Source organism: Aegilops tauschii, chromosome 6 (assembly GCF_002575655.3).
Source record: "Aegilops tauschii subsp. strangulata cultivar AL8/78 chromosome 6, Aet v6.0, whole genome shotgun sequence".
In the NCBI taxonomy this organism is placed as follows: Eukaryota; Viridiplantae; Streptophyta; class Magnoliopsida; order Poales; family Poaceae; genus Aegilops; species Aegilops tauschii.
The window spans coordinates 286,532,976-286,605,064 of NC_053040.3; the positions used below are offsets into that span (position 1 = coordinate 286,532,976).

A 72,089-nucleotide genomic window follows, 5' to 3' on the forward strand; every position below is an offset into this window, starting at 1 on the left:
CTTCACCTCCGGACCATTCCGGAACCTCTCGTGACGTCCGGGATCTCATCCGGGACTCCGAACAACTTTCGGGTTTCCGTATACATATATCTCTACAACCCTAGCGTCACCGAACCTTAAGTGTGTAGACCCTACGGGTTCGGGAGACATGCAGACATGACCGAGACGCCTCTCCGGTCAATAACCAACAGCGGGATCTGGATACCCATGTTGGCTCCCACATGTTCCACGATGATCTCATCGGATGAACCACGGTGTCGAGGATTCAATCAATCCCGTATACAATTCCCTTTGTCAATCGGTATGTTACTTGCCCGAGATTCGATCGTTGGTATCCCAATACCTTGTTCAATCTCGTTACCGGCAAGTCTCTTTACTCGTACCGCAATGCATGATCCCATGACTAACACCTGAGTCACATTGAGCTCATTATGATGATGCATTACCGAGTGGGCCCAAAGATACCTCTCCGTCACACGGAGTGACAAATCCCAGTCTCGATCCGTGCCAACCCAACAGACACTTTCGGAGATACCTGTAGTGCACCTTTATAGTCACCTAGTTACGTTGTGACGTTTGGCACACCCAAAGCACTCCTACGGTATCCGGGAGTTGCACGATCTCATGGTCTAAGGAAAAGATACTTGACATTGGAAAAGCTCTAGCAAACGAAACTACACGATCTTTTATGCTATGCTTAGGATTGGGTCTTGTCCATCACATCATTCTCCTAATGATGTGATCCCGTTATCAATGACATCCAATGTCCATAGTCAGGAAACCATGACTATCTGTTGATCAACGAGCTAGTCAACTAGAGGCTTACTAGGGACATGTTGTGGTCTATGTATTCACACATGTATTACGATTTCCGGACAATACAATTATAGCATGAACAATAGACAATTATCATGAACAAAGAAATATAATAATAACCATTTATTATTGCCTCTAGGGCATATTTCCAACACAGTGACCATACGATGTCCATCCAACGGCCGTAGTGCTTCTTCAACCTCTGGTCTTCCTGCTCCAGCCACCCAAACCAGGCTGGTTGTGCCTCGTGCTCCTGCCTCCCATTTTTGGCTGCGATGCGAAGGAGGCCTCACCGCCCCTACTACTCCCACTGCTGGCCAGGCCATCCCTCTACTCACCCACAGCCCCTGTTATTCTGCGGCGACGGCAGCCTCACACCGCAGCGAACCAGTGAACCCTCATACTCCTCTACGCGTGGGCATCCACTGCCGCGTCTTCCCCGACTCCGCGTCGTCCCCTTCCTAGGCCTCGCCGTCGTCCACCGCCCCGGTGCTCTCGGCACGGCATGGTCAATGTGGTCAAGGAACGAATTCCATCGGAATAGTACTGTACGTGGAGAGGCTGACAGCTGGGTCCACGGCAGCTGCAAGGAAGTGCCTCCTTATTACGCGGAAAATAATTATTCCTCCACCTGACAGCAGGGACCCACCAGACGGGCCACCGTATTTGGCGAAAAAAATGTTCCCCCTGACTACTGGGACCCACCGGAAGGGCCACCGTATTTCGCAAAAAAAAGTTCCCCCCGCTGTCAGCTCGGACCCACCGGAAGTGCCTCCTTATTATGCACAAAAAAATGAATACCCCCCTGCTAGTTGGGACCCACCTTGGTGGGTGGCTGACTTGTGGGCCAACTAAGTTGACGGGGACGGAGTGCTTTGTCAACTTAGTCAATATGAACGATTCTAGCTCCAGTGACCGTACGATGTCCATCCAATGGCCGTAGTGCTTCTTCAACCTCTGGTCTTCTTGCTCCAGCCGCCCAAAGCAGCGCCGGTCATGTCGCATGCTCCTGCCTCCCGTGGCCGGCTGTGCTGCCGCAGAGGCCTCACCGCTCCCTACTATTCCCACCACTGGCCAGGCCCTGCGGAACGGCAGCCTCACACCGCAGCCGAACCAGTGAACCCTTGTACACTGGTTCCACTGCCGCGTCTTCCCCGGCTCCGCGTCCTGCCCTTACTAGGCCTCGCCATCGTCAACCGCCCTGGTGCTCTCGGCGCGGCATGGTCAACGAGGTCAAGGAACAACTTCCATCGGAAGAGTACTGTACGTGGAGAGGCTGACAGCTGGGTCCACGGCCGCAGCAAGGAAGTGCCTCCTTATTACGCGCAAAATAATTATTCCTCCACCTGACAGCGGGGACCCACCGGACGGGCCACCGTATTTCATGAAAAAAATGTTTCCCCCTGACTGCTGGGACCCACCAGCTACATCTTCGCACGCAAGGAAGTGCGTCTAGGCAAAAAAAACCATTCGCCCCCCTGACTGCTCGGACCCACCAGCTACATCTTCGCACGCAAGGAAGTGCCTGACAGCCGGGACCCACCTGGTCGAAGCGTACGTAGCGTTGTCATTCTGGTCGCAAACATGTATGTACATACTGGTCGATGTAGAGGCGCGCACGTGTCGTAGTAGAGGCGCACACGTAGCATGTACACGTACGTACAGCGGCCAGTGTGCATGAAAGAAAATACGGCTACATACGTACATACGGGCGGGGTCTCGAACGCCTACTCGCGCATATGTATGGCCAGGGCTTGTGTACATGGCTGGGTCGGAACGGAGAAACTGTGTCGTCGTCGTGTTCATGGGGAGCCAACCGGCTGGGTCGGAACGGAATGCGTCGTCGTGTTCATCGGGAGGGCTTGGACGGAACAGCCGATGGAAATGAGGCCTGGCGTACCGCAGAACGGAGGAAACGGCCTTCTGTTCGATCGGCCACGGTCGAAACGGGATCCTGTTCATCGGGAGGGGTCTAGCGTACCGCAAAACGGAGGAAACGGGCCTCCTACGGTCGAAACGGGGGTCATGTTGATCGGGAGGGGTGTGACGTACCGCAAAACGGAGGAAACGGACTTGTGTTGGAGCGCTACGGTCGAAACGGGGGTCCTGTTCATCGGGAGGGGTGTGGCATACGCAAAACGGGACTCCACGGGATACTGTTCATCTCCACCGTCGACCCCCTCCAGCCTCCACGGGCTACTGTTCATCCACCATTGACCTCCTCCAGCCTCCACCTGCGACTGTTCATCCACGGGCTCCTGTTCATCCAGCCTCCACCGCGCGCTACTCCACCGGCTACTGTTCAACTAGCCGTCTCCACGGGCTCCTGTTCAACCACCCCTCCACAGGCTACTGTTCATCCAGCCCTCCACCATCTACTGTTCATCCAGCCCTCCACGGGGTGGTCCTGTTCATCCAGCCCTCCACGGGGTCCTGTTCATCCAGCCCCAACCGGCTCGATCGATCGGGGTCCTGTTCATCCAGAGGCAACACCACGGGGTCCTTTTCATCCACCCCCACTGGAACTGTTCATCCAAACCCCCCAGCAACGCTCACTGTTCATCCAGAGGCAGCATCGATCAGCTTCAGTTAGCAGCAGTAGCGAAGGAATCGCTCGATCGGGTTCAGTTAACAGCCATCGATCGATCGCTCGGGTTCAGTAATGCGTAGCCTGCAGTGCAATCGCTCGGGTTCAGTTAGAGCCCAACGCCTTGCTCGGGTTCAGTTAGAGCCCAACACCTCGCACCCACGCGCGTGTGTGTACGAGAGAAACGCGCATCGCTCGGCCTCGACCACCCACCGTAACCGGGAACACCCCGATATTTTCCTCGCCGTCGCTTCTACCACGGTTTTTTCCGTCATGGAGGGCCCAAAGAATGTCATGCAGCTGCATCTCTGGCCCGCCCAGGACGAAAAGCCCATTTTTTGTCATGATTTTTTGTCATAGAAGTAGGACCCCACCACATCTATGATGATACCAGGTTTTGTCACAATTATCGTCATAGAAGTGTCATAAGTATGACAGAAAAAAAATTCGTTCGGCCCAAAATGTCAAGGGTGTGTCTTTTTTTTGTAGTGTTCGTGACACCCCCTGAGGTTGGAGACTCCCGAGCCAACAGCAAGAAGGGCCTCACCAGGTAGTAGAACGCGTGCTCTCGTGAGGAGGGGAACTACCGCAAGCGTATCAAGATAAGTATCCTACCATACCCATTTGGAGATTGAGCACCGCGGCATAACATCAGAGCAATAAGCATAACATAGTAGCATAAATACCGTAGTTCATTACACGCCCCCGCACGGCCCCATGCTTGTTTCTGAAATGCAGGAAGAAAGGACAGGATAAGCAAAAGCGGCACGCATAACCGCAGCAGCTCGTGAGGGTTGGCTCCAAGGGCCCCCCGGACTGACCTGGAGCCTTCCTCGCGCTTCACCATAGCGCGGCGGGATGACCTGCCGCCGTCCTCGACCGCAGCCGTCGCCGAGGGAAAGCTCGCCTTCCACGCCATCGCGGCCGTTGTCAAGGCCAAGCCCACCGTCGTTGTTGCTATCTTCGGGGCAGCACCCTGCGCGGCGACCATCTTCCGCAAACACCCTCACATAGAGGGTCGCAACGCCATCATACTTGAAGTGGAGGGTGCAACTCCTGCTCAGGCCGCGCGCGCAGGCGAACATCTGCTAGCCGCGGGCCAGGACCGCGTTGCCCGAGGCGGAAACCTCCACTGCGGCCCATGAGGCCTTGCTGCAGCAGCCGTTGGCTTGCAACTAGAAGCCGACGAGACCCGTGGCCGGCAGCTCGCCGGCAAAGGAGCGCGGGAGCTGGAGCCAGGTGTCGGCCGGCCTCTCCGACCACACGACGAACTCCAGGAGCACCTCCGCCGAATGGAAGCGCGGCCGAGGAGGCCGGGCGACCATGGTGCGCCCCCTCAGTGCAAGGGCTGCCCCACCTCGAGTGGCCCCCGCCGCGAGAGGAAGCACCACTGCGACCGCCGAGGACGACACCGGTCCCCGAAGGAGTACGCCCGCGCCCCCAAGGAGCCACAGCAGGAGTCACGATGTGCTTGCGGGGGCGGCCCCGCCCCCTCTTGGGCGGGGGCGGCGGCGAGCCGGGCCCCTCCTGGCGAGCCATCCCCTTCTCCGTGGCCGAGAACCTCTTCGTCGGCACCATGGGAGCTGCGGCAAGACGGCGGGGCTCGGACAAAGAAGAAGGAGCAGGCGGCGAGAAGACAAAGATGAGCGAGGGGGGCTCTACCCCTCCCCTCATTTATAGCCAGAAGGAGGCCAACCGCCGGCCTCCACGATCACACGTATTGATGGATTCTTCTGCATGCAGCAGGGTCTCGTCAAGTCGAACGGTTGCCGAGGCAGCGTGGGGAAGCGGAGGCGCCCACGTCCCATCGATCGCCACGCGTCAACCGAGGCCGCAGGCGGTTGGGGCCCGTGGTGCTCCACAATTGCCCTTTGGCTTCTCCTCGAAGCCAAGTTCGAGCTCGCCTTGGGCCCGGGGGCTACTATCTGCGTCCTGGGAACGGGGGTACCCAGACTTGCCTTCATGCGGCCTGTGGCGTGGCTCCATCAACGGCCCGATACGGCCCAGCTTCGGCAAGCAACAACTCAAGACCCTCGCGAGGGGCCAAGCCTCGCGAGGCGGACGACACCAAGACCTCCCTTGGGGCAGCCTCACTAGGTTGGCTCCCGAGGAGCGGAGATATCTATGCAAGGTGCACCTCGCGAGGTTCACATAACGTGAGCCATGACGATCAAGGCCAGGCGGGCGCCAGCGGGCGCAGTGTACCATTTTCCTCTTTGGTGCTAAGGAGGCAAGCGCAGGCGCGGGGTCCCGAGGCATGAGGCAAAGGTTTCCATATCAGTGCAACGAGACCAAGACCGCCAGGACGGTAGGATGGAGGTCATCGCGGAGCCCACTACAGCGTCACCACCAGAGCCTTTTGCACGCGAAGACTACTTTTGTCAGGATAGCTTGTACTAGTTGTCTCCCTTCAAATTTGGCCCTTGTGGAATCCCTTCCCGCCTACATTTGGGAAGAGGACCAAGGCCACTATAAAAAGGGCTTAGCCACCACCATAGCAAGGCATCTCGAATCGGAGCCATTCCACCCTGACCACCTCACCAGCTCATCGAGCTCAAGAACACCTCACCTCCTGATGACCCACAAGTATAGGGGATCTATCGTAGTCCTTCCGATAAGTAAGAGTGTCGAACCCAACGAGGAGCAGAAGGAAATGACAAGCGGTTTTCAGTAAGGTATTCTCTGCAAGCACTGAAATTATCGGTAACAGATAGTTTTGTGATAAGGTAACTTGTAACGGGTAACAAGTAACAAAAGTAAACAAAGTGCAGCAAGGTGGCCCAATCCTTTTTATAGCAAAGGACAAGCCTGAACAAACTCTTATATGAAGGAAAGCGCTCCTGAGGACACATGACAATTATCGTCAAAATAGTTTTCATCACGTTCATATGATTCGCGTTCGTTACTTTGATAATTTGATATGTGGGTGGACCGGTGCTTGGGTACTGCCCTTCCTTGGAAAATCATCCCAAATTCGCATGACTACTTATAGCAAGACTTCTCCCATGTCCTCAGGAACAAACGTAACTACCCACAAATCATATTCATGTTCATAATCAGAGGGGTATTAATATGCATAAAGGATCTGAACATATGATCTTCCACCAAATAAACCAACTAGCATCAACTACAATCAACACTACTAGCAACCCACGGGTACCAATCTGAGGTTTTGAGACAAAGATTGGATACAAGAGATGAACTAGGGTTTGAGATGAGATGGTGCTGCTGAAGATGTTTATGGAGATTGACCCCCTCCCGATGAGAGGATCGATGGTGATGACGATGGTGATCATTTCCCCCTCCCGGAGGGATGTTTCCCCGGCAGAACAGCTCCGCCCGAGCCCTAGATTGGTTTCGCCAGGTTCCGCCTCGTGGCGGCGGTGTTTCGTCCCGAAAGCTTCCTCCTCATTTTTTCTCGGACGAAAGACTTCATATAGCAGAAGATGGGCACCGGAGGCCTGCCAAGGGCCCACGAGACAGGGGGGCGTGCCCAGGGGGGTAGGGCGCGCCCCCCACCCTCGTGGCCAGTGTGTGGGCCCCCTCTGGTTGATTCTTTCTCCAGTATTTTTTATATATTCCAAAACGTGCCTCCGTGAAGTTTCAGGACTTTTGGAGTTGTGCAGAATAGGTCTTTAATATTTGCTCCTTTTCCAGCCTAGAATTCCAGCTGCCGGCATTCTCCCTCTTCATGCAAACCTTGTAAAATAAAAGAGAATAGGCATAAGTATTGTGACATAATGTGTAATAACAGCCCATAATGTAATAAATATCAATATAAAAGCATGATACAAAATGGACGTATCAACTCCCCCAAGCTTAGACCTCGCTTGTCCTCAAGCGGAGGCCGATAACGAAAAATATGTCCACATGTTTAGAGATAGAGATGTCGATAAATAAAATACGGACATGAGGGCATCATGATCATTCTTATAACAGCAACATATATATATATATATTGTCATATAATTTCTTATGCTAAAGTAATAATCTATTCACAATGTAAAGTATGAATCAGAAACTTCATTGAAAACTAACAAACTATGATCTCGGTCATTGAGGCAATTGCAATTTATCATAACATAGGAAAGAGTCAATATAAGAGCTTTTCAGCAAGTCCACATACTCAACTATCATTTATTCTTTCACAATTGCTAACACTCATGCAATACTTATGGTTATGGAGTTTTAATCGGACATAGAGAAAGATAGGGGCTTATAGTGTTGCCTCCCAACCTTTTACCTCAAGGGTAATGTCAACAATAATAGTTCATGCTAACTTACATCCAATTGGATATATATATATATATATATATATATATATATATATATTAGGATCCTTCCAACACAATGTGCTTGCCAAGGGGTAAAATATAAAAAGGAAAGGTGAAGATCACCATGACTCTTGCATAAGGTATAAGACAAAATTAAAAGATAGGCCCTTCGTAGAGGGAAGCAGAGGTTGTCATGTGCTTTTATGGTTGGATGCACAAAATCTTAATGCAAAAGAACGTCACTTTATATTGCCACTTGTGATAAGGACCTTTATTATGTAGTCTGCCGCTTTTATTGCTTCCATATCACAAGATCGTATAAAGCTTATTTTCTCTACACTAATGGATCACACATATTTAGAGAGCAATTTTTATTGCATGCAACAATGACAACTTACTTGAAGGATCTTACTCAATCCATAGGTAGGTATGGTGGACTCTCATGGCAAAATTGGGTTTAAGGATATTCGGAAGCACAAGTAATATCTCTACTTGGTGCAAAGGATTTGGCTAGCATGAGGGGGAAAGGCAAGCTCAACATGTTGGATGATCCATGACAATATAAGAAAACATAACCCATTACGTTGTCTTCCTTGTCCAACATCAACTTTTTAACATGTCATATTTTAATGAGTGCTCACAATCATAAAAGATGTCCAAGATAGTATATTTATATGTGAGAACCTCCCTTTCTTTATTACTTCCTATTAATTGCAACGATGACCAAAACTATGTTTGTCAACTCTCAACAACTTTTATTCATCATACTCTTTATATGTGAAGTCATTACTCTCCATAAGGTCAATATGATCTCTTTAATTCTTTTTTTCTTTCTTTTATTCCCTCAAGATCATAGCAAGATAACCAAGCCCTTGACTGAAAACTAATCTTTATTATATATAGCTCACGGACTCAATTACATAGAAGGATCATAAAGCATAACTCAAAACTAGATCATACTAAAACTTTATTCTACTCGATCAAGATATTACCAAAAGGATCGAACTAAGAAAAAGGTAAAGATAGGAGTGTGATGGTGATACGATACCGGGGCACCTCCCCCAAGCTTGGCAGTTGCCAAGGGGAGTGCCCATACCCATATGATTATATCTCTTTCTTCGGGGGTGGTGATGATGGAGTTGTTGATGATGTAGGCTTGTCGTCCATCTTCCAAGGCATAGGCTCACCATCATAGAAGGATGATCGAGTCTCCGGGATCCTCGCATCTGCAGCCAAACTCATCCTCTTGAATCTATATTCATACTCACAGTTTTGGTTTTGCAGGTCATAGATCTGGGCTTGGAGATGCTCGATTTTATCGGGAAGCTTGAAGATGGTCTCCCCACTGTTCTTGGCATCCATCTTGTGGTTGTTGGTGAAGTCCGCGATCATCATGTGGTTGGCATTGAGTCCGCATTCCACTATCCCCTAACAGTTGAAAACTTGTTGCTCCATTGCTTCGAGTCTTGTCTCCACGCTTCCGGTCCTCCTTGGTCCCTCGACATCGCGGATGTGCAGCAACCCATCACGCATCTCAATTGTTTGAGGGTGTTGCAGCACCTCCGCGAGGTAGAGATTGATAACCTTCTCGAAGAACTTGTCCTTGGGAGTGTTTGAAGACGTCATGATGATCTAGATCTGTCAGAAAAACAGCTCGAAACAAAAACAGAGGATATTTGCGTGGTACGGAGGTCAAAACCTTCGGGAGATTATATAATGAATTTTTACTGACCAAAAGAAGTATCGTGCAAGAAAACGGAGTCCGGAGGGCACACGAGGTGCCCACGAGGCAGGGGGCGCGCCCAGGGGGTAGGGCGCGCCCTCCACCCTCGTGGATGCCTCGTGTCCCTTTCGTACTACTTCTTATTTTCCTATTTTCTAAAATATTCCAAAACGGAGAAAAATTTCCATTAGAACTGCTCTAGAGTCTGTTTACTTACTGTACCACATACCTATTCCTTTTCGGAGTCTGAAACATTCTAGAAAGTGTCCCTTATGTATTCCTCTGGGGTTACGGTTTCAATAACATTAGTTTCAACATTTATTGGGTTACCTGAGATATAATGTTTGATTCTTTGACCGTTCACCACCTTCGGATTTGTGCCTTCGAAGTTGTTGATTTCTATGGCACCGGAACGATAACCTCCTCGATAACGTAAGGACCTTCCCATTTAGAGAGAAGTTTTCCTACAAAAAACCTTAAATGAGAGTTGTATAACAAAACATAATCACCTACATTAAACTCACGCTTTTGTATCCTTTTGTCATGCCATCTTTTAACTTTTTCTTTAAACAGTTTGGCATTCTCATAGGCTTGGGTTCTCCATTCATCAAGTGAGCTAATGTCAAATAGTCTCTTCTCACCGGCAAGTTTGAAATAATAATTGAGCCCTTTAATGGCCCAATATGCCTTATGTTCTAGTTCGAGAGGTAAGTGACATGCTTTTCCATAAAACATTTTATATGGAGACACACCCATAGGAATTTTATATGCAGTTCTATAGGCCCATAATGCATCATCAAGTTTCTTGGACCAATTCTTTCTAGATCTATTAACAGTCTTTTGCAAAATTAATTTGAGCTCTCTATTACTAAGTTCTACTTGACCACTAGACTGCGGGTGATATGGAGATGCAATTCTACGGTTGACATCATTCTTGGCAAGCATTTTACGAAAAGCACCATGAATAAAGTGTGAACCACCATCAGTCATTAAATACCTAGGGACTCCAAACCTCGGAAAAATAACTTCCTTAACCATCTTAATAGAGGTGTTATGATCAGCACTACTAGTTGGAATAGCTTCTACCCACTTATTAATGTAATCAACAACAACTAAAATATGTGTATACCCATTAGAGGAAGGAAACGGTCCCATATAATCAAAGCCCCAAACATCAAATGGTTCAATAACAAGTGAATAGTTCATAGGCATTTCTTGATGTCTACTAATATTACCAATTCTTTGACATTCATCACAAGACAATACAAACTTACGGGCATCTTTGAAGAGAATAGGCCAATAAAAACCGGATTGCAATACCTTATGTGCAGTTCTATCTCCAGCGTGGTGTCCTCCATAAGCCTCGAGTGACACTTGCGTAGGATCTGTTCCTGTTCATGCTCAGGTACACAACGTCTAATAACACCATCTACTCCTTCTTTATAAAGGTGTGGGTCATCCCAGAAGTAATGTCTTAAATCAAAGAAAAACTTTTTCTTTTGCAGGTATGTGAAACTTGGTGGTATAAATTTAGCAACAATGTAATTAGCATAATCAGCATACCATGGAGCAGTATGATACGTCTCCAACGTATCTACTTTTCCAAACACTTTTGCCCTTGTTTTGGACTCTAACTTGCATGATTTGAATGGAACTAACCCGGACTGACGCTGTTTTCAGCAGAATTGCCATGGTGTTATTTTTGTGCAGAAACAAAAGTTCTCGGAATGACCTGAAACTTCACGGAGATTATTTTTGGAAGTAATAAGAAATATTGGCGAAACAATCAAGGCCAGGGGGCCCACACCCTTTCCACGAGGGTGGGGGCGCACCTGCCCCCTGGGCGCGCCCCCCCTGCCTCGTGGGCCCCCTGGAGCTCCACCGACCTCAACGCCAACTCTATATATTCGTGTTCGGGGAGAAAAAATTTAGAGAGAAAGATTCATCATGTTTTACGATACGGAGCCGCCGCCAAGCCCTAAACTCTCTCGGGAGGGCTGATCTGGAGTCCGTTCGGGGCTCCGGAGATGGGAATCCGTCGCCATCATCATCATCAACCATCCTCCATCACCAATTTCATGATGCTCACCGCCGTGCGTGAGTAATTCCATCGTAGGCTTGCTGGACGGTGATGGGTTGGATGAGATTTATCATGTAATCGAGTTAGTTTTGTTAGGGTTTGATCCCTAGTATCCACTATGTTATGAGATTGATGTTGCTATGACTTTGCTATGCTTAATGCTTGTCACTAGGGCCTGGGTGCCATGATTTCAGATCTGAACCTATTATGTTTTCATGAATATATGTGAGTTCTTGATCCTATCTTGCAAGTCTATAGTCACCTACTATGTGTTATGATCCGGCAACCCCGAACTGAAAATAATCGGGACCACTCCCGGTGATGACCATAGTTTGAGGAGTTCATGTATTCACTATGTGTTAATGCTTTGGTCCGGTACTCTATTAAAAGGAGGCCTTAATATCCCTTAGTTTCCAACAGGACCCCGCCCCCGCTGCCACGGGAGGGTAGGACAAAAGATGGCATGCAAGTTCTTTTCCATAAGCACGTATGACTATATTCGGAATACATGCCTACATTACATTGATGAATTGGAGCTAGTTCTGTGTCACCCTATGTTATAACTGTTGCATGAATAATCGGATCCGGCATAATTCTCCATCACCGATCCAATGCCTACGAGCTTTTCACATATTGTTGTCCGCTTAGTTACTTTTCCGTTGCCACTGTTACAATCACTACAAAACTGCTACTGTTACTTTGCCACTGTTACCGTTATTTCCATACTACTTTGCTACTAAATACTTTGTTGCAGATATTAAATTATTCAGGTGTGGTTGAATTGACAACTCAACTGCTAATACTTGAGAATATTCTTTGGCTCCCCTTGTGTCGAATCAATAAATTTGGGTTGAATACTCTACCCTCGAAAACTGTTGCGATCCCCTATACTTGTGGGTTATCACAGTACGAGAAGCATTTATTGGAGCTAATTGTTCATCAGGAAAGCTATCATCAATAGGTAGTGGGTCATCAAGAACATTCTCTAACCTAGACAAGTTGTCTGCAACGGGGTTCTCAGCTCCCTTTCTATCAATAATATGCAAATCAAATTCTTGTAGTAAGAGAACCCATCTAATAAGTCTAGGTTTAGCATCTTTCTTATCCATAAGATATTTAATAGCATCATGATCAGTGTGAACAGTTACTTTAGAATCAAGAATATAAGGTCTGAACTTATCACAAGCAAATACAACTGCTAAAAATTCTTTTTCAGTAGTAGCATAATTTCTCTGGGAACTGTCTAGAGTTTTACTAGCATATTGGAGAACATTTAATTTCTTATCAACTCTTTGTCCTAGAACAGCACCTACAGCATAATCACTAGCATCACACATAATTTCAAAGGGTAAATTCCAATCAGGTGGCTAAACAATAGGTGCAGAAATCAAGGCTTTCTTAAGTATTTCAAATGCTTCTACACAATCATCATCAAAAACAAACGGAACATCTTTTTGTAAGATATTAGTCAGAGGCCTAGAAATTTTAGACAAGTCCTCAATGAACCTCCTATAAAAACCGTCATGACCAAGGAAACTTCTTATACCATTAATGTCCTTAGGACATGACATCTTTTCAATAGCATCAACTTTAGATTTATCAACTTCAATACCTCTTTCAGAAATTTTATGCCCCAAGACAATACCTTCATTAACCATAAAGTGGCACTTCTCCCAATTCAAGACAATATTAGTTTCTTCACATCACTGCAAAACTCGATCAAGGTTGCTTCAGCAATCATCAAAAGAAGTTCCATATACGGAAAAATCATCCATGAAAACCTCAACAATCTTTTCACAAAAGTCAGAGAATATAGTAGTCATACATCTTTGAAAGGTAGCAGGTGCATTGCATAAACCAAAAGGCATACGTCTATAAGCAAAGGTATCGAAAGGGCAAGTAAAAGTAGTCTTTTCTTGATCATCTTTTGACACAGGTATTTGAGAGAAACCAGAATAACCATCTAGAAAGCAAAAATGTGTGTGTTTGGATAATCTTTCTAGCATTTGATCAATAAAAGGTAAAGGGTAATGATCCTTTTTAGTAGATTTATTTGGTTTGCGGAAATCAATTACCATTCTATAACCTGTAACAATTCTTTGTGGGATCAATTCATCTTTATCATTAGGAACAACAGTAATACCTCCCTTCTTAGGGACACAATGGACAGGACTTACCCACTGACTATCAGCAACAGGATAAATTATACCTGCCTCCAGAAGCTTTAGTATTTCTTTTCTTACCACTTCTTTCATCTTAGGATTTAACCGTCGTTGGTGATCAACAACTGGTTTGGTGTCTTTCTCCAATTTTATTTTGTGCTGGCATAGAGTGCGACTAATGCCCTTAAGATCATCAAGAGTATATTTAATAGCAGCTCGGTGCTTCTTCAGAGTTTTCAATAATTTCTCTTCTTCTTGCTCTGAAAGGTTAGCACTAATAATAACAGGATATATCTTCTTTTCATCAAGATAAGCATATTTAAGAGTATCAGGTAATGGTTTAAGCTCAAACACGGGATCACCCTTGGGTGGAGGAGGATCCCCTAGAATTTCAACAGGCAAGTTGTGTTTCAAGATAGCTCCTTGTTTAAAGAATACTTCATCTATTTCCCTTCTTTCATTCATAAACATATCATTTTCATGGTCTAGCAAATATTGCTCTCAAGGATCATTAGGAGGCACGGCAATAGAAGCAAGACCAATAATTTCATCTTTACTAGGCAATTATTTATCATGGGGTTGTCTACGAAATTTAGCAAAATTAAACTCATGAGACATATCCCCTAAACCAATAGCAACAACATCCTTTTTGCAATCTATATTAGCATTAACAGTATTCAAGAAGGGCCTACCAAATATAATGGGACAAAAGTCATCTTGTGGGGAGCCAAGAACAAGAAAATCAGTAGGATATTTAACTTTCCCACACAAGACTTCAACATCTCTAACAACCCCAACTGGTGAAATAGTATCTCTTTTGGCAAGCTTAATTGTAACATCAATCTCTTCTATCTCAGCAGGTGCAATATCATGCATAATTTCTTTGTATAAGGAATGAGGTATTGCACTTGCACTAGCACCCATATCACACAAGCCATGATAACAATGATCTCCTATTTTAACAGAAACAACAGGCATGCCAACAACAGGTCTATGTTTACCCTTAGTATCGGGTCTAGCAATTCTAGCAGCTTCATCACAGAAGTAAATAAAATGCCCATCAATATTATCGGCCAAGAGATATTTAACCATAGCAATACTAGGTTCAACTTTAATTTGCTCAGAGGGTGTAGGTGTTCTAGTATTACTCTTACGAACCACAGTTGAAGCTTTAGCATGATCCTTTATTCTAACAGGGAAAGGTGGTTTCTCAATATAAGCGGTAGGAACAATAGGATCAAGCCATAGCCTCATGAGCGCCCCCTAGTGGAGCCTGGCCGTCCGTCGTTGCTGCAGTGTCTTCAGGGGCGCCGTCTTGGTGTTGCGCCACCTCGATCGACTGTGTGGCACCGCGTGGCAGGTCCTTGGCCTGGCGCCCCTCCCGGACGGCCACAAGCGCTACGCTGGCTGAGTGAGGCGTGGCGGCTAGGTAGAGCACCAGGGGATCGAGAGGATGTGGCGCCACCATCACCGGCGGGCTGGTGAGGTATCTCTTGAGGTCTTGAAACGCCGTGTTGGCCTCGGGAGTCCACTCGAATGGGCCCTTCTTCTTCATGAGCTTGAAGAACGGGAGGGCGCGCTCCCCCAGCTTGGAGATGAAGCACCCCAGCGAGGTCACGCAGCCCGCAAGCTTTTGCATTTCCTTGAGAGTCTGCGGCGGGCTCATCTCTTCTATCGCTTTGACCTTCTCTGGGTTCGCCTCGATTCCCCTGTGCGACACAAGGAAGCCCAGCAACTTACCTGAGGGGACGCCAAACACGCATTTCTCCGGGTTGAGCCGCAGGTCCACCTTGCGTAGGCTGGCGAAGGTCTCCTCCAGATCCTGGATGAGGGTCCTTGCCTCCCGAGATTTCACCACAATGTCGTCGACGTAGGCCTCTGCATTCCTCCTGAGCTGCCGGCCTAGGGCGATGTGCATGAGCCGCTGGAAGGTCGCCCCAGCGTTACGCAGCCCGAACGGCATGCAGGTGTAGCAGTATACCCCACACGGGGTTAAGAAACCGTCTTCTCTATGTCCAGCACCGCCATCTTGATCTGGTTGTAACCTGAGAAGGCATCTAGGAAACACAGCAGGTCACACTCGGCGGTGGAGTCGATGATCTGATCAATGCGCGAAAGAGGGAACGGGTCTTGAGGGCAGGCCTTGTTGAGGTTGGTGAAGTTGACGCACATGCGTTCCTTCCCGCCCTTCTTGGGCAGGACGACCGGGTTCGCCAGCCACTCCGGGTACCGAACCTCGCGGATGACACCTGCTTCTTGTAGTTTGCGGGTCTCCTGGACGATGAAGGACTACTTCTCTGTGGACTGTCGTCGCGCCTTCTTCTTCACCGGGCGCACATTAGGGCACACCCTCAGGTGATGCTCGATTATCCCCCTCGGGACCCCAACCAGCTGTTTGGGCTCCCAGGCGAATACCTCCTTGTTCGCGCGCAGGAAATTCACCAATGCCCCTTCTTGGTCAGGGGTGAGGTCGGCACCTATGGTGAAGGTGGCTTCCGAGGCCCCGTCCTCGTCGACCGGTACCTGCTTCGTCTTAGCCCGATCTTGAGAGAATAACTGCTTCTTCTTCACCGGCGCAGCCCGTAGGCCCCAGGTGTTGTTTCGTCCGTGGGGCGTGCTGCCGCTGCGGCCCTAAAGGCGAGCTTGAGGGCCGTCAGGGTCTCCTTGGTGTCTCCAGCCATGGTGAGGACGCCGCTGCTCCCTGGCATCTTCATGAGGTTGTAGGCAGGATGGGTTGCCGCCATAAACTCGACCAAGGCTAGGTACCCGAGGATGGCTTTGTACGGGAGGCCGATGCGAGCGATGTCAAAGTCGATGAGCTCAGTGCGGTAGTTGTCGTAGGTGCCGAAGGTGATGGGAGGCGGATCCGACCGTGCAGCACGTGGAGCAAGCCGAAAGCCTCTACAGAGAGCACGTTGAGGCCAGCTCCGCCGTCTATGAGGGTCTTGGTAACCGCTACGTTGCAGATGGTGGGTGTGTAGAGCATCGGGAGCATGCCCGAGCCCGCGGTGGTCACCGGATGGTCCCCGAGTCAAAGGTGAGGTCGGCCTTGGGTACCGCCCATCCCGGAGGAGCCCCCTGCTACACACGGGCGGCGCCCATTTGGCGGAAGAACTGCTTGACGTGGCGATCCGTGGGTGGCGCCTGCGAACCACCGAGGATGGCTGCAACGGCGAGGGGCGCTGGTGCCGCGAAACGCGCGACGAAGAGGTCGCGCAGCTCCTCCCAGGAGGCCGCGGAGGATCCTGGCAGATTGAGCAGCCAGGCACGTGGCACGCCAGTGAGGGCCATGGGAAACCAGTTGGCCATGACCTTGTTGTCGCCTCCGGCTACCCGAATGGCCTCCTCATACACCTGGAGGAAGGCTGCTGCATCCGCCGCGCCAACGTAACGAGGTGGCATCTCTGGCTTGAACTTGTGCGGCCACTGCACCTACCGCAAGGCGGGGGCGAAGGCCCGAAGCCCCACAGCGTCTGTGCGTGCCCGCTGGCCCGGCCGGAGCAGCGGTGCTCTCCATGTGAGCTGAACAGGGAGGTGAAGCGGGCGAAGAAGCGAGGCGGACGGAGAGGCAGAGCTTCGACGCACCCCTACCTGGCGCGCCAAATGTCGGATTCAGGGTTCTGCAGACCCTTGAGAGGTTCTGTGGCACCCTGGTCCGCATGGAGCAGGGGGGCTTCACACGTCAGCCCAGGATAACACCTGACGCATGACAGGTCCATGATACAGCATTCCAGGTACAATAATATTCATCAAATACATATATATATATATGCTTACATCATTGATGAATACAATTATCTGGCGTAGCTCTAAGGCTATTTAAATGGCAGCGGAAGTCTTGGTTTAGCAGCATAACAACTCTAGCTGGGCTCCATAACTCACAGGACTGGCAAGGTTACGGCCTAGTGCGACCACTCAAGCAAACAATCCAGGCACGACCTACAAACTGGCATGACACGCCAGGTCAGTACATTGAATGTACTTGCAAGACAACCAATTATATAGCATCCAAACAAGCAGAAGACAAAGCAAGAACCAATCGCATGCAACAACCTATCTCATATCAATTACTAAACATGGCATTATATAGATCAACTAAGCATGAACAATATCATAGCGTCTACTAACATGGCAATAACATGGCATATCAAAACATGCTTCTAACATGGCAATAGCAAAACATAGCATATCATCTCAATCATGGCATAATTTAGCATCTCAACCAAAGCATGGCATGGCGTCATGAAACTATGCTGAAAATAAACTACCGGTCATATCCAATGCAGACATAACAAATGTTAACTTTATGCAACCATCTTCTGTTCTGCCATGGTTCTTTAAATGCCACCATATTACTCATGCAATGCAACCAAACTTGTGCGCCGAGTCTCGTGGACTCTCTTACCAACGGGTTGCCTCGCAACCGAACGGTGAGCATGACGAATAACAAACGGAACCATACTCGGTTCAACGGGTTACCTTGTAACCAAACGGTGATCACTCACGGATCACAAACGGAACCACACTTGGTTCAACACTCACCGAGACCTCATCTCGTGATCATATCAAAACATCGCCATGACTTCTCACGACTATCCCATAGTCCAAGTCACCACATTCTTGTCATCACATATTTATTTATCAACTTAGTTATTTCAGGTTTATCCTCCATTTCGACCAAGACCCGATAGTGTGACCTACTACGAACTGTGCTGCTATTGATAGACTTAATAAACACTCTGCAGAGGTAGCGCACTGTACCCACACCACAGAACCCATGGCCTTGCACTCCCATTCGGGTGGACCAACGGTGTTCCGACAAAACCGACCTACTGCCATGACACTCTCCCGGCCATTCCGACCAACACCCCTTTTGGGTTCAGTCCTGGGTGGCCCCGTACCTACCAAAGGCACCAACAGCCACTGTCGTGGCAAAACAAAACGGTCCCAAACAGGGACATGAGCTCAAAACCAAACCCGGGCACACAAGGCTTATGTCCGCCTACCTGATCAGGGTAGCGCGCGCCCATAACCTTCCCTACTTGGAGGCACCGGCGAGAGGCACAACAATAGATCGCATTAAGGCCTTCCCACAAAGGCAAATGTGGCTGCACTGAAGAAGTTCGATTTGGTGGCACTATGACTCGATCCCATCGATGACAGAGGAGGTTTGTTATTATTACGTCATCTTATTAACTTGTCCATCATCATGAGCATATTTAACATGAATGCAACAATGAGCATGCAGCATACAAATGCATGGACAAAATGTCAAACTTCTCAAGTGCACAACTATAGCATAAAGAACATGACAATACCAAGTACTAGCATATCAACGGTGCATTACACTCATCATAGCATTTTATAACGATGACATGAAAATAAAGTAGAGTAGTGACATGGCATTAACAATAACAACATTCTAATTAGCATGGCAAAAGATATCATGAAAACACAAGCATGCATGATAAGCATAACGGAATAACTGCAGACGAAAACGATAAGAAACAACTGCAACTACACACACAGAAGGTGCAAGCAAAGTCAACATGCAAGTTCGGGGCTCATGATAAGAGGTTGGCATGCCTGGGGGTCGACAAATACTCCGGGAAGAAGTGTGAAACGATCGCGGAAAAATTTGCCGGAAACAGTTCTCTCTCGGAGGGGGCTGTTTACGATCAAGGGTAAAATGGTCATTTTCACTGTGTGAAAACATTATGAAGATGGTACCAATGGAAAGAGCTCGACGAACAAAGAACGTGAGCGCTGGAATCACCTCAATCGGAGTTACGAGCGCAAAGTTGTGGCCGTTTACTTTTTAGGTAGAAAAGAGGCTTAAACAGTGAACGTTCACGAAATAAGCACTTCGGCGGGCGGGCTGAAAAAGAGAAAGCGCATTCTCAGAAATACGCCTTCGGATAAGTGAAAACGCATTTTGATCTAAAGAAGCACGATAATACGCTTTCGGACAACTGAAGACGTAATGTAGAGGATTACGCCTCCACTTATCCACATCAGCGTACCTGGTCAACGCCGCTGTTAGACTGGTAGGTGGGCTCCGCGAGCGGTGGGGCCCGCCTGGCCCTGGCTTCTTCTTCCTCCCGCGCGGGAGCAAGCGTGGCCGAGGGAGGAGATCGCCTCGACGGCGATTGCCGGCGCGTCCAGCCACGGCATCGGACGGGCGACCTACCCAGGAGATCCGCAGAGAGAGGCGCATCTCCGGGTGGTGGTCACTACCGTTGAGGAGCACCGGAGAAGGGGCTGCAGGGCCCGCGGCGGAGAGGGGCTTCGGGGTCGGGTGGCCACGATGCTCCGGTGAGGGAAATGGAGGGGCGGTGGGTCGGGAAGGGTCGCCGGAGAGTGGCGCGTCCCGTGGAGGGCTTGGACGGGGCAGGGGACGGCCGGAGAGAGGGGTTGGGCGCGGAGGCCGTGGGCGAACTCCGGCTAAATTGCCGGGCTCCGGCAAGGGATTTGGTCGGGCACGGGCACTGGGGTGGACCGGAGGGAGTGGGGAGGAGGTTTGGAGGGCTGGCTTGCTCGGGGAGGGTTGCGGACGGGCTATTTATAGCCGGACGAGGAACACCCAAGCCGGGCATAGCCGAGTGCGTCCAGCCGAGGCTCTGCCGGCTGCAGCAGTCACGGGGGGCACGGGAAGCCGACGAGGAGGAAGCGGCGCAGAGGCTCACGGAGACGAGCAGAGCTCGAGGACAAGAGGAGGAAGAAGACACGGAGGGGAAGACGACGGGCTCACAGGCGCTCACTGTGCGGCCATTGAAACGGATCACCGGAGAAGAAAATGGAGGGGGCCAGAGCTCCAGGGGGAAGACGACGTCGAGGGGGAGCTGTTGGGCATCAAGGAGGAGGCCAGAGCCGGTCGGAGCAGCGATGCCGACGAGAACTTTGGCAAGACCACCGTTTTGGCTGGCTGCCCTAGTGGTCACCACAGACAAGGCGCGCTCTGGAGTTTTTACTGATGCTAGCTCATGTCTACCACGTAGTCCGTCGAAGATAGAGTGTTACTACGGTAAAGAAACGGGCAGAGACAAATGGAGCTGAGTAAACTAAGCTTCACAAGTTTGTTGTTGCAAACTTGGCCACATTCTAGAGATAAAACCAGAGAGGTTAAAAGGTAGAATTGATGTCTGGGAGGCTTAGAGTAGCAAGGACTACGGTCCTGCTAAGTTTGAGGTGATTTGGACAACTATTTAACATAGTTGTTGTTCAACTACCAAATCTGGCCCAGAAGCCAGATCATGAAGAAGCTCTCACTAGGAGTGTTGGATTGGGCTGAAACTTGTCAAATCTTGATGATTTGGACATATATAGATGTTGAACAAATTTCATACCAAATGGAGTTTCCAAAATGGTACTTGTTTCACAAGCATCTCCTCTGTCCAGAAACTTGAGAAAAATCCTCAGGGCAAATGGCTAACTGAAATAAGCCAAACTTGTGGAGATAGGTTATATGAGTAGGAGAAGACTTGGGAAAATTTTCAGCCATAATGGAGCAAGATAAAATATACTTGCTTCACAAACTGAAAATTTGGACAGAAACAAAGAATTGGTCCTGTGCTCACATAGTTCAATGGAATGAGATTAATCTTGGAGTAGTGTGATTATATGATCATTAGAGACTGGTGCAAAAGTTTCAGCTCATTTTGATCATTTATGAGGGTACTTCCTTCACAGACAAGCAATCTGAACAGAAACTTGAGAAAATTGCCAAGGAAGATTGGATAGATGGATTGAGCTGATTTTTGGTATCCAGAGGTGATTTATCAATGTTAATCACCCTGCCAAATGTGAGCTCAAATGGACCAAGGGTTCAAACACTTCCTTTGCAAAAAAATCAGACAGGGCAGAAACTTGCATTGGATCATGTGCCCAAACTATGATCTTTGAAACATGGGTTTGGATGGAAATGGTGAATATATAGCAAGTACAAGCTGCACAAACTATTTGGGAATTTTCCTTGCTATAAAAATGGTAACTCCTTTGGAAAATGGCAGAAATGAAATATTGGCTTAAATAAGGAAAAGGCAATTTTCCTTATTTAATTATGGCCAATATTTTTGCAAGAGCTAGGATTAGGCATAAATATTATCTCCACCAATTTTCATGAATTTAGGAGATGGCTAGATATGCCTTTGGATTTTATTCCTCGGAAAGGCAAGAAAAGGAATAAATCATAATTCAAAAATATTGCATGGGACTTGGCAATATTTTTGCATATCCATGGGTTAGGAGGATAGGAGAGTCTCTCGGAACAAATGGTATGATCAACAGATCAAGGAAAATGATGGCTCCTTTGTAATCACAAAGGCCATATTCAAATTCCAAAAATTTGGAATTAGGGTTTGAGAGGGTTGAGATGATGCAAATGAGGTCTTGCCCACTGACAAAGACATGAGCAAGGTTTTGAAAGGTTGGAAATGGCAAGAATTCTCAGAGTCATCCAGCAAACTCAGGAATCAAATTTGAAAAATGATTGCCAGGAAGGAATAACAGCACAAAAATTGATAACCCAATTTTGGGGCTGTTACAGGTTCAAACTCTGGGGTGTGTACGAAGAACTCTCTCTCCCCAGTCTACCCGCTCAACGATTCCACGGCCTAGCTCGACGAACCCAAGGAACAAGAGACACAGGAATTTATCCTGGTTCGGGCCACCTTTGGTGTAATACCCTACTCCATCTTTGTGGTGGATTGCCTCGAGGGGCTGAGGAGGAACTAGTACAGTGGATGAACAGCCTCAGGAGGTGAGGTGTTCTTGAGCTCGATGAGCTGGAGAGGTGGTCAAGGTGGAATGGCCTCGATTCGAGATGCCTTGCTATGGTGGTGGCTAAGCCCTATTTATAGTGGCCTTGGTCCTCTTCCCAAATGTAGGCGGGAAGGGATTCCACAACGGCCAAATTTGAAGGGAGACAACTAGTACAAGCTATCCTGACAAAAGTAGTCTTCGCCTACAAAAGGCTCTGGTGGTGACGCTGCAGTGTGCTCCGCGATGACCTCCGTCCTGCCGTCCTGGTAGTCTTGGTCTCATTGCACTGATATGCAAACCTTTGCCTGATGCCTTGGGACCCCGTGCATGCGCTTGCCTCCTTAGCACCAAAGAGGAAAGTGGTACACTGCGCTCGCTGGCGCCCGCCTGGCCTTAATCTTCATGGCTCACATCATGTGAACCTCGCGAGGTGAACCTTGCATAGATATCTCCGCTCCTCGGGACCCAACCTAGTGAGGCTGCCCCAAGGGAGGTCTTGGTGTCGTCCGCCTCGCGAGGCTTGGCCCCTCGCGAGGGTCTTGAGTTGTTGCTTGCCGAAGCTGGGCTATATCGGGTCGTTAATGGAGCCACGCCACAGGCCGCATGCAGGAAAGTCTGGGTACCTCCGTTCCCAGGACGCCAACACTCACACATGCAAAAGGAAAAAGGAAAACCCTCGCCCACTTCGTCCTCACTCACTCGCCGCGGAATCCTCCGCAAGTCTGCACCCTAAGCTCGATGGCTGTTGGCAGCGGCCATCGGTCGCACTCCAAACGGCACGGGATTTCGCCCCCTACCGCTTTCTGCCGCCTATCTACACCGACATTCTAGACTCTGGTCGACTGGGGTTTTCTGCAGGATTGGAGCGGGGATTTTTCTCATGGAGAAGGTAATCAACTTAGCGAAATATTCACGCATCTCTTATCGCAGTCCATCCATCGTTGTTAATCAACCGACGGAAATCATCGTGGAATCATTTTTTCTCTAGCTGATTCATGGGTGTTCATTCATGTGTCCACAGTGCGAGCACAAATCGGGCAACTGTGGTCGTGGCCAGTCGGAAACGAAGTTCTATCTCACCATTCCGGATGTCTTCAGGGAGCACTCGGTATGTTCAATATCAACCTACCACGGTCGGCATGGACTAAATTTGTAAACATATACCGTCTGTTGCTACATTATCTATATATTTCCATCAACTCTTTGTTACAGTATCTATTTTTAATTCTATATTTTTGTACTTTGCTTTCATCTACATATTGATCTGTTCTATGAGTGACTCCCATATTTGCATATTGCTTTGTTATTTCAATATATCTAATTTACGATCTTAATTTTCATTTCAAGCAGTACATCCCTTGCTTTGCAAGAACAGGAGTAGAAGGAAATCTTGGGCTTTACTTTGTTGATGACTCCCAGGATGTCATATTGACAACGCAGCATGGATTTACAATGACGGTCACTCCTATTTTAATGCGGACCTTTGGAGAAAAATGGTCACTCCTATTTTAATGCGGACCTTTGGAGAAAAATGTCTAAGTGTTATGAACTGAAAGCTGGCAATAAAATTCTAGTGCGTGCACCACAGCCTGGTCTAATTAACATGGATATTTACTTCCCCAATGTCATCAGCTGACCAAAGTCTGGTCGAGGTTAGTGTCCCTTCAAATTTCTCCATGTTGTTAGCAAAATCGGGGTATTTGTTCTGACTAATTGATCACTATTTAAGCAACCAATTGTGATATCATCTTCTGACTCCGTTCCTAGGCAGTAACAAATTCTATTTACCAATTTATGCGCACTATATATTCTTCTGCCATGTTCTGAATAAATAATACCTTTCCACCTTTTAAGCATGATATGTTGGATGCATAGTGAACGATCGGTATGTTACTAAGCGTACCAAATTTCACTGGAAGGACTTGAAGCATGTCATAAACTTTGTTGATAATCTGACAGAGATAGCACAGCGTATGAACGCTGGATTTTGGATGGGATTAATTAGACCTATGGTGCACACACAGGACATGACCAATTGTGTGCACAAAACGCTGGTAAAAGATCTTATTTTAATGTTGATGCTCATAAACTATATATATCTTCAACGATATGTTACAATCGGTTTTTATTCTACATGTCAACAGAAATTGCCCCCTGTAGCAGTTCCTGGATCAATTTCCCGGCGTGGTCGAATTACACTTGTGCCTGCTAATAACGCCAAAGTGATTGCAAGGTACTGCATTTCCCGCAGAAATGGAACCATTCAAATTAACATGTTCTCGCTTCTCGTGGCAATGCATTCATATCAGAAAATTGGAGACACTGTTCTACTCATGCTCTACCAAGGCACAGGAGGGCTCTTCCTTCTCATTGACGAGATCCGAGTCGCCATGATCAAGCTGCTTCCAGTGGATAGTTGTGGTTGTTGGCCATCAGCCTCTTAAAACGTGCTAGCTGTTACCATATATGTTAAGTATGTAGATATGGACCATATGGTTGTTGGCCCTTAGCCTCTTAAAATGTGATAGTTGTTACTATGTTAAGTATGTAGATATGGACCATATGGTTGTCAAAACCGTGTTACGAAGATCCTCCTTTTGTCGAATAGTGTAACCACTATATATATATGTTACTCAAATGATCTTACCCAAGTTCATAAATTTTCATGGAAAGTATTAGTATCGTCCACAGTTCATTGAGTTTAAGCGTGTGCCCGATGTCCAGAAGGCATTTGCATATTAACTGTCCATATTGCAAATTCACACACATGTTAACATAAGGAAACGTATGTGTAACATACTAATCATCGCACACGAGTACTCGCAGACGCATCATGTGCGATACTCCTAGCCACCGCAAGCAACTAGTTTGCATTTTTCAAAGTTTTTTGTACACATAGAAATCGCACACGAAGTAACTGTATTGACCGTCTATGTTGTAATTTCTCATCGCAAATAGTTCATCCAAGTAGGCTGTTTGCCACATATCACACACATCTTGTTTACACGACTCGTTTGTGTTCTTTTGGCTAATCGCAAATAGTTCATCCATGTGAACTGTATGTCGCATATCACACACATCTTGTTAAGTTGAACCGTTTCTGTTGTGTTCCCTAATCGAAAACTGTTCGTCCGAGTGAACCCTATGCCGTATATCGCACACACGTTGATATGGCTGCCCGTTTCTGATGTTCTACCTCATCGCAAACAGTTCGAATGGATTAACCGTGTGTCCTGCATCACACACACATTGATATGGCTGCCCGTTTCTGTTGTTCTGCCTCATCGCAAACAGTTGGAATGATTAACCGTGTGCCCTGCATCGCACACGCAACTAAAATCTGAACCGTGTTTGATGGCTCTGCCATCACAAACTTTCTGCACTTTTTTTGACGGTTTTTTACACCACCGTTTGCGATTATTGCATCGCACACAGTTTCGGCAAAGGGTCTCTGATCGTACTACCGCGTTAGCAGTATCCTGCAGTAGTGCTTGTTTCTTATGAGCAGGGAAATATTTTTCAGAGAAGTAGTAAATCATATCCTGGGGACTACGCACATAACCAGGAGCAAGAGAATTAAACCATAATTTAGCATCACCCTTTAACGAGAAAGGAAACAACTTAAGAATATAAGCGAATTTTTTCCTCATGGGCAAATAGGGTGGCTATATCATTCAATTTAGTAAGATGTGCCACAACAGTTTCAGATTCATAACCATGGAAAGGATCAGATTCAACCAAAGTAATCAACTCAGAATCGACAGAGAATTCATAATCTTTATCAGTAACAAAGATAGGTGAAGTAGCAAACTTAGGATCATATTGCATTCTAGCATTCAAAGACTTTTCTTTCCACTTGCATAATAATTTCTTAAGATCATCTCTATCCTTACAAGCAAGAAAGTCCCTAGCTACCTCTCCATCCTTAACATAACCCTCAGGCATAACAGGAAGTTCATATCTAGGAGAGCTAGTCTTATCAAGTGTTTCAAAGTTTTCAGTTTCAATAATTTCATCTGTTTCAGAAATATCATCTTCTTCAGCATAATCGATAGTTCTAACTCTAGCAAGATGTTCATCAAGTAATTCACCCAGTGGCACAGTTCTATCAAGAAAAGTAGTAGCATCATAATCATCATTCGTAGCAGAAGTAGCATCATCAATAACATGCGACATATCAGAATCAATAGCAGATGTAGGTGTCGCAAGCTTACTGAAAACAGAAAGTGAATCAAGTGCAGAGCTAGATGGCAGTTCCTTACCTCCCCTCGTAGTAGAGGTAAAAATCATGGTTCTAGTATCTTTCAAATTCCTCATAGTGATCAACAGATACAAATCCCAAGTGACTCACAGAATAGAGCTATGCTCCCCGACAACGGCGCCAAAAGAAAGGTCTTGATAACCCACAAGTATAGGGGATCGCAACCGTTTTCGAGGGTAGAGTATTCAACCCAAATTTATTGATTCGACACAAGGGGAGCCAAAGAATATTCTCAAGTATTAGCAGCTGAGTTGTCAATTCAACCACACCCGAAAGACTTCATATCTGTAGCAAAGTACTTGGTAACAAAGTAATATGGAAGTAACGACAACGGTGGTAAAAGTAACAATAGCAGTTTTGTAGCAATTGTAAGAGTGGCAACGGCAAAGTAACGTAGCAAAGATCAATATTTGAAAAGCTCATAGGCAATGGATCGATGATGGATAATTACGTCGGATGGCATTCATCATGCAACAGTTATAACCTAGGGTGACACAGAACTAGCTCCAATTCATCAATATAATATAGGCATGTATTCCGTATGTAGTCATACGTGCTTATGGAAAAGAACTTGCATGGCATCTTTTTTCCTACCCTCCTAATGGAAACTAAGGGATATTAAGGCCTCCTTTTAATAGAGAACCGGACCAAAGCATTAGCACTTAGTGAATACATGAACTGCTCAAACTACGGTAATCACCGGAAAGAATCACAATTATTGTCACCTTGGGGTATGCAGATCATAACTCGTAATAGGTGTCTACAACTTGCAAGATAGGATCAAGAACACACATATATTCATGAAAACATAATAGGTTCAGACCAGAAATCATGGCACTCGGGCCCTAGTGACTAGCATTAAGCATAGCAAAGTCATAGCAACATCAATCTCAGAACATAGTGGATACTAGGGATCAAACCATAACAAAACTAACTCGATTACATGATAAATCTTATCCAACCCATCACCGTCCAACAAGCCCATGATGGAATTACTCACGCACGGCGGTGAGCATCATGAAATTGGTGATGGAGGAAGGTTGGTGATGATGATGGCAAAGGATTCCCCTCTCCGGAGCTCTGAACGGACTCCAGAACAACCCTCCTGATGAAGAACGGAGGTGGCGGCGGCTCTGTATCGTAAAACGCGATGAATCCTTCTCTCTGATTTTTTTCTCCCCAAAAGTGAATATATGGAGTTGGAGATGAGGTCGGTGGAGGTCCAAGAGACCCACAAGGAAGGGGGCGCGCCCTCCACCCTTGTGGACAGCTGGTGGGTCCCCTCGGGTTGATTCTTTCCCCAATATTTTTTATTTATTCCAAAAATATTCTCCGTAAAGTTTCAGGTCATTCCGAGAACTTCTATTTCTGCACAAAAATAACACCAAGGCAATTCTGCTGAAAACAGTGTCAGTCCTGGTTAGTTCCATTCAAATCATGCAAATTAGAGTCCAAAACAAGGGCAAAAGAGTTTGGAAAAGTAGATACGATGGAGACGTATCAGTATGTCGCGGACACCGGCTACGACATCGAGGCCGTCAACAGCGACGGCTTGACGCGGGCTATGTCATAGGTTAAGTGGGCCACCCCCAACCCATCGGGTTCAACCGCCGTCGATCTCATCGAAGGCCCTGCCGCTGATATCCTCTGGCTCGTTGCCAAGAATTTGCCATCCTTCATCGCCATCGAGCCCCTTTTATCATTTTTGAAGGACACATTCTGGGGCCCTGGCTTGGGATCCTCAGCTGCCAAGTGTGACCTCATCGATGGCGACCACGAGGAGGGCACCCTCTCCGGCTCTTCCAATGGGAAAGAGCTCATTTGCGACATCAGGGAGGGCACCCTACAAACGTGCTCTTCCAAGGGGAAGGGGCCCATCTGCGACAACATGATGCCCACCCAGAGTCCGTGCTCTCCGAGTGGGAAGGAGCCCATCTGTGACAAGTGAGGAAACTCATGATTTGTTTTGTGGTGCCTCTTCAAAGGGGGACACCCATGATTTGCTTTATCGAGCCCATTTTGTAGCGAGAATATGTCCAATTTTAATTGCTACATTTGGTTGTTTGCAATATGCCTTATTTATTTCAGTTATTCACAATGCGATGCTCTATATGTGCAACTATCTGCTATGCAGTACAATTCATCAATACCAGTTCAACGACCATATTTGTTTCCTGTTAAGCCTGGTATAGGTAATACACCCCCTCTTTTTCACATTATGATGTTCAATTATACAATTCGATGTTTAAGAACGAGCTACGTTCTATGCAATTTCAACAGTACCACTATGAATGACTATATTTGCTTGCTCTTAAGCCTGTTGTAGCAATCATGTGCCTCTTTTAACAATTTTTGGTTATTCAAATGTTGGTAGTTAGCATATGCCTATTTCAATTGCTATCTTTGGTTTGTTCGTAGTATGCCTTGTTTATTTCAGTTATCCACAATGTGATGTACCACATGTGCAAGTATGAACTGTGTAGTTCAATTTCATCAATACTAGTTTCAACAATGCCACTATGAATGACTATAGTTGGTTGTAGTTAATTATGTTGTCGCAAGCATATGCCTCTTTTAATAGTTTTTGGTTGTTTGGAGTTAGCATATGTCCAATTTCAATTGCTATCTTTGATTGTTCGTAGTATGCCTTTATTTCACTTATTCACAGTGTGATGTTCTATATGTGCAAGTATGAACTGCGCAATTCAATTTCATCAATACCAGTTTCAACAATACCACTATGAATGACTATATTCCGGTGTTGTTAAGCATGTTGTAGTGAACACGCCTTTCTATTTTATTTAACAATAACTAGTGTACTTAAACCTGCATAATACCAGTTTGAATGACTATATTTGCTTGTTGTTAAATGTTAGGCCTCTCACAGTAAACACACCTTTCCACTTCTTGTTTTGCTTAACTAGCGCGCTTAAACCTACACACTAAAGCTATCATTTGGAGATTATGTTGTCTACCATGGATATATTTGGTTGATGTTTAGCCTATTGTGCTTAACATGCCTTTCGATGTACTTACACCGGACAATATTGGGAACGACCGTTGTTTACCACCGAGGTTAGTTTCATCCCATGGCTTATATATACTCCCTCTGCCCTATAATATAAGATGTTAATTCATCCAATATGTGAGTATATTGGATGTAATAAGATCTTATATAATGGGACGGAGGAGTGTTGTACTACATCATTATGCAATTGTAGTTTATTTTTTAATATTAACCTGGTGCTTGTAGGTACATATGTCATTCGTAAAGATCCGCGCTTCAACCCTTTTTGCGTATGGGAAATGAGATATTTTTTAACCAGCATGAAGTGAGGAAACTGATAAAGATTATTAGTAAGATGGGCCAAAAGATGACAATTAAACTATTTGTTTACACTTTACTCAAGACAACAGTGAACTGCAGGATGGTAAGTATGAACTTTGTAGCCATATTTTTACTGCCCATAATGAGTGTTAGATGACAATGCCTGAATCTTCTTCCTTTGCAGTGGTTTCCAACGCAGTTTACTCAAGATTACCTGTCAAACTACATGATTGGTGGTTGGCCATCACACGGGGTGGGACTAGAGCAGTGCATGCATTCGGCATGAGGAGGGCACAATATGGGCATTCTGCTTCACCTTGTTCATCAACCAGAATCTCTTTTGCCTCTTTCTTTACCGTCTTTAATACAAGTATACAACCCTGGTTCATCATTCTTTATTTGGTGCTTATGTAATTCTTTTTTATGTAATTCTTGAACATATGTACTTGTGAATCGAATCGTGCATTGGTTGTTGAACCTGATGGATATGAATAAAGTTATTGCCTACTTTGAAATTCAAATTCTATACAATTTTAAATTGCAGCAATTAAATTAGGGAGAAATTACACTTTGCAGGCACACGGTCTGTAAAGCACAACATGTGTGCTATACATCATAATCCGACACGGTTCACAGAGAGAAAACGTCTGCAACCATGCACACAATTGTTGTTTGAAAAGCATGTCTGATGTCAGACAATATCACAAACGGTGCGACCAAACTAAATGTTTGTGATAGTCGCCTTATCGTACATGCTTTTCAATCATGAACTGTTTTTGATGTCGTACGCATCGTAAACGTTGTACCATAGAGTAGCGTGTGTGATAGTTATCCTGTACGACACTGGTACGACAGTCCGATGTTTCGTAAACCTATCTGACACTCATACGATGATTAGCTTATCTTATTTATTATATATCGCATACGGTTCGTGAGAAGTGAATGTGTGTGATAGTCTCCTTATCATACATGCTTTACAATCATGAAATGTTTGTAATGGGGTGTGCATCGTAAACATTGCAGCACAGAATAGCGTGTGCGATGGTAATACCAGCACACACGAGTAGCAAGGATGGAGCGTTTGAGATATTTGATATATCACAAACAGTTGTGTGACGAATCACGTTTGGGATAGATGCGAGCATCGCATACGCTTAGTTCTGCAAAACGTATGCATTCCTACTCCCTATCCCCGACGGTTTCTTGGTCATGTGGGAAGGAACCCCCCCCCCTATCGCACACACAGGCAAGGTGACAGTTTAAAACTCCATCGCGGAAAGGGGTTAAAAACTGTTTGTATAGTATGTCGTTGCACTAGTGATGAGAACGCCAAGAAGTGTTTCTTGCCGAAGTTACATGCAAAGAGTTTTTAGCAAGACTCGGTGTCCTAAATCACTGATGAGTAAAATACATGACTGAGATTCCACACTTCTATATTTGGATTAATCATGTATTCCATGGTATGTATAAGAACTAGATATGTTCAGTACTTCAAAGTAGGTGGGAGTAAGTTACTAAAGTGATCAAGGTATTAATCATAAAACAATAGTGAAAATTGTCGTTATGTCCTAAAGTAGCACTAATAACATGTTTTCTCATGAGCAAAGCTTTTGTAGAGTTCATTAGGTACATCGATATAGGCTCGTTGTAAGTAGCTACGTCGATACAGCCTTCATCAATACTCCAAGTGATTTCTGATTTAAAATTAATGGTTTTGTGTGATACTCAAAATGGTGGCACAGTAAGTTAGAATTGTTTCAAACAGGTTATTGTGGTGAATTCTATAAAAAAGGCTAAGTATGTTGTAACTTAAGAAGAGACAAAGAGGGTGTTCAATCATATATTTTATTTATGAACTTAGTATGGTTTCAAGATGGCTTTGATCAATGGAACACTATTGTAGATAGTTGCTTCATACCTCAGTCTATGGAATCAAGGTTCGATCAATGATTCACATATATACAAATCCAAATCCACACAAGTTATGAATTTTTGTGAAAAGCGTGAAAATGCGAGGATATGCAAAGATACTCACGAACCAGAAGTTGTCATATCTATTGGACAAAAACTATACCACAAGCGAAGCATATTTTGCACCGGTATGCCATATGTGTAAAGTGTATTACATTGACTAGATTATTGACTCTAGTGCAAATGGGGGTTTTTAGGAAATATGTCCTAGAGGCAATAATAAATGTTATTATTTATTTTCATGCTCGTGATTATGTTTATATTCCATGCTATAACTCCAACGGTCCTTGAGTCCGTATATCCATGAAGTCTAAGAGAAAAATTCATATGCACATGTGGAATAATAAATGGTAAAATGTATTCCTAGTCATGCCTCTAAGACTAGCTCAAGTGTTGCATCATGATTATGTTTTCCTGATCATAGGCATGTCTATACCGGTAATTTTGTGGACACAATCTTAGAAGAACACTTGTGTTGAATCGACCCAATTGATTGTTATGATATGAGATACATTCGTCACAAGTTAATGGTAAATAACACAAGGAAAGTTAACGTTTGCATAATTTCTTAGATCATGAGAGTATCGAGTTTCTTCATGCTTGCTTCACGAAGTTTGGGGCTTGTTAAACGTCATCGTAACAGGGTGGCTATTACGACGGATTACAGTTTCATGGAAAAGTATGACAAGGGACTAGATAGCTCAAGACTGGGATTTGCTCCTCCAACGATAAAGAGATATTCTTTGGGACCTCTCAGTGTTACGGTATCCATCGTCATCTGGCTAGACACAGTGTGATTTGATCACAGGGATGCCAGAACACGGGAACGAAAAAAGATCAAAATCGGTAACGAGGAAACTGGCATAGTGAACAAGTTGTTGATTCACCGGGATGCCAATAAAAATCACCTCAGTTTTGTAAGATATCGCGAAGCAACAGGAATATCATTCGGTAACTACATGTTCACTCGAATATTTATTCTTGTGGGTACAGGAGTCAATATGGATGTCCACGGTTCCGCTATTGATCATTGAACGGAAGGGGTTCCGATCATGTATATGCTTCACCGAAACTACAGGGTCACACACTTAAGGGTCATCTATATGCGAACTATTAGACACAGAGTCCAAGAGAAAGTCACCGAAAAAGTTTCGGAGACACTAAAAATGTTTCGGAGATAAAATCAAAAGTGTTTGGGAGAAACCAAAAATTGTTTCATGAAAACCATCATACCCGAAATGTTTCATTCAGTGTTTGGATGGAGGGTGCTGGAAATGTTTAGGCACTGCCAGAAACTTTCCGAGGGGAACGCACGCACAAAAGCATCTTGTCCCGGCGTGCGTGAACAAGATCCCACGAATCGTGGGAGTGCTTTATGGGAAACCCCCCATTTGATGGCTTTTGGTTGGGTGGGAAAGTCACCCCTTGGGGCTTTATCCCACATTCGGTGGAGCATGTTTGGGGGGGTTTATCCGACTTTTGGTGGGTTGCTTTTTGGCCTCCCTCCACCCCTTGTTCACACTATAAATAGAGGTGGAGATGCCTCTCCATTTCATCCAAGTTTCTCACCACAAATGCATGCAATTATTTGCCTCCCTTTCTCTCCCTCAATGAAATAGTTATGTACTTCCGCAAGGTTGTCTAGTCTCCGATAGGAATTAGTTCTGGACAGTGAAGCCCTACGGGATAGGTGACACCGGATGTGTGCAACCTGGTAGAGAGATCATGCGTTTGACCATCTGTTCAAGGGACTGTCCGAGGGCTTTCTGGAGGACTGTCCGAGGAGCAGTCGGGAGCCCTGTTCGTGGGAGTGTTAGAGGGAGAAAATCCTCGCGGTTGAGAGGTTGTAAATTCTTAGTTGCAGGGAACTGTACCAGTGATCTTCACCAACTCTACTTCCACTGCACTACAAGTTGGTAACGATCAAATCAAACCTTGTATATCTTCATAGTGGTCCTGAGTTGGTGCATAGGATGGGATTTTTTTTCCGGCTACATTACCCTACAGACAGAGCTTACTACCTGTCTACCTCCACAATAGAAAGACAGGGTGAATCACGAAGCGTGTGTGGAACGTCGTCTAGCTGCGTCTTTTTTATACATAAATTTTCATTTTTAGCATAAACTGTTTCCAAGTTTTAGCGTCAATGTTTTAGCTCGATCTAGAATAACTTGGTGGTGAATAAAGGAAACTTTCCGTGTTCCCATAATGATTTGCTATTTCATGCGTTAAAAACTTAAACACCCTGTGATAGACAAAGAGGTCGGAACAAACGTATCCCTTTGCTCGTCGCAATCGGGGGAGACATCACGCATAGTCGACCTCCTAGCAGTCCGCACAGATGTTGCATCATAAGTTCCCTCTCTCTATTCGGACCCAAGGGTTGCTTCATCCTTACCAACCCCTCGGTGCCATGAGCACCGAGCTGCATCAAAAATAAGACCTCAGGTTGTGAAAACACCCTTCTACCAGCCAATGTACGGGCAGCCCCTACAGACTGTCCACCACACATGTACCAATGGCCCCATGGCCCACAACCTCTGTGGATGGCCCCATAACTTGGCCTCCAACCGGGTTTCCATCGTTGTAGTTGTTCCTCGTGGATGGTGACCTGCGGCAGGCGCTTAACGTTGGCGCCTTGGCCGCCGGCGGCCGGGCCGACGTCACCTACTCCGGTAGAGGGGTCGAATGGATCTAGGTACTCGTGCCTGGATCCTGACCTTGAGGTCTCTGAGGAGGCGGAGCCGGTGACGGTGGGTGTTCAGATGGCGATTGCAGTTTTGGAAGATGGCGACGACGACTCTGAATGGACTCCGGTGGTTCGACGGACTAGGAAGACGGAGGCAGAATTGATCCAAGAGTTCTGGAATGACGTGGGATTTCCCACGCCGGCATCCCGTTTCTGGGAGAGACGGACGCCATCAACGTCGGGGCCGTCATTGGAGCTGCGTGTTCCGGGTTGCAAGTCCCAGCAGTCCATGATGGCGGAAGGCCTGGATCAGGCTAGGGACATGTTACCCACTGGATAGATGGCATCGGTGTCGGGTGGCTGTAGTGTTACTTCGCCGTCGCCGACGGGGCTCAGGCTGGCTAGACCGCCGCGGATGGGGTCTTGGCATGGTCCCTTGCCGCCGCGCAGGATGACACCGGCTCCTGTCTTCGGCCAATTCCTGGAGAGGGCCAACATGATACCTGCTTCCTCCGGTCCGGCTGCCTCACCGGCGACGTCAATACGCCCGGGATCGATGGATGCGGATGCAGATGTTCCAGAGACGAGATCTCAGCCAATTCAAACGCGAGAGGCCTCGGATCCCGGGCCCATGCAAAGGGAATTGGGCCAAGTTTTTTCTTGGGCCTACCTCAGACGTCGCATGAGGGTTCTATGGGAAGGGTTCCCGACATCCATCGCACCAACATCGATCACAGAGGTCGCCTCCCACTCGCCGCCTCTTCCTCCTGGTCAACCTGCCGTCACCGGGGCCGCTCGATCCTACGCCGAAGTCACGGCGGTGCCGCTGCGTCCCATGGCGGGCGCGCCTCCTCCTTCGACACGTGGTGCAGGAGGGCCGGTTCCTCATGGCCCTCTGGTTGCGGGGGCAACTACCTCTTTAGCTCGCCCTCAGGCTCCGACACAAGGGTTCACCGGCCCTCCCCCCATGCAGCAGCAGCGTGGACCGGCGCTGCCCTACATCCATGGTGGAAGCCAGCCCTCTGCTTATGGTCACCCTGGGCAGTACAACTCACCCTACGGCCCGGCCGTCGTCGGAGGGTCGGTTCCTATGTATGGGGCTCCACCACCATCGGGGGTGACCGCTCCCCCGCAATTCCATCCCGGGGGGGCCGTGGCTCAGCCGGCACAGAAACGTAAAAAGAAGAAGAAGCCGCAACATCAACAGTTTACTAGTGGTGCTATTCAGCAGGGTTATCATTTTCCTCCTCACAACGTTCCAGGACGACAGCAACTTCCGCCTCAACCGATACCACAACAGCACATGCAGGCATATCAACAGGTGCATTACCATCAGTTTGGGTTGCAGCCACATCCACAGGTACCACAGATGCCACAAGGGATAGCTGCCCCACCGTCTGTAGATTCCATGACCGATGTGCAGGTGGATCCTACTGTATCGAAGACCAAGACTAAGAAAGGTGTTCGTTGTTGGAAGTGTGCAGTTGATACACATTCAGCGAAGGATTGCACGGTGCAACATTATTGTTACATCTGTGACAAGATAGCCCATCCAACGCTGCAGTGCCCAGTTCTTAAACTCCCGAAGCCCACGGCGTTTGTTTCGGGAGTGGGGTGGAGGAGACTTACTTCGCCCAGCTGCCAGATAGTGTGGTTAAAGATCACTTGGCACCGACCCAGACACCGATCGCTCATGTGCAGGTTAGCGGTCTGATGGTACCTGCCGTGGTTGAGACTCAGATTGCCAGGAGATGCCCAGTACATGCTCAATGGAAATGGGAAGCTATTCAGCATGGGTCAGACACCTATCTAGTCAGTTTCCCGTCTTTTGAGGACTTGGACAGGGTGGATGGTATTCAGATGAACGTGTTGTCGGTTAATGCTCAGATGACCGTATCCGCATGGAAGTCACAGGACATCCCACATAAGCTCGAGCTTCAGCAGATTTGGCTCCATGTTGACGGAGTTCCCCATACTGTGCATCATTTTTGGGGTATATGGGCTGTTGGCACCTTGATGGGCAAGACCCTGGATGTCGACCTCTTTAGTCTGCGATGACGTGGGGTGGTCCGTATTCTGGTGGCTATGACGAATACTCGGATTTTGGAGAAGGATAAGGAGGATGCTAGGCCTTTTCTTGCTATAGATGTACTGGTTAAGCTCAAGGGTTATGCATTCATGTTCAGGAGAGAGCCGGCAGGTTATGTTCCTGATCCAGATTTTGTACCGTTCATTTGGAGACGCAAGGGTGATGATGCAGACGATAAGGACGGTGCGAAGGAGAAGGATGATGCCATGGACACCTCCGATCACTCCGGGAACCCATCCAACCAACCGTCGTCTAGTGTTGTTCCTACAAATGTTACTCACGCAAATGTGGTCTCTCGTGGTGCTCCGGGAGGTAGCTCTATGATTATGGCAGTGACACCTTTCAACCCCTCGCCGCAAACACCGAGAGGCATCGAGCTTGCCGCGAAACTTCGAGCTAACTCCACTTTACGTGGTTGTCTCGAACTGGCTCCACGGATGCTTTGGCAGGACTCGTCGTCGCCTACCTCTACGCGGACTCCGATAGTGTCACAGCCGTCGTCGCCAACACAGACGGTTGCATCACTGTCCACTACTCTTGCGTCAGTGCAGGCCACCAGCGGCACGATGGAACCTTTGCGCGAGTCTCCGGAGCGACAGCAGGCAACGGCTCGGTTGGCGGCCACCCACACTTTGACTCAGGAGGAGTCGACCCTGGGCGTGCAGCCAAGTGCTGCTGCACTGTTGGCGCTGCCGGAGGTACCCCGACCCACGGCTCAGGAGGAGTCGGTTGGGGTTGTGCAGCCACATGATGCACTAGGGGCTCAGGACAAGGCAGCCTCGCGGGATGGCCTGCACGTACAGCCAGCTGCTAACATGGTTTCACGGCAGCCGTCGACGTCGCGGACCGCCGTGCCGAAGTCGGCTGTCCCCAAGCAGGTGCAGGCCGCCGGAGGTACAGCAGGACGCCCAGTAGTGCCTTCGGCGAGCCAGCATCCAGCGGTTTGGTACATGCAGAACGGCATGCAGCTCATGTGGAGTTGGACATGCATGCTACTAATGCACTGGGACGTGAAGGGTTTCCTTCGGGTGGGCAGCCATACATTGGTGCACCTGCGGCTACTCTTCGGTCTCAGTCGGAGCCGGTCGCGTATGCGGCTGATCTTCAGGCTCAGGCGCAGCTGGACGTGTCCACCCCATCCTTGCACACTCCTTCCATCGTCCCGTGTGCAGACATGCCATCTTCGGCGGCGGCGATGCCTATACCGGTGTTCCAGACTGCTGGGGAGGGGGTTGCTACTCCACCCTCACCCCTTTCCTCAGCGGCAGTGCTTGCGCGACATCCTTCTTCGGAGGTCAAACCCACACGCCGAAGTGGCCGTCATTCGGTGGCCGACGATGGAAGGACAGACACTGACGAGGACTCTTTTGCTAAGGCTATGCGGCATAAAGCCGCGCATAACCTCGATAACCAAGGTACCTTGTCATTATTCAAATCGTTTTTATCCTTTTCTACTACATCCATCATTTCTAAGATGAATAATGTGGGTGTCAGTCTAAGAAATAACGAGAATGATATTTCTGTTTCCACTAACGCTTTGAGACATTTAGAATATGACCGATTAAAGGTTACTCCACGTGTTTCTAGCAAGTCTTATGTCTCCTATACTGATGAGGAGGAGCTGCATGCCACATCAGATGGTAAGCTACTCTCTCATTTAGTAGGAGCAGTTTCGGACGTGGGTCTAGATGAACCCGGGCTTAGTTCATTGATTGAGCTTACGGCATCTGGACGTAAATCAAAGACCGCACGTTCGAAAAAGGATAGTAAGTCCCATAAGAGGGCGAAGTGTTACAAGTCTCATATTGTTTCCTCATAAATGGAATGTTTTTTAACAACAAAGGTCTTCGTGACTTGGCTAAACATTTATTCATTGCGGATTGTAATAGAGAATACAATTTAGATTTTTTGGCTATCTCTGAAACAGGGAGACGTGATTTCTCAGTGAGTCACTTAACCGTCTTTCGGGCGGGATGGACTTTGCTTGGGTTTCACGGCCGCCTAGAGGTCGTTCTGGGGGCATTTTACTAGGCGTAAATACAGGGACAATGGATGTTTTGGCTAGTTCGAATGGTGAGTTTCACGTTAAACTCCATATTCGCAACAAGGCCGACAACTTCACATGGACCCTCGTCGCCATGTACGGGGCAGCCCAGGATGAGTTCAAGGCCGATTTTCTCCGTGAATTGGTTAATCTGGCGAAAGATAATCCCTATCCCATTCTTATAGGTGGGGATTTCAATCTGCTTCGATTTCCAAATGAGAAAAGCCGCGGTAGGTTTGATAAGCATTGGCCTTTCCTTTTCAACGTTGTCATCGACAGTCTAGACTTGCGAGAGGTCTCCATGATTGGAAGACAATTCACTTGGGCGAACAGTCTTCCGGAACCGACATATGAGAAACTAGATCGTGTTTTAATGGATACCGACTGGGAATCTAAATTTCCTATGGTTTCTGTTCGTGCTCTACCTCGTATCGAGGCTATATCAGACCATGCACCCATTCTCCTAACTACTGGTTTGCCAAGACCCCAACATAGACGCAAGTTCAAGTTCGAACTTGGGTGCTTGCTTCGGGATGGCTTTCATGAGATGGTCAAGGAGGTGTGGGAAAAACCGATGGCCGGGCCTACCCCAATACATAGATGGAATAACAAAATGCGTGCATTACGCAAATTCCTTGGTGGTTGGGCTAGGCATACGGTGGGTATCCTTAAAAAGGACAAACTTTGTCTTTCATCTATCATTGATGAATTAGAAGCTTTGGCAGAGGTTAGACCTCTCTCTGAGCATGAATTCGAGATCAAGAATCATTCGAATGCGCAGATAGCTAACATGTTGCGTGAAGAGGAACTCAAATGGTACCAACATTCTAACTCTCAGTTTATCCTGAAAGGTGATTCGAATACTAGATATTTCCATGGAGTCCCCAATGGCAGACACTGGAAGAAAATTATTCATTCCCTACAACAGGATGAGGGCATGATTGAGGGGCATGAGCAACTTAAATCTTATATCACTAATTATTATAAAAATCTATTCAGAGCCCCGGAGGAGGGAAACTTCTCGATGGATGAGTCAAGAATAGATGACATCCCCCAGGTATCTGATGAGGAAAACAGCCTTCTAACAGCCCCATACTCCGAGGAGGAAGTTAGAAAGGCGATTTTCCTAATGGAGCATAACAAAGCCCCGGGTCCGGATGGTTTTCCTGCAGAGTTCTGTCAAAACTTCTGGGAATTCATCAAACCAGATCTCCTACTCTTGTTTAGCCACCTACATGTTGGCCAACTAGAATTGTTTCGCTTAAACTTCGGTGAGATTATTTTGTTACCTAAGGTTAATGAGGCTGAAAGGATACAACAGTATAGACCCATTTGCCTCCTTAATGTAAGTTTTAAAATATTCACGAAGGTTGCGACTATTAGGCTAAATTCGGTTACTGAACATGTGATTCGTCCTTCACAGACAGCTTTTATGCAAGGCAGACACATCCTAGATGGAGTTGTTATCCTTCATGAAACAGTCCATGAATTACACCGGAAAAAGCTGAATGGGTGGTACTCAAAATAGACTTTGAAAAGGCTTATGACAAAGTCAAGTGGCCCTTTCTACAACAGACTCTCAGAATGAAAGGATTTTCTGCAGGGTGGCGTGCCATGATCCATAGCTTCGTTTCTGGAGGTAGTGTTGCCATTAAGGTCAATGATGACATCGGACACTATTTCCAAACGAAGAAGGGATTGCGACAGGGTGACTCGATATCGCCCATGCTATTTAATATAGTGGCGGATATGCTAGCGGTCATGATCGAGCGTGCCAAGGTTGATGGCCAAATTGATGGTGTTGTTAATCATCTAGTTGATGGTGGTCTCTCTATACTTCAATATGCTGACGATACGATTCTCTTCATGGATCATGACCTCGAGAAAGCAAGAAATATGAAACTGATTTTATCAGCATTTGAGCAACTCTCGGGTCTTAAGGTCAATTTTCATAAAAATGAATTGTTTTGCTTTGGCGACGCTCACGACGAGGCCAACCTGTATGCTGAACTGTTCGGATGCGGGTTGGGCCAGTTTCCGATCACATATTTGGGGATACCAATACACTATCCGAGACTCACAAATGCTGAACGGAAACACGTCGAGGAGAGACTGCAAAAAAGACTTAGCAGTTGGAAAGGTAAACTGCTATCTCTAGGTGGACGATTGGTCCTCATAAATTCAGTACTAAGTAATATGGTACTATATATGATTTCATTCTTCCAGTTGCCGAAAGGAGTTTTACATGGATTGGATTATTTCCGATCAAGATTCTTTTGGCAAGGAGATAGCGAGCGAAATAAATATCGATTGGCTAAATGGAGTGTGGCTTGTCGTCCCAAAGACCAAGGAGGGTTGGGCATTCATGACCTTGAGGTTAAGAATAGGGCCCTTCTAGCCAAATGGTTGTTTAAATTACTGACTGAAGATGGTGTATGGCAAACCCTCCTAAGGAGGAAATATGTGGGGTCCAAGGCGATATCCCAAGTATACTAGAAGCCTGGGGATTCCCACTTTTGGTCGGGTCTAATGGCTACGAAGAAATATTTCTTCTGCTATGGATCCTTCTCTATTAAGGACGGCTCGGAAATTAGATTCTGGGAGGACAAGTGGCTAGGAAATGCCACACTCCGGGAACAATATCCGGCTCTATACAACATTGTGCGCCACAAGGGTGATACTATCGCCACGGTAATGGAATCATTTCCACCAAATGTGACGTTCAGAAGAAATTTAATTGGACCCAGACTCCATTCGTGGAACATCCTACTCTAGCGGTTGTCCACGGTGCAATTGTCACATGGGTCTGATGTATTTCGATGGAACCTCCATGAGAATGGACAATTTTCAGTTGAGTCCATGTATAGAGCGTTAATCCAGTCTGATGTGCCAGTTGATAATCTATACCAATATAAAAAGACCCAAATGGGCAGATCCAAACCATCTCGTCCGTCAAATCATATTATCCAGCGGTTCAAATCACTCCAATGTTGAGCACCAAACACGTTTAACGCTCTAATTATCCACCACTGCCATTGGTTATAAACATGTTTTGACTCAACGCTATCCCTTGAAATCGGCCATGTAATTAATATCCTACCATTCCCGCAAAAAAGTAATTGATATCTTACCAAATACCAACGTGCAATAGATATATCTTACCTAATATAACGTGCAACTAATATCCTACCTAATATAAACGTGCATTGCACGTACATTATTACTAGTAATAAGAAGATCTGAAAGATGAAGATACCTCTTAAGAATAAAATCTTTGCATGGTATCTTCGTCGCGGAGTCATTCTTACTAAAGATAACCTTATTAAGAGGAATTGGTATGGAAGTTCGCAATGTGTCTTTTGTCACCACGATGAGACAATAAAACATTTATTCTTCCAATGCAAATAGCTTCTGGCTTGTATCCTCCTTGTAGTGTTGCTAATGTATTTGGCAACTGGTTACATGGGATTGATTACAGGTTTAGAACTCTTCTCAGGGTGGGAGCGCTAGCCGTTATTTGGTCGCTTTGGCTAAGTAGAAATGATAAGGTTTTCAGTGATAAAAGTACTTCTCTGATGCAGGTTATCTACAGATGTACTGTGAGTCTTCGTTTATGGTCCTCTCTACAACGTGTGGAGAATCGAGACCTGTTTACGGAGGTGTGTACACGATTGGAGGCTACGGCGAGGGATACTTTTATCCAACATGGGTGGCAGCATGATCTTAGGATTGGCCCCGCTCCGATTTAGGCGTTATACGGACTCTACATGTCTCTTTGTATTTCGCCTTTTTTTACTTTTGTTTGTGTGAGAGGACATTATTTGGTTGTGTGCATCTTACTTATGCAGAGGCCGGGTGTAATGCTTAAATCTTTTAAGTAATAAAGCGCCCCTTTTCAAAAAATGGCCCAGAACCATACAACGATGGCAACGATGAGGAGTAGGCTCAGCTAGGCGAAAGCCAAGCTTGGGGGAGATTCATTTCCCTCAATTATCCTTGCATTCATATTTTGTTTTTCTTCTTTTGGTTCATTTTCTTTTCGTTTGCATGTTTATTTTCAGTTTGCATAATAAAAGTGAAAGTAGACTTTTAGTTTGCTTTTGGAAACTCTCTTTGTGGTGGTATCTTTTGTAAGTTTTCAGGATTGGTTGTGGCTAGTGATTCGCAAATGGGAAGAACGGATGGAAGCGTGACTTGAGAGAAAGAGCAGAATCAGCGTAAGTATAACATATCCATTTTCACTTTTCTCACAAATATAAATAACATAATATTTTTATTTGGATTGTTGCACCTAAGTCCGCTCCTTATGCTAGTAGAATAACATAGTTCTATTTTGTAACACCCCGGATGTAACTTTCCAAATTTGTAACTCCAACTCTTGCCATTTTCAGCTATGTGCTATGATATTTCCTCCGTGGTCAGGTTTTGTCTTTCGTTTTGCATTTTTTTGTCCATGTCATGCATTCCATATCATGTAATCATGTGCATTGCATTTGCATACGTGTTCGTCTCATGCATTTGAACATTTTCCCCGTTGTCCGTTTTGCAATCCGGCGCTCCCACCTCCTCCGGCGCACCCCTCTTGTTTTCTTTCGTGAGCGGGTGTCAAACATTCTCGGAATGGACCGAGGCTTGTCAAGTGGCCCTAGTATACCACCGGGAGACCACCGGTCAAGTTTCGTTCCATTTGAAGGTCGTTTGGTACTCCAACGGTTAACCGGGTAACCGCAGATGCCTTCTGTGTGTTGCAGCAAAAAAAACCCTCAAAACCAGCCCAAAACCCCTCCAAGTCATCTCCATGCTGTAGGTCGTTCGATCACGATCGTGTGGGCGAAAACCGCACCTCATTTGGACTCTCCTAGCTCCCTCCACCTATATATTTACATCCCCTCCCGTATACAATCGCAGATGAAACCCTAGCATTTTCCCCCGTCGCCGCCGGACACGTCCGTACCCCGCCGGACAAATCGCGTCGCCACCCCGGGCCAATCAACCGCTGCCACGTGGCCTCCGCCGGCCGCCTCAGCCCGCCCGGCCCGCACGGGCCCCCCGGCCCGGCCTCCGCCCGACGCCCGCCGCTCCTTCCTCCTCCTCCAGCGCCGCCCCGTCACCTCGGCGCCGCCGCGCCGTCTCGCCGGCCGCCGCCGCCCGGCGCCTCCCGCGGGTCGCCGCCCGCGCGCCCCAGCCCCGCCTTGCTGGATCCGGCCGCGCCCGACGCCGCCGCCCTCTGCCGCCGCCGCCTCCTCTCGCCGCGGCCCCGCCGTCCACGGCCGGCGCCGCCCTCCATCGCCGGCGACGAGCCCGAGCTCCTTCGCCTCGATCCAGATCTGAACCAGCAAGGTTGACCCCGAGACCCCGAAATTTCGCCAAGTCTTCAACATATTATAGCATGTGCCCATGTTCAACGCATCATAACTCTCTGCATGTAGCTCCGTTTCGCGCGTGTAATATATCGAATTATTCGTCTCGTGATGCTCTACATTTTGTTCAATTGCACCATGTTCATTTGAGTCCATCTTGATGTCCAAATCTCTCGTGCAAGAGTGCTAGTTGCTGTTATCTGCTGTTACTTAGCAGAACTTGGAGATTTGTTATTTTTGTATCATTTAATCTGTGCATCTTATGGGCATCAGCTCTACATGTGTTTTGTTTTATGCCATGCTATCTTTCCAAGGGTGTATGCCATGTATTTTTGTGATCTCTGTGATGACTAGCACAAGCATGCAAACTAGGCTCCGTAATGTTTCTGATTTCAGGGACTTAGTAATTTCTCCAAGTCTTTGTCTATTGTTATTTTGTTGCCATGTAAACTTGATGATACAGAGAGATCCATGCATATTTTGGAGATGTTCAGTAAGGATGTTTTGTAGATATTGTTGTAATTGATCTATTCCTGCCCTTGTTTGCAATTATGGAGTGCCATAGCATGACTCAATCTTGCTCTACTTTTGCTATAAAATATTTCTGGCAGATTGTTTACGTGTTATTCAATTTTGCCAAGCTTGTTGTAGTTGATCCATACATGTTATGCTTTTGTTCTTGCCATGGATAGCTTCATAAACATGCCATCTTGCTGTAGGTATGCTTGTTTTGTCATGCATTGCTTTGTGGTGAGTGCATCAAGCTCACCAAGGTGCCTTCATATTATTGTTTCTGCCATGCTTTATTTTCTGCTAAGTCTGAAACCTGTTAACAAAACTTGCTATGTTTACATGGTTGTCATCATATCTTCTGGTCCTTTTTGGCTTATGGTCAGTAAGGGACTTTTGTCATATACATTTAGTAGAACACTGCTATGCCTTGTTTTGCCATGTTAAGTTCCTGTAGCATGTTGTTTTCGTGCTCTGAACATTGCTACCTGATGTTGTTTTCTGCCATGTCCAGTAATTTCACTAAGTCTGTGATCCTGTTATCTTTTGCACTTTTGCCATGCTTGTTTGAGCTTGTTATGTTGTGATCTAGCCGTAGCTCAGTGTTCATCTTTTGTCAAGCATCTCCTATAGATTACTGCCATATGCTTTGTTGCTACGTTGGAGTGTTGTAGCATTGTTACTCGTTGCATTCTAAGTGCTATCATGCTGTTATTCGCAGATTCGTGTCATTTTTGTTTTGCTTGTCATTTGCAAACCGTGCATCCGTTTCCGATGATCTTTATATCGATTTCGACCGAAATCATCTCATCTTTCCAGTGGCATGCTTGGTTTGCCAAGTTACTGCCTTGTTCATCATTTTCCTTCCGGAGCACGCATATGCATCGCATATCATATCTCGCATATCATACATGTTTTGCATCATGTTGCTTGTGCATTTCTCGTGATTGATTGTGGTTCCGTTGCTTGTGTTTTGTCTTGGGTAGAGCCGGGAGACGAGTTCGTGAACGAGGAACCTGTTGAGTACGCTTACGAGGATCAAGCTTTCGACAACTCTGAGAACCTTGCAGGCAAGATGACCACCCCTCGAAATCACTTCTATCTTTGCTTTGCTAGTTGTTCGTTCTATTGCCATGCTGCGCTACCTACCACTTGCTATATCATGCCTCCCATATTGCCATGTCAGCCTCTAACCATCCTTTCCTAGCAAACCGTTGTTTGGCTAAGTTACCGCTTTTGCTCAGCCCTTCTTATAGCGTTGCTAGTTGCAGGTGAAGTTGAAGTTTGTTCCTTGTTGGAACATGGATATGTTAGGATATCACAATATCTCTTATTTAATTAATGCATCTATATATTTGGCAAAGGGTGGAAGGCTCGGCCTTATGCTTGGTGTTTTGTTCCACTCTTGTCGCCCTAGTTTCTGCCATACCGGTATTATGTTCCTTGAGTTTGCGTTCCTTACGCGGTTGGGTGATTTATGGGACCCCCTTGACAGTTCGCCTTGAATAAAACTCCTCCAGCAAGGCCCAACCTTGGTTTTACTATTTGCCACCTAAGCCTTTCCCCCGGGTTTTCGCGAGCCCGAGGGTCATCTTATTTTAAACCCCCCCCCCCCGGGCCAGTGCTCCTTCGAGTGTTGGTCCGAACTGAGTAGACTGCGGGGCCCCCTAATGGAAACTCGAGGTCTGGTTTTACTCGTAGGATGTCTCATCCGGTGTGCCCTGAGAACGAGATATGTGCAGCTCCTATCGGGATTTGTCGGCACATTCGGGCGGCTTTGCTGGTCTTATTTTATCATTGTCGAAATGTCTTGTAAACCGGGATTCCGAAACTGATCGGGTCTTTCCGGGAGAAGGTTTATCCTTCGTTGACCGTGAGAGCTTATGATGGGCTAAGTTGGGACACCCCTGCAGGGTATTATCTTTCGGAAGCCGTGCCCGCGGTTATGAGGCAGATGGGAATTTGTTAATGTCCGGTTGTAGAGAACTTGTCACTTGACCCTATTTAAAATACATCAACCGTGTGTGTAGTCGTGATGGTCTTCTCGGCGGAGTCAGGGAAGTGAACACGGTTTGAGTTATGTATGACGTAAGTAGGAGTTCAGGATCACTTCTTGGTCATTACTAGATGACGACCGTTCCATTGCTTCTCTCCTCGCTCTCATTTGCGTATGTTAGCCACCATATATGCTTGTTGCCTGCTGCAGCTCCACCTCATTACACCATCCTTTCCTATAAGCTTAAATAGTCTTGATATCGCGGGTGTGAGATTGCTGAGTCCTCGTGACTCACAAATTCTACCAAAACAGTTGCAGGTGCCGACGATGCCAGTGCAGATGATGGTATCGATCTCAAGTGGGAGTTCGATAAGGAACGTGGTCGTTACTATGTGTCTTTTCCTGATGATCAGTAGTGGAGCCCAGTTGGAACGATCGGGGATCTAGCATTTGGGGTTATCTTATTTTCATCTGGATCTTGACCGTAGACGGTCTATGTGTGTATTTTGGATGATGTAGGATTTATATTTATGTATTGTGTGAAGTGGCGATTGTAAGCCAACTCTTTATCCCATTCTTGTTCATTACATGAGATTGTGTGGAGATGACCCTTCTTGCGACAAAACCACAATGCGGTTATGCCTCTAAGTCGTACCTCGACACGTGGGAGATATAGCCGCATCGTGGGCGTTACATATTTTACGTTGCAAGTCTGGTTAGTGTAACTTTGATGCAAAGCTTCACTTTGATTTATTTTTTAAAAGAAAAAGAAGAGCGAGAAAGCAAAGTTTTGAAAGAAAATTTGGGTGTAAAAACTTCTGAAGAGAACTAGCATGTGAAGCACTCAACTCAACAGCTAATTTCGATTGACTCGATAATATTTTCGGATAGAATTGTCTAGAGGTATAGAAGTTAATAGTGATTGAGATTCTTGCATGCCAAAATTTGTCTCCCCAAGTGCAAAATGTTGCTTTATCCGCATTACTGACATGTATGCTAAATATTGATTTATGTGTGTTAATGGCTTACCTTATCTCGCCTCCCAGGAATTTTCAAAAGAGTAGTCCCATCTCCTATGCAAAGCGAAGTCAGATATATATAAGCATAGGAGACATTAAGCCTAACAACAAATAACCTTAGTCACAACTAAGCATGGATGATTTGTTCTAACAACAAACCAAGCATGGATTGTTATTTCTAACAACAAACTAAGCATGGATTATTATTTCTAACAACAAACTAAGCATGGATTATTATTTCTAACAACAAACGTGGATGGGCCATAAAAGAGCAGGTTAACTAACAAACCTAATCTAGCATTCCACATTTAAGTTTTCCAATTATGCAATGCCAAAAGTGAACCAAACAACAGTTCAGTTTACATCATCCCATGGAAACACCTATTTCCATCTATCCAAAACCTAGCTCTTTTAGGACAGGACAGGGTCTTCAATATGGTGATTTGACCAATAATTTCTGCAAAAAGTGTTTATGTCACGTACAAAAAAATTACATTATAAACTACATGTCATGATAAATCTAGAAATATCAGCTGATGTTACAGATGCTGGTAGTTCTACCTTTATAGATGGTCAAACTTAGAAATGTTTGACTAGTAAAATTCTACTCCCTCCGTCCCATAATGTAAGACATTTTTTGACACTAAACATCTTACATTATGGGACGGAGGGAGTAGAAGACTTACATTTTGAATTAGTGGTAGTACATAAAGACAGACAGCTATCACTAAACTCTTCGGGCGTATCCCACTCACCTAAACATAGGTCCCACAGCTCCACCATAGAACCAAAACTGCCCACCTCTCAAACGGCTCATGCCTCGACCCATCCTTCCTCCAAGGGTAACACACCAGCTCAATTTATGTTGAGCTACCGTTGAAGGCATTTGGCACATTAGAGGCTAAAATTTTTAATGGATTCAAACTCAATGCACCACAATTATGGAAACCAGATGCAGTGCAGCAACCACACATACCCCCCTTCTGAGTCCAGGTTCACATCTTCTGCATATTGCCCGACAGCGTTGCATCTAAAATCCGCTCCTTGAACTCATCATCGCTGCTCGTGAGCATTTCCTTTAGTGACATATCAATGCCCCTCAGCCTCAATGCTTGGTGCCTCGGCCTGATCCTCCCCTCCAAGCTGAACGCGAAGTAGTGTGGGAACTCGGTAAGCTCCGCGGCTGGGTCCATGCCCATGCCGTCGGCGAGGAACTTGAGCTTGGGCGTGAGGTTGGTCTCGATACCATAGGAGAGAATGGCGGGGGCGCGGCGAATAATGGTGCAGATGGCGGGGTCTGGGAGCCCCGTGGCTTTGCCAAGGAAGAGGACCTTGGGGAGGAGTGTGCGGTCGACGGAGAAAGCGAGGAGCAGGGCAGCAGCGAGCGGAAGGGGTCTCCGTCGCAGGGAAACGCGGTGGCGAAGGAAGTAAAGCGCGGGGCGGAGGGTGTCCGGGATGGACGCTGCGAGGAGGCGAGGGGAACGGACCACCGCGGCGCGGAGGAGAGGAGGGGGCAGCGGCGCGGCGGCGGAGAGGAAGCGGAGGGACTCCTCAGGAGGAGAGGTGAGGAGCGACGGGAATGCCGAAAAGACGCGGGAGGCGTCGCCGGCGGAGAGTCCGTGTGAGAGGAGGAGGCGGAGGGAGGCATGGAGAAGCGCGAGCGGCGCGGAGCGGAGCTCAGGATGAAGGGCGAGGAGCGGGAACGGGTCGAGATGGAGCTCGGCCGAGAGGAAGTGGACCTTGCGGCGGAACTCCACACCGCCGCCTCCGGCAAGGCGGGCGGGCAGGATTTGGGCGGGATGCGGAGCCGGAGGCGGGAGGCGCGTGTGGGCGAGCATCACGGGGCCAGAGTTTGGGTTTCTGGGAGGCGAGTTATCCACTGCAGAACCTTCTTTCTATTGTGTTTTTGAGGTAGGTCTCCACTCCCCAGTGTGTGTGTGTGTTTTGAGGGGCTGCTGTGTTTGCTAGGCGCTGGTCGGCCGGCCCAAATATCGGCTGGCTGGCCCGTAGCCCTCCGCTTCACACCTTGTAATACAAATAAAGTTCACGCAAAAAACCAGGGTTGTTCCTCATACCCGCGTAGCCCATGACAGATTTGCTCGCAAAAATCAGTGCCACCGCGCTTCATGGCCGGCAACGCCCTCCTCGCCGGACTAGCAGATGCCTGTGAACTTGCTAAACCAATGAGCAGGCAGGGTACGGTGGTGGAAACCGTCACTTGTGGGCTCCACGAAGACCGCAGGGAGCTGGCGCGCAACGAGGGGGAGGCTAGGATTTCAAATCCCCCTCCTGTGGCTGGTTTGGTGACCGAGGGGCAGCAGGGCGCTCCGAGCCGATCCGGTGGCTTGGATGATGCGATTATAGTCCCGGATAAGGAGATCGTGGGCAGCATGGAGACCGCTTTGGATCCCGAGGCGACCGGCCGCTCGAAGGACCAGCTGGTGCAGAATCCCGAGGTGATTTTGGCTGCATGCGCGTCTCTTCCTGACGAGGTTCCACTGGAGACCGCTTTGGATCCCGAGGCGGTCCGACAGACCGGCCTCTCGAAGGATCAGCTGGTGCAGAGTCCCGAGGAGGTTTTGGCCGCGAGTGCGTCTCTTCCTGACGCTGTCCCACTGGCTGTCCCACGGGCCGCTGCTGTCGTTGGACCGTCCTTGGAGTTGGTGCCGCTGGGTGACCCTGATTCGCTGCGGCAGGATGGATCGGTCCTTTCGATTCCAGATCATGGTGTGGCAGCCCCGCAGGCACAGACGATCCGGCCGCTTGTTTCGAATCCCCTGTCGCGGTCTGCAGGCTGGGACCCGGTGGCTGAGATGCTGGCCAATGATAACGCTCTAGGATCGGTTTCGGTGGAGGCACCCGCACCAACTTCGGTAGCGGTGTTGGTGGACCCCGTGCATGCTGATATGACTATGTTGCATGTCCCTGCATGCAGCGCACCCACGTCCGCGGAGGCTAACACTGGAGTGGCTGGTTTGGACCTGTTACAAGCTACGGCAGCTTCTACTCTCTCTTCCAAGGAGCAAGCGGCGCTCACCAATATCAAAGCTTTCTGCTCTGGACTGCTCAAGAAGCTGGCCCCACCTCTGTTAAGGGAGATCGAGGTGGCTAATGGAATTCGCCCTGGCCAAGATCCTTTCACACCAAGGAGGATGTCAGGACCCCGATCCTAAGCCACATCGATCTAGCATGTAACACATCATATCACTTTGCGGCCTCACGCACGGTATTCCCACGGGTGCCACCTTACCTGGCCCGGGACCGTTTGCGCCTTTTGGCTCACGTATATGATAGTGTCGCTAGCATCCATATGACAGAGAACCCGGGCTGACATGACTAGTCGTGAACCCAAAGTGGCACTAACTTACAGGGACAGGCATACATGACCCAGCAACGAACGTGTTGGTCATCTCGAGTGAATTCGGGTTGTAGCAACTTGGCTAGCGGGACTCCGGGAATCCGGGCTGTAGCAGGCTAACAGGACTCCGAAAGACACCGCGTGACATTTCCCCGAAGGGACAGACACAGGATCGAAGAAGGACACATGCCAGCCAGTCTAAGTGTTCCGGAGCAGTAGCAACTGGGCTAACAAGACTCCTATAAACCGGGCTATAGCAGACTACCATGGCTCAGTGGAAGCACTAGACTACATTTCCCCATAAGAGAGGCTATCAAGGATAGACAACTAGGTTGTCGGATCCCACACATACCAAGCATTTCAAATCATACACACAATATGCTCAATATGTGCAAATACAACATGGCATCACAACAAAACTCTACAACTCAAAGTATTTATTCATTAGACTCCGAAGAGCCAGATATTACAAACATGGGTCAGATGACCCAACATACAGAGCATACAAGCAACAAGCACATGCGGAAGCTTAACTTGTCTGAGTACAGACAACTACAAAAGAAAAGGCTGAGAAGCCTGACTATCTACAAGACCTTGCCGAGGGCACAAGATCATAGCTGAGGTAACAAGCTAAACGTCGAAGTCCACGCGGAACTACTAGCGAGACTGAAGTCTCTCTGCAAAAACATAAATTAAGCAAACATGAGTACAAATGTACCCAGCAAGACTTGCATCAGAACTAACTACATATGCATTGGTATCAACAAGGGGGTGGTGGAGTTTAACAGCAGCAAGCCAGCTTTGACTCGGTGGCTATCCTAAACTACGACTGCAAGTAACTCTTTTGAAGTGGCGCACACGAGTCCACATATTCACCAATCAATACACCACTATGGATCCGCTCCCGTCTTCCTACGAGAAGGCCATCCATAGCACTCACGCTTATCTTGCGCATTTTAGAGTATCCACGTTCACTTGTCTATGAACTATACAAGCAACCCAGAAGTCCTTTAACGCGGACATGGCTATTCGAATAGATCATTTATAACCCTGCAGGGGTGTACTTCTTCACACACGCTCTCGCCACTTACCACCATGTACACGTCGTGTATCTCGGCAACCTTCAAGCGGAAGCCTGGCGAGGGAGTCGGCCACGACCTGACTAACCACACAAGTCTCTAGTCCAGGTTTATCGCCTATTCGGGTTCCATCCGCGAGGAGATCCGGCCGGGGTTTCGCTCACAGCCCCAAACGATGTGTGCAGGGTTCCCAAGACACCAAACGGGTGACTCAGTACACCGGGCCACGGTGTATCTACCGCATCATAGCCCACCCCTAGGGTCAGCGCTACGCACGGCCTCCAACACATATCCTACAAACACTAGAAACTAGTTGCAACTCCTGGACAGAGATCAAGGCGATTAATAAGTCGAGAGAGTCAATGAAGGATCCCAATGTGTGGTAGTAGCTGTTCATGGATCACAAACACAGAACTCAGTTCCTGAGGACGGTTTCAATGAGACAACCCACCATGTACTCCTACATGGCCTCTCACCGCTACCTTTACCAAATCGTGTTCACACACTTAGCTCTCAACAGTAGGACATGTTCACCACATTCCAATTCATCCCCGATGAATCAGACCTGACTCAACTCTAAGCAGTAGCAGGCATGACAACAAGCATGAATGAGTAGGCACATCCGGGCTCAAACAACTCCTACTCATGCTAGTGGGTTTCATCTATTTACTGTGGCAATGACAGGTCATGCAGAGGAAAGGGGTTCAACTACCGCAACATGTAACACATGAATCGTTGTTGTCCTAATGCAATAAAGGAGAGCAGGAGCGAGAGAGTGGGATTGTATCGGAATGAACAAGGATTTTTGCTTGCCTGGCACTTCTGAAGATAGTATATCTCTTCATCGGTGTCATCGAACTCATCGTCGGAACCACGTCTACTGAGAGGGGACAAATACCGGCAACAGAGAAGGAAAACACAATCAACGCAATGCACAATATGATGCATGATCACGACATGTCAATATGCTGTGTTTTGAGCTAATGCAACTAAAACCAGAAGGGTTTGGGTCATTTTGAACCAAAGGTTCAACCCCAAATTCAAATTATGAATTTAAATAGTGCCTTATCATGTTTGAACTAAAACAGCAAGGTTAAGTTACTTAAACATGCATGAAACCAGTACAGATGGATAGATTGGATTTTTCTGATCATTTTTCATATATAACTTATTTCATTTTGAGCTATGGTTGAATTTCTATGAATTTTAGAAGTTTTGGACGTTTTCTGGAATTTCCTGAATAAGAATAAATCCAGAAAAAGGTTAACTGCATCAGCATGACGTCGGTGTGACGTCAGCAAGTCAACAGGGGCGGTCCAGGTCAAACCTGACCAGTGGGGCCTAGTGGTCAGTGACACAGTGTCATTTGTGTCGCTGACAGGTGGGCCCAGTCAACGGCCACGTCAGCACGGTCAAAACTGACGCGTGGGGCCACTCTGGTTCGTTAATCCTAAGCAAAAACTAAACCAAGTTTAATTAGATAGTGGGGCCCCGCTGTCAGTGTCACTAGGTGTTAACTAACTGCGTCATTAGCCCTAAACTCTGCCACGTCACCATCGCCGGAGTTACGCCGGCCGCGACCAAAACGCGGCGGAGGCACACTAGGTTGGCTCGGGTTTTGCCCACGGTCAACCAAATCGACCGTGGTTTGGTCCTACGCGTAGCTGGGGCTCGCGCGCATCTGGTAGGGCAAACCAGGGGGGCTGGGGTGGGGCGAGCTCGCCGGAGTCGAGCTCGTGGCGGCGGCCGGCTTTCGGGAGCAGTCGAGTTCGGTGCTAGATGGCGTCGGAGGGGGAGCTACTAGTGGCTACTGGTTCGCGGAGACGCGCTGAGCACGCTGGTGTGCTCGGACACGGGCTGCAGTGCCCATGGCCTCGTCTGCATCATCGCCGGCGGCGAGGAGCTCACGGCTTCGATGGAAGAGGCGGCTAGAGGACGAATTAGGCGATGGAGCATGGGGGAAACGGTTCAGCGGCTCACCGCGGTTCTTCTGGTGCTGCTGGAGAGGCAGGGGAGACACGGGGTCCGGCGAAACAACGGCGGGGATCTCTGGCACCCGAGGTCGGAAACGGCGGCGTTGGCGAGGCTTCGGAGCGTCCGGCGTTGCATAGCTCAGCGAGGAGGTCGACGACAACGCGGCAGAGCTCATGGACTGGTCGGGGACGCGAGGGGGAGGCGGTGGACACGGCAACGACGAGCGGCGGCGACAGCGGCGCTCGGGTGTGCTCGGGAGGGGGAGCAAAGGAGGGGAAGAGCTCGAGGGGGAGTGTGAGAGACCCAGGGGGCGTGTGGCGTCGCCAGAGGCGAGGGGGAAGCAGGAGCTGGCGCAGCTCGGCTGTGCGCTCTCCACGCAGCTGCCTCGCCTTCTGGCAGAAGGTTGAAGAAGGCGCTGCGCTGGCTGGGCTGCAGAGTGTTGGGCCGGCTGGGCGCCAGGTAAGTTGGCCCAGGTAAGTCTTCTGCCTTTCCATTTGTTTCTGTTTTCTACTTTTGCAACTTGTTTTTGATTTAGTAAAAACACCAAATCATTTCTATGAATCCTGAAAATATTTTGGGCAATAACTGAATTTTCTCAGAGGCCCTTAGCTATTTCCAGAATTGTTGGAGCATTTAATAATATTTATAGCAATTAAATGCCCCAATTCAAATACTTTTTGAATTAATTCAAATATCCAGAATGGCCTAAAAATATTTGCATGATTTTTGGCAGAGGTTTTCACCTTTAACAAAAATCATGAACATTTTCAAAGGCATTTTGGATTCATTGAAGATTATTTTAGGTTGAACCTATTTGACTTGATCTGGTGCTAGGGTTTGTCATCCCCATTTCAAGTTTCTGAGGGAAAGTAAACATGATGCATGGAGATTATGCAAGACGGGCTAGGTCTAACCTAGGGATGTGACAACTCACCCCCCACTAAACCAGAATCTCGTCCCGAGATTCAAGCGTAGGGTAAGATGAAGGGGGAACACAAACTAACATAATCTTCACGATCCAGGTTGCACTTCATAAGGCGTTGATTAAATCACCATCTTTGCTCGTCGTCTTGCTCTGAGAACTCCAGCCAACATGACAACGAGAGGAAAAGAAAAACTCTAGGAGGATCGATCTTCTCGAAGATCGAACAACTCAGGATCAACTCATGGAGTGAGACATTAGAACATCTCTTGAGCTGAGACATGAAACACAGATTAGGAGTGATGGAAAGAGGTAGATGACAAGGTTCTACTGGGTAGGCAAAAATCCCATGCCGAAGAGGGTGGTGCATGATCTCAAGATAGCGATGAAATAATTTCCATGATTCCATAATGGGGCACCTTAGGGGAGGTGACTCATAGAATTATTCCCTTAAGTGGCAAAAAGAATTACTTTTGATCCATAGATCATTGAAACTCTTCATACCAGCCTGAGGCAATTCATAATGGATCGTTTGAAGGAGTTCGAAAGAATGACATACTCGGGCTAGGGTGGACGATGTGGACTACCTTGTTGAAGACAACGTAATGGATGATTTTGCTTATCATCGAAGATGGATGGGACCCATGGTAAGCCCACTTTTGAAGATGATCCTGGACAACAATTACTGAGGTGCAAGCTGGGAACAAAATGCAAATGCTGGGAATGATCCTGGTAACTGGGGAAAACTTAACAGTCGAGAGTGTTTCCAATGTTTGAATGGTTATAGAATCATCGAGGAAACTAAGAGCACAAGGATCCCTAAGGAACAACTTCTAGAATAAGTCGCACGAAATCCTCATGGAAAGATGGTCAAAGATACTACAATGACAGATCTTTCGGCTAGGTGTGTCGGCCAGAACATCAGCCTTGTCGGGACCTACATCATAGATCTTGGAAAAGTTCCAACCATCATATCTGCTTGAGATTCAGATCTGGTTGGTAATAGGATATTTCAGACAGCATGTCTGGAAAAGAGAGTTTGCAACACAAACCGACGAGATGACGTTGCGAGATTCTCGGGAAATGAACTACGATAGCAAGCTCCAAAACATGAGCTGGTTCTGCTACAAACCTGTGAACACGCTGTCCAAGACAAGCATGACCACGTAGTAGTCTTATAATAAAACACTACCGAGTTCAGGTGGGGAACCATCATCGAGGATATCGAAGTCCTTGCGTAAGTCTAGCTCTTAAGAAGAAACTTCTTCTCCTTGAACAAATCAATCAGTGGCTTGGTGTGCTAGGGATTTATATAGAATGAAGGTTGCAAGTCTCCAGACCACAGAATACTTCGCACGTATGCATGACTGACTTGGGATGATTCCATAGGAAGCAAAAACAATCTTTCTCGGATCCACGGTGACAACTTACATCAAATGCACGTGAATTAAAGAAAGTCACTTCGTTCATCCAAACATATGCTTCATGAACGGGACATGAAGATAATGCTTATAAAAGTTTCCAACACTAACTTAGATGTTCAACATGAATCATGGACAAGATAAAATGTTGCTGATGAGCTCAACAACAAGTCATCAAGATTCCCATGAAGATGGAATTCCACAACTATGTGAACAAGGCGATAGTATTGGTCAGACCCAAAAGATATAATGGTGCATGCTCGAGGGACAACCGCGAGTAATGACAACATTATGAACATCGTTGGTTCTGATTTGATTTGACGATAACCCATGCTCAAATCAAGGATTGGATAGGACAATAGCTCCGACAATTGATCACGAGGATCAATCGATGAAGGTATCATCTCTCTTCAACATACACACACAAGATATCCCTTTGGAATGAACTAGGTTAGACAAGCTTTTATCTTTCAACTCTCCAAGTTGTTGTTCAGCTTGACCAACTAGCTTAGGGGTATCCAACACAGATTCTTGGAGAAGGGGTGGTTTACAAGAAAACCAACCTGATCACGAGCTCAACATAACGGTCAGGAAACAACCTGGTGATACTTCCATGAAGATATTCAGAAAATCACGAACCACCGATATGTTATTAAGCTCGGGAACAATCTTGCTTCTCAGGGCAAGACGATATGATCAAAAGAGCGAGGGATTGACATAATACTAACTCATTGATCGAAGAGTGCAGCAGGAAATAAGGACTAGGTAGCGCGGTCAATCTTAGAATGTCGATTTAGTAACTAACATGATAAGAATGAAATCTTGTCCATTTACTACCAAGCAACAAGGTTGCTATGAGTATTGATTTCACACATCATGACTCACTTGTCGGTATTCCGGTTGCAGCAACACGGGAACCGAGGAATGAACAACGATGGCGAGAGGTATCACTGTATAAAGAATCCATAAGATGGTGTGCAATTCCTATGACATTCTTGACATAAGACGGTAACACCACTACAAAAAAAAGACACATCCGTGACATTTTGGGCCGAACGAATTTTTTTCTGTCATACATATGACACTTCTATGACGATAATTGTGACAAAACCCGGTATCATCATAGATGTGGTGGGCTCCTACTTCTATGACAAAAAATCATGACAGAAAATGGGCTTTTCGTCCTGGGCGGGCCGGAGACGCAGCTGCATGACATTCTTTGGGCCGTCCATGATGGAAAAAACCTTGGTAGAAGCGAGGGCGACGAAAATTTCGGGGAGTTCCCGGTTACGGTGGGAGGTCGAGGGTCGAGCGATGCGCGTTTCTCTCATACACGTACGCGCGTGTGTGCGAGGCGTTGGCTCTAACTGAACCCGAGCGAGGCGTTGGGCTCTAACTGAACCCGAGCGATTGCACTGCAGGCTACGCGTTACTGAACCCGAGCGATCGATCGATGACTGTTAACTGAACCCGATCGAGCGATTCCTTCGCTACTGCTGCTAACTGAAGCCGATCGATGCTGCCTCTGGATGAACAGTGAGCGTTGCTGGGGGGTTTGGATGAACAGTTCCCGGTGGGGGTGGATGAACAGGACCCCGTGGTGTTGCCTCTGGATGAACAGGACCCCGATCGATCGAGCCGGTTGGGGCTGGATGAACAGGACCCCGTGGAGGGCAGGATGAACAGGACCACCCTGTGGAGGGCAGAATGAACAGTAGACGGTGGAGGGCTGGATGAACAGTAGCCCATGGAGGGGTGGTTGAACAGGAGCCCGTGGAGAGGGCTGGTTGAACAGTAGCCGCTGGAGTAGCGCGTGGTGGAGGCTGGATGAACAGGAGCCCGTGGATGAACAGTCGCAGGTGGAGGCTGGAGGAGGTCGACGGTGGATGAATAGTAGCCCATGGAGGCTGAAGGGGGTCGACGGTGGAGATGAACAGTATCCCATGGAGTCCCGTTTTGCGGTACGCCACACCCCTCCCGATGAACAGGACCCCCGTTTCGACCGTAGCGCTCCAACACAAGTCCGTTTCCTCCGTTTTGCGGTATGCCACACCCCTCCCGATCAACAGGACCCCTGTTTCGACCGTAGGAGGTCCGTTTCCTCCGTTTTGCGGTACGCCAGACCCCTCCCGATGAACAGGATCCCGTTTCAAATGTGGCCGGTCGAACACAAGGCCGTTTCCTCCGTTCTGCGGTACGCCAGGCCTCGTTTCCATCGGCTGTTCCGCCCAAGCCCTCCCGATGAACACGATGACGCATTCCGTTCCGACCCAGCCGGTTGGCTCCCCATGAACACGACGATGACGTTGTTTCTCCGTTCCGACCCAGCCATGTACACGAGCCCTGGCCGTACGTATGCGCGAGTAGGCGTTCGAGACCCCGCCCGTATGTACACATACGTGGCCGTATTTTCTTTCTTGCACCCTGGCCGCTGTACGTACGTGTACATGCTAGGTGCGCGCCTCTACTACGACACGTACGGACCTCTACATCCACCAGTATATCTGTACGTACACGTTCGCGACCAGAATGACAACGCTACGTACGCTTCGACCAGGTGGGTCCCGACTGTCAGGCACTTCCTTGCCTGCGAAGATGTAGCTGGTGGGTCCCAACAGTCAGGGGGCGAATCGTTTTTTTTTGCATGGACGCACTTCCTTGGGTGCGAAGATGTAGCTGGTGGGTCCCAGCTGTCAGGGGGAAACGTTTTTTCGTGAAATACAGTGGCCCGTCCGGTGGGTCCCAGCTGTCAGGTGGAGGAATAATTATTTTCCGCATAATAAGGAGGCACTTCCTTGCTGCGGCTGTGGACCCAGCTGTCAGCCTCTCCACGTACAGTCCACGTCCGATGGAAGTCGTTCCTTGACCATGTTGACCACGCCGCGCCGAGAGCACCAGGGCGATGGACGACGGCGAGGCCTAGGAAGGGGACGACGGGGAACCGAGGAAGACGCGACAGTGGAAGCCCGCGCGGAGAGGAGTACGAGGGTTCACTGGTTCGGCTGCGGTGTGAGGCTGCCGTCGCCGCAGGGCCTGGCCAGCGGTGGGAATAGTAGGGGCGGTGAGGCCTCCGCGGCAGCACAGCCGGCCACGGGAGGCAGGAGCATGCGGCACGACCGGCGCTGCTTTGGGCGGCTGGAGCAAGAAGACCAGAGGTTGAAGAAGCACTACGGCCGTTGGATGGACATCGTACGGTCACTGGAGCTAGAATCGTGCATATTGACTAAGTTGACAAAGCCCTCCGTCCCTGTCAACTTAGTAGGCCCACAAGTCAGCCTGCCACTATACTGGGTCCTAGCTAACAGGGGGAGTATTCATTTTTTTGTGCGTAATTAGGAGGCACTTCCTTGCGTGCGAAGATATAGCTAGTGGGTCCGAGCTGTCAGCGGCGGTAATGTTTTTTTCATGAAATATAGAGGCCCTTTCGGTGGGTCCCTGATGTCAGGTGGAGGAATCATTATTTTGCGCGTAATAAGGAGGCATTTCCTTGCGTGCGACCGTGGACCCAGCTGTCGGCCTCTCCACGTACAGTCCACTTCAGATGCATGTCGGTCGTTGACCACGTTAACCAGGCCGCGCCGAGAGCACCAGGGCGGTGGACGACGGCGAGGCCTAGGAAGGGAACGACACGGAGGCAGGGAAGACTCGGCAGTTGTTTCCCACGCGGAGGGAAGTATGACTGTATGAGGGTTTACTAGTTCGTCTGCCGTCGCCGGAGAATAACAGCGGGTGTGGGTGAGTAGAGGGATGGCTAGGCCAGCGATGGGAGTACGGTGGGGCGGTGAGGCCTGCGCGGCAGCAGAGCTGACCGCGGGGAGGAGGGAGCAGGCAGTCCCGCTGGTGCTTGTTTGAGCGGCTGGAGCAGGAAGAGCAGAGATTGAAGAAGCACGACGGCCGTTGGATGGACATCCAACAGTCAGTGCTTGTGCGTCAACCTTTTTTTAGGAAAGCCTCAAATCTGTGGAAAACAGCATACAGCCCATCTGCCATTATTTCTAATAATTTACAGCCCATTTGCTAATTATTAAGGTTTTTTTGGAGCCCATATTCTTTTTGTTAGCTTTACAGGCCATATTGTGGCCACGGTTAAAAAATTATACAAAATTTTGCATATTTCAGTGCGGTCCGAACTGTTTTTAATCCCGAAATTTTGACTCACATTCAAACTGATTTTAAAAATAAATGTATATCAATATAAAATCCAACAAATTCTCCACGCATAAAAATTAATGTAATTTAAAATCTCGGAATGAAAAAAAAAATTGAAACTAATTGCCGGTTTGATGTGTTTTAAAAATGTACAACCCATTTCTCATTACTGATGGGCCATTTTCTCGGCCAGCCGAATGAAATCTCTCCTCGTCTTGAAAGATTTGCAGCCCAACAGGCCTGACAAAGCGACTTACTTGGCAAATCACAAAAAACTGGGCTGTGGCCGTGGACCCAGCTGTCAGCTTCTCCACGTACAGTACTCTTCCGATGGAATGTCGTTGACCACGCCGCGCCGAGAGCACCAAGGTGGTGGACGACGGCGAGGCCTAGGAAGGGGACGACGCGGAGCCGGGGAAGACGCGGCAGTGGATGCCCACGCGGAGAGGAGTACGAGGGTTCACTAGTTCGGCTGCGGTGTGAGGCTGCCGTCGCCGCAGGGCCTGGCTAGTGGTGGGAGTAGTAGGGGGCGATGAGGCCTCAACGGCAGCACAGCCGGCCACTGGAGGCAGGAGCAGGCGGTCTCCCCGGCGCTGGTTTGGGCAGCTGGTGCAAGAAGAGCAGCGATTGAAGAAGCAGCAGGATCGTTCGATTCAAATCCAACGGTTACTGCTGCTAGAATCGTTTGTTGACTAAGTTGACAAGCCCTGCGTACGCGTCAACTTAGTAGGCCCACAGGCCAGCCTCCCAACCGGTGCGCCCCAGATGTCAGTGGGAGGAATCATTTTTTTCGCGTAATAAGAAGGCAGTTGATTGCGTGCGGCTAGGCCAGCGGAGGGAGTAGGGTGGGCCGGGGAAGCTTGCGCGGCATCACAGCGGGCGACAAGAGGAGGGAGCAGGCAGTCCCGCCAGCGCTAGTTTAGGCGGCTGGAGCAGGAAGATCAGAGATTGAAGAAGCACGTCGGCCGTTGGATGGACATCCAACAGTCACTGCTGCTAGAATCGTGTGTTCACTGACAAAGCCTTGCATAAATAAGTCAGCCTCGAAATCTGTGGCGTGTACAGCCCATTTGCTATTATTTTTATAATTTTTACTCATTTCTAATTCATATGGAATTTATTGCAGCCCGTTTTCCATTTTTAGAATTGCTGGCCATTTTCTGGTCAGTACCAGGGTCAAAAAATTAACTAAATATGTGGGAAATTTTGAAAATTCGCAAATTTTTGCTGGGGAACGAAATATTCTTAATCCAAAAATTAATAGCCATACTAAAACAAATTTAAAAATAAATTAGTACTATGTCATGTTAAATCCAATGAAATACGTATAAGATATCAGTGAAGAACAAAAACAAAAAAAGAAACTTATATCCCATTTGCTATAATTTTTTTGGAATTTTCAACCCCTTTTGATATTACTTTTAACAGACATTGACCATACTCTTAAGCCAGGCCGGAATGCATCCCTCCTTGTCTTGAAAGATTTGCAGCCCAGTAATTCGGAGAAAACAAATAGGCCTAGCTTGGGTATTCTTCAAAAAGAAATACTGGGCTACCTATTTTCCCAAAGAACTGGTGCATGAGCATTTAGCTTTATTTATTTACTTATTTATGTTTAGGGGACCATGAGCATGTACCTGGGCCGGATTCATGTGAGAGCCTCCCTTCCAGTTAATTATGGGCTTCTCTATTGGGCCTTCATCAGTGGCCTGCATGTTATCAACAAGTGGAAAATGTGTTCCGTACAAAAAATAGTATGCGCTACGTACGGTACGGGGCACTAAAGGATCGAACCGTGCAACGACTTCCAAAACATTGTGTTTGTCGTTCTAACAACACATTTATTCAACCAACAGACGAAATATACTACTGATTGTACATTGAAAACAGCAGCAGCAGCAACCAGGGCTGGGGGTGCAACAGAACCAGTAAGCAGGCCAGAAGAGTGAAGACGCAACTCTCTCTTCCAAACCAAACATCAGCCATCATTACAAAAGGGCTACCAAAAAAGAACAAGTGTATGCATCAAACTAAATAAAGATCCTACTACACCAAGTGTACCCATCTAACTAACTGGCTCAGTTAGACGTTACTATTTATTAAGCTGTGGAGATTGGCTGACGGCTTGAACCAGATGGGTGCCTGATGGGGGAAACTCCAGCCAGCAGGTCGAAGTCTGATACTTGCGACCCTCTCTCCTACTTTGGGCTGCAGAGCAGGGCGGCACATATCAGGGTATGGTGCATGCAGAGACGCATGGTACGATGTGTACACACAGTTTTGCCTGATGAACGAAACCGCGCTGCCATCATGATCCTTGCCGTCGATTATCTCCTGGTTAATCGGATAATCCAGTCCAACAAACAGAGAGCGTGTACCAAGGCTACTTACCAGCCTCCAGTCAAAAATTCCTGAAGGCCCAGAGAAGCTAGGATCCTGCTCAAAGACCTTGCAGTGACTGTGATTGTATTCCGCGAAACAACACGTCCGGTACGTGCGAACGATCATCAATCTTTCGCCGTCGTCTGATCGAGCCAGGAACCACCTGCAACTGCCATGCCGCTTTTCTTTGAAAGGTTCTGGGATTAGGAAGGGTAGGGACACCAGGCGGCCTACAACATCATATCAAGTTGGATTTAAATAAAAAAGGGCTCTTGATTTAGTCAATCTTAAGAACAGCATGTTATGAGCATGAATATTTTTCAGCAAATGTTGACAGTAATATAAGCAAGCCATCATGATATCATAGGAAAGTAACATACTGCTGTAACAGCCGTTTGTAGCGATGACTGGAGTAGGCCAGCAATACATCCAGCCATACAAGGAGTCGACAGCGTAAATGAAGCCCTTGTGTTCAATGGCATCAGAGAACCATGGAGGATGTATGATCCTGCGATGGACGTGCAGATTTATCCACTTACCGCAGTGACCTGTCAGATAGGCGAGACCGTGGTTGAAGAACGCAATTAGCCTGAAGTCTTTATAATTTGCAGATCTTGTGGGCACTTGGTAGATTACAACCTTTAGCAAATCAAACTTGGTATCATGTTGGCTATTGTAAGATTCCGAGTATTCTGGGCCGCGGTGCCAAAGCAGTGCAGTGTTAGTCGAAGGAAGGGGGATCAATCGCCGGGTGTAGACCTCCACGAGCATCCAGCTGCCGCGACCATCGACGAGCACCATCCAAGACATGTTCATGCCAACCCAGTACATACCGTTAATGTAGTTGAGGCTGACGGGGATCGGATCGCAGTCAAGGGGGTTGATGCTCGCCACCCTACGATCATTATGCTGCGTGACACGCCGTTTCTGAAGATCAGGCGGCATCAGCAAGCAAGGAGCTGGCTTAAATAGCTCCGGCCTGAGGGCTTTGAGTAAACGGTACAACCCCGACGAGCACGCGGCGAGCGGCATGGTACTGAGATTGTCCACACGCAAAACAATGAGCTTGATTACCTCTGTGGGGAGCGAATTCCAGCCACTCTTTCGGCGGACGCTGCTCGGTTCTGCCATTGTTAGCGGGGATGGAAGATTGGACGAGATTATGTGCGGACAAAGATGGAGAAGCGAATATGTGCTGCGGGAAGTGGACAGGTGATGATGACTACAACATGCCGCTTGACTTACGAGACACATACCATCAGCCTAGGGTCATGTCGATGCCAGACAACTTGCTTGAGTGATCACAGTACTGGTACTCCCTACAGTGCTATGCCCTAACTTGCTTGAGTAGAGTAGTAGAGTAGGACTCTGCTCTACTACTAGCACCGGAGGAGTAGTATATTCTAATCTAAAATAGTTACAAACTTCAATGCCCGAGCGTGGAACAACTATGAACCGTGCTCAAAGACCGTGTCTACGTGGTGTTTGGACATGGGCGACAACCTCAACGCCAACGGTGCTGCTCCCGTTGCACCGTATGTGTTTCTGTCCTTCCTGTTCAAAATCGTGGTAGAATTCATGTTTCTACTATGTATCCTACTACTATGCTAGTCCACATGATTAGTTTCATCTCTGTTATAGCCGTCATGATTTATTTTGTGCTTATTCGGATTAAATCTCGTAGTAACTTGCTCATATATTCAACTGGCGCAACGTCCCCTACAGCCACTCCTGTTTCATGGACGGCCTGGACAAAACCGAACCACTCCCAGTAATAAGTGGCCTGGTAAAATAAACGGACAAGCAACCATCACATCCCTCCGTCTTTTTTGCATTTCATCTCTCTGCATTTACTTTCTCCGGTTCATCTCGCACACTCGATCCCTAGCTACTACTCCTAGGGCCAGTTCTTTTGGCGGCTTCCCCAGCTTTTCCCACAAGACTAGTCACAGTGGAGAGTAACAATAAGGCGCCTCACTCATTTATTTGGGCTTCTAAACTACTACTCTGTCCTGGTTTATTCCTCACCATTGTAATTTGTGCTAAATTTTGACCAAAGATTTAACTGGTTTATTCCTCACCATTGTAATCCCTCCGTCTAGGTGTGTAAGTCATCTTACGAAAACCAAATAATCCCAAAACACTTAGGCGTGGTGCATTAACTTCTACCTCGTTTCTTGTTTCTTGACATATCAACCAATAAGAGATAAAGAGTGTGCACGCTTTTAATGACTTGAGATATCAAACACGACATGCAGTCGTTAGTTCATTGCATGCAATACTATTAATTAGCAAATAAACATTAACATTTCTCGTTTTCTCCTCCTCCTTGGTCACGGTGCACAGCCTAAGATGACTTACTCACCTAGACAGATGGAGTAGTGCATGTGACATGCACTAACATTTCATTAGTTAAATTTATGATCAAAATTTGACACAGGTTACAATGGGGACCAATAAACCAGGACGGAGGTAGTAGTTAGAGCATGGTTAATAGTATAGCCAGCTGCTGGCTATAAGCCAGTGCCATGTCATCTACAGCCCATCTTATAGCCAACATGTACAATAATAGATCAAAAGAGTATACTACTTTTTTATTATGTGGCCCACTTCTCATTCTCACAAAGTGCCTAGGAGCACGTGCTAGAGCTGGCTCTTCATGAAGAGCCCGCTTACCTTCTCTCTCCTCTTCTCTTTCCTCCAACTAAGCAGAAATATACTAGTTTATTTCTTATAGCCCGCTGACTCAGCTCTATTGTACTTGCTCTTATGGGATTACTAATCTAGAAGCCTAAAAGAACTGGCCCCTGGTACTCCTACTAGTAGTAGTACTCAAGTTGGAATTCCAATTGCACGGCACAACTTGTTAGGCAAAAAATTCGATACAGGGTGTAGGAAGCGGTTTGGGAATTTGCATGCCTTTCCAACCAGTGAGATACTCCGTACAAAGTACGACAGAGAAATAACCACAGAGAAGGAAGCTAAAAGTAAACAATCAAACGAGCATTTTTGCATTTGTTTTGCATTGAATCGTTTCACAAGCTTGACTAGTGCTGTTTTTCTACTTTTACAAAAACCGCATCGTAATGTTAAAACGTGCATTTGCACGTACATAAGTAATAGTAGTACTCCCTCCGTCTAGGTGTATAAGTCTTCCCTCCTTGGTCACGGTGCACAACCAAAGATGACTTATTGACCTGGACGGAGGGAGTAGCACAGTCTGCAAGCATATATCGAGAGAGACATGTAGTACGATAGTATATAGTAAAGTTTGTGCTATATGCACGTACTTGCAAAATGCGTACGAATACACAAGGTTTCCAAACTTTCCCTTTTACATACTTAATTAAGGACGCTAAAAATTCCTGAACGTTCGGGATTTATCATTTGCGTCCCAAAACTAATGAGATCGCCTTACGAAACAAAAATTATACTCCTCCTAAAAGCCACAGCGCTCGCAGGAGCGCTTGCGGCGCGCCACGAGTGCCCTGGTGCGCGGCCGTTTCCCAGCGCGCCGACACAACGCCTCTTCCTCAGCCTCGCAACTCATGAGGTGCTGATTGGCGGCTTGCCGGAGGGCGAGCGCGATCTCACCGGTGTGGTGATCCGGCGCCAACAGGTACTCCTCCTCGCTGGAAGCGTGCACCCGGTCCACGTACCGCCAAGCGTAGATGAGGCGCTTGGGCCCGACTGCACTCAGGGCGTTGGCACGGGCGTCCTCCACCACCCTCACGGCCCTCGCACGAGCCTTTTGCCAAAGAGCCAATTGCCTGACTCTCTCGGACGCGATATAGGCCTCTGAGGCAGCTTGTTCCGCGGTGCGCTTCTCTTCCTCAGCCTTCTTCTCCGCCTCTATTTTGGCGCGCTCTGCTGGAGGCAAAGCCTCCCACAAGGCGACATCCATTTCTTTCCAAAGCTCCTCAAGGCTGGGGGGCTCGGCGGGCGGCGCGGCGTTCTCCTCGTAGCGGGGAGCCGACGCGTCCTCCGGCGCGCGTGCTGGCGAGATTGGGAACGCCGACGCGTCCACCTCGATGCGTCGCGGCGAGGAACGGAACACCAACGCATCCTCCTCGACTAGTGGCGGCGAGGAACGGAACGGCGACGCATCGCGTCGCGGCGAGGAGCGGAACACCGACGCGTCCTCCTCGACTAGTGGCGGCGAGGAGCGGAACACCGACGCGTCCTCCTCGACTAGTGGCGGCGAGGAACGGAACGGCGACGCGTGACCGTCCGCGCGGTGTAGCGAGGGGCTCCTAGGGCTTGGGAGGGGCGATGCCATGGTGGTCGACGCGAGAGGGAGGGGGAGGAGATAGCGATGAACGTGAATGTGAGGGGAGGAGATAGCGATGTCATGGGAGGCACAGTATTTATAGCGAGCAATGGCACACCTACGTAAGATATGGACTGAGCTGCACTGACTTAACTGCAGGTCCAGTTGCGTCACTGACATGTGGGCCAGACCCCTATTGGGCCCATATGTCAGTGACCCAATGCACCTGCAGTTAAGTAACAGCTACGTGGGCATATTTGTTGGAGTAAATTACGGGGGAGCGAAGGGGTGGAAATATTGCTGGTCACAACGGATTGGACGAGCGTGGGGGGAGGAGAGTCATGCATGCAGATTTTTTTCACACGGGGTGGAGTGGTGGGACCGCCGGAGGGAGAAGGAGAGTTTGGGAGGCATATTGTTTCCACACATTGAGAGGAAAAGATTTGGAGACGAACGGGCTTCCTGCAGGTATGGGGAACGGTGCATAATAAGTCATCTTGCATGTCGGGCTAGGTATAGTCTCAAGTCATTAAAAACATACACGCCCCACACATGTTCATATTTCAAGGTGCACTAAATTATTGCATGCGATGATTAAGGCTGACCATAATGGTGGTATCTTAGCTGGTATCATGCACACGGGAATAGCAAACATGCTGATGTGGCAAAGAATTAAAGAAGAGAGGGGGGTTAGAGTAACTAGTGTTCATGCATGCATTGGTAAACACATTTTTTTGTGAAGAACGACATCACTAGTTGAGTACTTTTGCAGACTTCAAAAACTATTCCACCGCCTCTACTATCTTGCTAAGAGTAGGTGAAATTTTTGAATCGAGCCCTTTAAACTAGAAGGGATGTAGTGGTACTCTAAGGCTGGTCATAGTGGGGAGTAACTTAGACTAGTAACATGCATATGTTACTAGTCTATGTTACTACCTCTATAGTGCATAGTATCATAGATTAGTATCATAGGTGGTCTCATTTATTGCCATGCATGACACATAGTAGCATCACATTTATTATGTTACGGTATCTACCTATGTTACTATAATCATCTCTCTCTTATACTCATTATAATCAGTATTGTAGATATTGATATTTTTAGTATAAATTTGGTAGTGGGATTTCATTGATGCCCGTCAAAGCGTGGAGGAAGCGGAGCTTAGGGCTTGCATTGCCGGTCTCTACATAGGTATTTCTCTTCATAATCCTGTAATTTTAGAGACTGATTGCGCTTTTGTGGTAGCATCACTTGCATCGGGGGACTATGACAGGTCTGCTATGCGTGACCTGAAGATGAAAGCGTTGAGCATCTCGAAGTTGATCAACGATCTTCAATTGTCAAAGATTAGCCGTTCGGCCAATAAGGTGCCACACTTAATCGCTAAGTATAGCTTTGACAATAGATTAGATGGTATTCTTATAAATAACGTACCGCCCTGTGTGGTGAATATTGTATCGAATGAGTGTACTGGTGTGGCTGGTTAATTAATATAAGGTGGTGTTCAAAAAAACTATAAATTTGGTCAAACACTTTGCAAACGGTTGACGGGGGTAAAAAGGACCAGAGGGAGTATCATGCATGCGGAGTAGGCAAAAAAAAAATTGCTTGTCTAAAAAAAGGCAAAAAAATTGCTCATTTATAGCCGGTCGAAGTCTCAAAGGGCGCGACCGCGCGAGGGAGGCGAAGGTCGTGGGAGGCGCGATGTTTGACGGAATTAAGTGAAGTTACATCCACGCGCCGGCATGGCATGCGAACAGGCAGAAGCTATACCGTCAGGCCTACGATATGGGTCTAGTAGACATGACATCTAGTGGGTCCCGCATAGTTCTCGAGAACTCTTTGGGGGCTTGCAGCCGTTTATCCACCGGGCAAGCCAGCAACCCCACACCGTTCGCACGCCCTACTCGTCTCCGTCTTCTACCTTACAACAGTTCGCTCCCAGTCGTCCCGTCCTTTCACATTAGTTCGCTCCCAGTTTTTTTGCGGGGTACAACAGTTCAACTTCTCCTAACCCTCCTCCAAAATCCATGGCCTCCCAAATCTCCATGGTGGCCGCTGAGTACCAGGTTAGAGCCATCACCGGCGATTAGTTCATCGTCATCTACACACGTGGATCCGAGACGGTGAAAGCATGGCTTGCTCGCTTCCTACGCATGTTCAACAGTTCAACGGATGAGTGGGTCGCTGGGCTAGATGTTGAGTACACCACAGTCCTGGGACGAGAGAAGGATCTAAAGGACGAAGAGAGGAAGAAGCCCGCCATGATCCAGGTTTGCGTACATAACGTTTGCTTGGTCTACCACATATGCGATGCCGACGTTGAGTGCCAGGATTTTAAGAACTTCCTCAAGGACAAAAGAGTGAAATTCGTTACTGTAGGCTTTAAGAACGACAGGGATGTCCTGCGTCGGATAGGTCTCATTGTAGGCCAGCCCTTCGATCTCCAAAAGGCAAGCCTGGTGTCCTCCTCTCAACCTTCAATGCTGATCCTGGCAGCAGCCATGATTGATCCTTCGTACGCTAAACTGAAGAAACCTCATCACGAGTTTCCTCATGCATGGGAGTCGAAGTCATTAGATGAAGATCACATCCTGTACGCAACAATGGATGCCTACCTTTGTTTAAATATCTACAAGGGTTGGATGAAGAAGCAGAGCCCAGTGTCGGGTTCAAGCAAAGAAGCGTCGGCGAAGAGGAAGAGGAAGAGGGACGAGGACGAAGTCGAGGACGTGGACTCGGACTCCGAGTAGGTGGCAGTGCCGTCGCTCATGCTGGTTCTACTGCAGTGTCAAGCGGACTAGTTGCTTAGTTTATTTTCAAGGGTGTGTTGTGCTGAGGCCCCAGCAGAACTATGTTTATGTTCTTTCTCGTTATTTGAACTCTTTAGTACGTACAGTAGTACTAGTACTATGTCTTACTACTGTTCTTCTTGCAGTTGGTACTACTGCTCGTATCTTCGTGTTCCTACTATACTTAATACGTTTGTACTAGTAGTATAATTTGGGTCAAACGATTTGTGAAAGAAGTTCGACGGAGCGAAGGAAGAAGACGGCAGAAGAGGTGGAAGAAGCCCTTCTAGCCATCCATGTTGCATCAAACGGCTCACATGAGTCGACTGACCCAAATTGCTCCTTCAGATTGCAGGATCCACGTGGCATTCAAGGTCTCGAAGGTAGATTCCGCGTCCGCACCCGGTTTGCGGGCTCGACGCGCGCGCAACCGGCTTCCGCCGCGACAGCCACCATGCGCGCCTCCTCCGCGCAGGCGGAGACGACAATGACACGCTAGTTCCTCCTCGCCGGCGTGCTGGAGCACGCGCTCGTCCTCCTCTTCATACGCTGCGTGCATAGACGCGGCTCCACCAGCTACTCGCGTGCTTGGCAGCGCGGCGGCATCGCGAGGAGGGACTGCAAACGACGTGAGCAGGCGAGCCTTCGGCTTCATGGCACAGGGATGGCGGCGACACGACGGTGATGGGCGAGAAATTGTTGGCCAGAGCAGGCGGGCGCCGGCATGTGCGACGGCAGCGGCGGCATATTGATGAGTGCGCGTGTGGGAGCTTACTTTAGTTTTATATATAAGGTTGGTCAAACTTAAAAGAAAACCGTACTAGTACACGTAAACATTAGACTTAGGCAGCGCTTTTATTAGTTAGTACCACAACCACTATACGGAATCCTATGCAAGCGCGTGAACCGCGGCCGCGCGGTCGATCAAATGGTGCGTCACCGTGTCGCGCTCGAAGGACATCCACCGAACCTTTTTGTGTGTGTGAAAACAATCCTCGAATATTACTCAACTTTTTTTTCCTGTGAAAGTTCTTGACGCTGCAATATTTCCATATATTTGAATTTAGCTCCAGTTCGTGTTTATTTGGATTTGGACGTTTTAGGTGCGCCCTAGTTTTTTTAATACTGATTTTGTGTGTGTGACTGAGAGAGAACGTGTGTATGTGTCCATATGTGTGTTGTGGCGGAAGGGCAATGTGGAGACGGTGTGCGTGTGATACAGACATAGAGAGGTGTGAATGTGCAAATGATCATGCATGAGTGAGACATAGACAGATGCCGATACGTTGTGTATACATGAGAGAATGGTCTTCTAGTTTACTTTGTGTGTGTGTGTGTGTATGTGAGTTTGAGCATGTTGTGAAGTACTATAGACCTTGTATGCATCTTGGGATTCGACAATGATTGTAACTATTGAATTGTATAGACCATTACATTCGAAGTCAATAGCCTAATATATTTATTTCACAATTTCAACAAATCATTAGTTCACTACAAACTAAGAAAACAAATGTGTACTCCCTCCGTTTTTATTTAAGTCCGCATATTAGCATTGGTCAAAGTCAAGTTTTGTAAACTCTCAGAAAGCTTATAACAAAAAATATTAACATATACAATAACAAATAAATACCATTAGATTCATTATTGAATGTACTTTCACATCATACATATTTGTTATGGTAAATGTTTATATTTTTCTATAAACTTGGTCAAACTTTAGGAAGTTTGACTTCGGTCAAACCTAATATGCAGAGTTAACTACTACTACTCGCTAGTTGCTTAGCCGAATCACTCAACACGCCACACGGGGAGTCCAGTGTCACAAAATTTTGAGGTCGGCGGGAAAATCTCCCGCGACCCTGATTCGAGCAGTGGGAAGTTACCATCATAGCCTTCGGAACAGGCCTACGGATGACGCTTGGTAGGGGGCTGTTTTCGTAACTTCAGGTTCACCCTACCCAGCCAACCCCACCCCGGCACCCAGAGTAGTACACCTGAATACTCCCCATTTTCTATCCCCACCGCAAAATAGACTTCTCCACGGCACCGCAGCCTTCGTGCTCCTCCCCTTT

General features: G+C 47.6%; 1 protein-coding gene across 3 annotated transcripts; it reads right to left on the bottom strand.

The window, feature by feature from the left end:
• Positions 1 to 27,438: 27,438 nt before the first annotated feature.
• On the bottom strand, positions 27,439 to 49,585 carry LOC109778995 (transcription termination factor MTEF1, chloroplastic). Of its 3 annotated transcripts, XR_012187756.1 has the most exons (4): positions 48,646 to 49,580; positions 48,425 to 48,539; positions 47,680 to 47,723; positions 27,439 to 28,598 (listed from the first exon to the last, which is right to left on the bottom strand). XR_012187756.1 is itself a non-coding variant. In XM_040392485.3 (2 exons), exon 1 carries the CDS (start codon positions 49,505 to 49,507, stop codon positions 48,665 to 48,667), a length of 843 nt encoding a protein of 280 aa, XP_040248419.1. In that variant the 5' UTR covers positions 49,508 to 49,580; the 3' UTR covers positions 48,207 to 48,539; positions 48,646 to 48,664. The 3 variants fall into 3 exon arrangements, 1 of the variants encoding a protein (XP_040248419.1); XR_005760158.3 differs by lacking the exons at positions 27,439 to 28,598; positions 47,680 to 47,723 and adding an exon at positions 47,891 to 48,126 and having other exon boundaries at positions 48,425 to 49,585; XM_040392485.3 differs by lacking the exons at positions 27,439 to 28,598; positions 47,680 to 47,723 and having other exon boundaries at positions 48,207 to 48,539.
• Positions 49,586 to 72,089: the final 22,504 nt, after the last annotated feature.

What these genes read in the sequence shown, in the direction of transcription:
- LOC109778995 (XM_040392485.3), bottom strand. Translation starts at nt 49,507, where the DNA reads ATGCTCGCCCACACGCGCCTCCCGCCTCCGGCTCCGCATCCCGCCCAA.